The sequence below is a fragment of the Pan paniscus genome, chromosome 19 (assembly GCF_029289425.2).
Source record: "Pan paniscus chromosome 19, NHGRI_mPanPan1-v2.0_pri, whole genome shotgun sequence".
In the NCBI taxonomy this organism is placed as follows: Eukaryota; Metazoa; Chordata; class Mammalia; order Primates; family Hominidae; genus Pan; species Pan paniscus.
Window position 1 is genome coordinate 20519699 of NC_073268.2, and position 62136 is coordinate 20581834.

The following is a 62136-nucleotide window of genomic DNA, read 5'->3' on the forward strand; positions in this document are numbered from 1 at the left end:
TTCAGCAATACACGTACTACACATTGGACTCTTGGGTAGTCTCTAGGGCTGTAGCAAGGAGCCTTGCTCCCAAGGGACTCATTTACACAATCCTGTGAACGGACCAAGAGTAAACAGTGTGCTCAATGCTGTGCCTACGTGTGTTAGCCCACGCTGCCAGCCTGAGGAGTCAGGGAAGGCTCCCCTAGGCAAAGACCCCAACCAGAATCAAGTCTTAATGGTTAAAGAGCTCCATCACCCAAAAAGGATTGAGGGCCTACCTTCAACTGAACAGCTAATGCATAATCTCAGAAACTGTGAGTCAAAATTCCCTGGAATAACTCCACTTTATCCCCAATCTCCTTGCTACCTAGACCAAGGTCCATTCACCACCCTGTCCCCAGCACTGACTGCACTGCTGTGGCCACACTAAAGCTTGGCTCAAGACGGAGGAGGAGTGAGGAAGCTGCTGCACCAGTATGGCTGGTTGAGGCCGCCCAAGGTCCTAGAAGGAGGAAGTGGGTAAATGCCATATCCAAAAAGATACAGCAGCCTCAGGTTTTATCGGGGGCAGCAGCTTCCTTCTCCTTCCCCGACCTGTGGCCAAGTCACAAAGCACCACAGCTGTACAGCCAGATGGGGGAAGGGAGGAGATTAGAACTGTAGGCTAGAGTAGACAAGTATGGACCAGTTCACAATCACGCTATCCCAAGCAGAAAGTGATGGTGGCTTGGACTAGCACGGTGGTAGTAGAGATGGGGTAAAGATTCAAGAGACATCATTGATAGGCAGAACCAATAGGACATGGTAATAAACTATTCTCAGGAAAGGGGAGGAGTCATGGCTTTCAGCCATGAGCATCCACCCTCGGGGTGGCCTCACCCACTTCCTGGCAATTCTAGCCACCATGAGTCCAGGGGCTATAGCCCTTTGCTCTGCCCATTGCTCAGCAAGTTACTTGGGGTTCCAGTTTGATAAGAAAAGACTTCCTGTGGAGGAATCTGAAGGGAAGGAGGAGGAGCTGGCCCATTTCTGCCTGGGAGGTTGTGGAAGAAGGAAGATGGCCAGAGCTTTGTGTCCACTGCAAGCCCTCTGGCTTCTGGAGTGGGTGCTACTGCTCTTGGGACCTTGTGCTGCCCCTCCAGCCTGGGCCTTGAACCTGGACCCAGTGCAGCTCACCTTCTATGCAGGCCCCAATGGCAGCCACTTTGGATTTTCACTGGACTTCCACAAGGACAGCCATGGGAGGTGAGCCGTAAGGGAAGTTGGGGTATTGGGAGAGAGCAGGACCCCTCCCCATCACTGCTTCTGGGGGCTTCGAGTTTCCCATTTGCGATAGCAGTTGAGCAAGGTGACTTGTGGGGCCTATTCAGGTTGATTTCTTGTCAAGAATGTTGGGGTCCAGGGGACTGGCTCAGGTGAAGGTATAAGGGCAGGGCACAGGTGGGCTGATGGGCACTGAAAACTACAGCAAGAACAAAGGGAAGACAAGAGTTGATGCTTTATTTTTCCCCCAAGGGTCAGTTGTATGAACCACTCCACCCTCAACACCTTGAAATGCAGAGAGGAGGCCGGGCGCGGTGGCTCATGCCTGTAATCCCAGCACTTTGGGAGGCCGAGGCGGGCAGATCACCTGAGGTCGAGAATTCGAGACCAGCCTGACCAACATGGAGAAACCCCGTCTCTACTAAAAATACAAAAAAAAAAAAAAAAAAAAAGAGGCCAGGCACAGTGGCTCACACCTGCAATCCCAGCACTTTGGGAGGCAGAGGTGGGCAGATCATGAGGTCAGGAGTTCAAGACCAGCCTGGCCAATATGGTGAAACCCTGTCTCTATTAAAAATACAAAAATTAGCTGAGTGTGGTGGCACACTCCTGTAGTCCCAGCTACTCGGGAGGCTGAGGTAGGAGAATCACTTGAACCCGGGAGGTGGAGGTTGCAGTGAGCTGAGATCGTGCCACTGCACTCCAGCCTGGGTGACAGAGTGAGACTCCGTCTCAAAAAAAAAAAAAAAATTAGCCGGGCGTGGTGCCGCATGCTTGTAATCCCAGCTACTCAGGAGGCTGAGGCAGGAGAATCGTTTGAACCTGAGAGGCAGAGGTTGTGGTGAGCCGAGATCATGCCATTGCACTCCAGCCTGGGCAACGAGAGCGAAACTCTGTCTCAAAAAAAAAAAAAAAAAAAGAAATGTGGAGAGGAGCACATGTCCTAAATTGATTTGCAGAACTAAAGTTGTCTACCCTCCCGCACCTTGCATTTCTATTCCATTTCCCTCATCTCCATCAACATTATAAATATTTGAAAAGAAGCAATAGGTCATTAATGATTAGTATTGATCAGGCTTCAGAATCAAGAGTGCCAAGATTAGAGTCTTGGCTCCTCCTCTTCATAGTGTGTACCCTGAGCTACTATCGTGAGAAACACTGTGCCCACCAGCTTCAGGGAGTGGCAATGGGTGGCAATGGCAGATAGCCTTCAAGTGTCAGCCACTTAGGGGATTTCCTCTGCTGAAGAGAGCCAGTTCACTCCAAGTCCCCTCCCAAGATGGCTCACATCCAGCGTCTGATCAATGAGAAGTGGGTGAGTGAGGAGAGTGGAGGCAGGTGTGGGGGAGGCATTTGATAAGGGTCCAGCCCTCTTTCATCAACTCTGACAATTCTTTTTTTCTTCTTCTTTTTTTTTTTTTTTTTTTTTTTGAGATGGGGTTTCGCTCTTGTTGCCCAGGCTGGAGTGCAATGGCACAATCACCGGCTCACCACAACTTCTGCCTCCCGGGTTCAAGCGATTCTCCTGCCACAGCCTCCCGCGTAGCTGGGATTACAGGCATGTGCCACCACACCCGGCTAATTTTGTATTTTTAGTAGAGATGAGGTTTCTCCATGTTGGTCAGGGTGGTCTCGAACTCCCAACTTCAGGTGATCCACCCGCCTTGGCCTCCCAAAGTGCTGGGATTACAGGCTTCAGCCACCACGCCCGGACTTTTTTTCTTCTTTTTTTTTGAGATGGAGTTTCGCCCTCGTTGCCCAGACTGGAGTGCAATGGGGTGATCTCGGCTCACTGCAACCTCTGCCTCCTGGGTTCAAACGATTCTCCTGTCTCAGCCTCCCGAGTAGCTGGGATTACAGGTGCATGCCACCATGCCCGGCTAATTTTTGTATTTTTAGTAGAGACAGGGTTTCACTATGTTGGCCAGGCTGGTCTCAAACTCCTGACCTCAGGTGATCAGCCTGCCTCGGCCTCCCAAAGTACTGGGATTACAGGCGTGAGCCACCACGCCCGGCCAACTCTGACAATTTTGAAGGGTCATTCTAGTTCCAGAGCTCGTGGGGTGTTGGCGAATGCTGTCATTGGGCCTGAATCAGCTCAACTCCTTCCTGTGCCCACTCCTGCTGATTTCCCCTCCTATAAGTAGTGATCCCACTGGCACTACTTAAACATCCTGCAGGCTAAAAAAATATTATGGGCCAGACACAGAGGCTCATGCCTGTAATCCCTTGGCCTCCCAAAGTGCTGGGATTACAGGTGTGAGCCACCATGCCCAGCCTATAAAAAAATTTTTTTTAATTAGCCAGGCATGGTGTTGCACACCCGCAGTCCCAGCTACTAGGGTGGCTGAGGGGAGAGGATTGCTTGAGCCCTGGAGATCAAGGCTACAGTGAGCTGTGATCATGCTGCTGCACTCCAGCTGGGCAACAGAATGAGACCCTGTCTCAAAACAAAACAACAAAATTATTTTTTAAAATTATGGCATTGTTTCAAGAGCGTTTGTTATGTATTTGGCTGGGACCATGCTAACCGTTACTCGTATTTATTACATTTACTCCTGACAGCATTGACTGGTTGTGAAAACCAGTCATTGGTTATGAAATTGGTATTCCTATTTCACATATGGCAGAATTGTGATTTCAACCTAGATCTGCTAGGGTCCTCCTATCAGCACACACACTCCAGCCCCACTTTAGAGGTACCCGCTACCTTCCCTCATTAAAACCAGCTCTCAAGAGGGGATCTGGTAACAGTCTAGACAGGCATTCCAGGGAGCATGTGAACCGCTGGTTCTTGTTGCGGGTGGAAGGATGGAGATGTTGTACAGAGTTTAGGTCTTTTTCAGCAAAGATCTCAAACCCCTGGTGTTCAAATCAAACCAAATGGTTATAGTCCCAGCTCTACTCTCAACTCACTGGGTTACTTTAGCCACGTGATTGCCCTCGCTGAGAGTCGGTTTCACTGTCCATAAGATGAAGAAGTACATCACGGTGGTCTGTGAGGTGTCATTGAGGAAAGATGGTCCAGTGCCCCCATGCCACATGGCCTTCCGGGCAGTGCTCCCAGCGCCGGCGCCAGGGCCTGGGATACGCTGGAATCTGCGCGGCGCTCACCCAGCTTTCCTATGCAGAGTGGCCATCGTGGTGGGCGCCCCGCGGACCCTGGGCCCCAGCCAGGAGGAGACGGGCGGCGTGTTCCTGTGCCCCTGGAGGGCCGAGGGCGGCCAGTGCCCCTCGCTGCTCTTTGACCTCCGTGAGTCCCAGGCAAGGAGAGCAAGGTTGGGGTCAGAGGGACGTGGACTGCCGGGCTTCAGCGCCCCACCCCTTCTTGTGCCTTCCAGGTGATGAGACCCGAAATGTAGGCTCCCAAACTTTACAAACCTTCAAGGCCCGCCAAGGACTGGGGGCGTCGGTCGTCAGCTGGAGCGACGTCATTGTGGTGGGCCCCGCGGTACAGGGCACAGGGAACAATAGGGGGAAGGGACACCTGGGGCTAGGAGGAGCCCAAGTCTCGCGCCCGTCCCCACTCCTGTGGCCTTTCTCCAGGCCTGCGCCCCCTGGCAGCACTGGAACGTCCTAGAAAAGACTGAGGAGGCTGAGAAGACGCCCGTAGGTAGCTGCTTTTTGGCTCAGCCAGAGAGCGGCCGCCGCGCCGAGTACTCCCCTTGTCGCGGGAACACCCTGAGCCGCATTTACGTGGAAAATGATTTTAGTAAGCGCCAGCTACGACCTGGCCCCGCCCACTCGCGACGGCTTGGCCCCGCCCCCATCGGATCCCGCCCCCAGCGCCGCAGCCCTTGCTTTGGATCTGGCCTCGCCCCAGGGCCCCGCCGACTCAAGGCCCCGCCCCTGTCCCTCAGCCCTCCTCCGGGCTCGCGCGCGCCTCCCTTCACCCCTGCGCTGACCCCTCCTCCTTGTCTCCTGCAGGCTGGGACAAGCGTTACTGTGAAGCGGGCTTCAGCTCCGTGGTCACTCAGGCAAGTAGGGAGCAAAAGCGCAGTGGGGGCGGCTCCCAAACAGGGCCCCCTCTCACCCTCAGGACTTCCCTTCCAGGCCGGAGAGCTGGTGCTTGGGGCTCCTGGCGGCTATTATTTCTTAGGTACGTGCCCATCCGTACACCTCCCTCCCTTCTCGCGGCCCAAGGAGACCCGCGGTGTTTGGGCTTCACACCCGCTGTCCCTCCCGCCCTAGGTCTCCTGGCCCAGGCTCCAATTGCGGATATTTTCTCGAGTTACCGCCCAGGCATCCTTTTGTGGCACGTGTCCTCCCAGAGCCTCTCCTTTGACTCCAGCAACCCAGAGTACTTCGACGGCTACTGGGGTAACACCGCCCTTCCAGACTTCCAGCACCCCGAGGGTCACCGCCCACCGCAGACGGTCAGGTCCTGCCCCTGCGGGAGCCTCCATGCCCACCCCTGCCGGCCAGCCCACCGCCTAAGCCGCTCCCGCCCTCCGCTCCTGCGGCTTCCCCGCAGACCGCCCACCTCCCATGCGCCCACCGCTCCCTTCCACTGCGGACTCGTAGCGCAGCCTGGGGCAGGGCTTGGCCCCTCGAAGGCCTCCGTTTTTCCATCTGCACAATGCAGGGCTGGGGCTGAGTGGCCTTAATCTCCTCCTTCTTTGCCCTCCTTCCCCTCTGTGCTTCCTCCCCTGGAAAAGACTAATTTGCGCCCGTGTCCTCAGGGTACTCGGTGGCCGTGGGCGAGTTCGACGGGGATCTCAACACTACAGGCAAGAAATCCACTTAGGGCGGGAGTTGGGTAGCCCAACCTGGGGAGGAGCGCCTCCCTGAAATCTCCCCTATGTAGGGAAATCTTCCTGCACACAAATTTTTCCCTGGGTGCAGAACGGGGAGCGGGAAGTGGGTAGGTTCTAAGGCTCTCATTCCCTGAGCCTGGCTCTCCCTATCGCCAGAGTATGTCGTCGGTGCCCCCACTTGGAGCTGGACCCTGGGAGCGGTAAGTGCCCCCACCACTGGGCCTCCCGAAGCCCCTTATCCCAGTCCTCAGGCTGACAACTCCTGAGCGCCCCCCACCCCCGCCCCGCCTCCACCAAACCACCCTTTCTCACCTGGAGTGGGAGGTTGCTTTGGGTACAAGAATGATGCTCTCGCCTGCGCTGTCCGTGCAGGTGGAAATTTTGGACTCCTACTACCAGAGGCTGCATCGGCTGCGCGGAGAGCAGGTGGGGGCCAGGTCCCAGTGGGCGTGGCTGGGTGGAAGGGGAACTGAGACTTCAGAATATTTCATGGGAGGTGAGGGCCCATTTCTTAGAGGATGCTGGTCCAGCGGCGTGAATGATGGTGCTCCTCATCTTGCAGATGGCGTCGTATTTTGGGCATTCAGTGGCTGTCACTGACGTCAACGGGGATGGGTGAGGAGGGACATGCCCCACCCCTACCCAGTTGGGTCCCAAATTACCAGAGCTGCCCTCTGTCTCCCTTTCCTAGCCCTAGTCTCACGTATCCACTGGAGGAACAGGAGAGCAAGGGTCGAGGAGATTTGGCCCTAGCCCCAATATACGCCTGGTCCAGTCCCATGTAACCACTCATCTGGCCCACAGGAGGCATGATCTGCTGGTGGGCGCTCCACTGTATATGGAGAGCCGGGCAGACCGAAAACTGGCCGAAGTGGGGCGTGTGTATTTGTTCCTGCAGCCGCGAGGCCCCCACGCGCTGGGTGCCCCCAGCCTCCTGCTGACTGGCACACAGCTCTATGGGCGATTCGGCTCTGCCATCGCACCCCTGGGCGACCTCGACCGGGATGGCTACAATGGTGAGGGAAGAGAGGAGCCCTACTTGTTGCAGAGGGGTTAACAGCCACTCAAAAAGCATGGAGTTGGCCTGAGGGCAGCCAGAACCAGGATGGGTTTTAAGCATATAAGTATGTGGCTTAGACACATGGGGTGCTGAGTGGAGAGCAGATGGGAGAGTTGAAGACTAATTAGGATGTGTTTGCCTTAATCCAGGCAAGAGACAATGACCACCTGGATGTGGATTTTGGCGGTGGAGTTAGAGATGGGAGTGACTTCACAGATATTTAGGACTCGGATTATTAGGACTTGGTGGGAGACTGGATGTGGGGCCAGGGGAGAGGTTGGAGTTGGGTGCCTGTGATGGCCTCCACTGCCTGGAACTCAGGCCGTGCAGCAGGTGCTGGGGAGAGGCGGGAGATCAGCAGTTCAGCTCTAGACCTGTTGAGCTTGAAGGGCTTGGGTGCTTTAGGCGGAAATATCCAAAGAACAGTTGGGAATGGCTCTCCCCACTTCCACAAGAGAGATCTGAATGGGAGACAGGGGTTTGGGGAAAGTGGATGAGGTCCCGGGACCTGTGAAATAAGAGGCCCAGGATAGAGCCCTAGGGAGCAAAAGCATTTAGGTGACTCCTACAGGAGGTAAGTCTGAGAAGGAGACAGAGGAGTGTCCAGAGAGGGAGGAGGGAACCCAGGGGGTGTGATGGCCCGGGACTCAAGGAAGAGCATGCGTTAAAGAGCATGCACAGGAGGAAGTGGGCGCTGCAGCTCCTGCTGCTGCTGCAAGGTACAATTAGGTGGGGCTGGAGAAATATTCATGGGCTTTAGCAAGAAGAGGGTGCCAGGCATGGTGGCTCATACCTGTAATCCCAGCTACTTGGGAAATTGAAGCAGGAGAATCTCTTGAACCCGGGAAGTGGAGGTTGCACTGAGCTGAGATTGCGCCACTACTGCACTCCAGCCTGGGTGACAGAGCAAGACTCCATCTCAACAAAAAAAAAAAAAAAAAAAAAAAAATAGAGAAAGAAAGGAAGAAAGAAAAAAGAAGGGGAGGTTACTGGTGACAGTGACATAAATTGATTCAGGCCAAGATAGGGTCAGAAGCCAGAATGCAATGGGGTAAGGTATGAATGGAGGTGAAAAATTGGATGCAGCTAATGTAGACAGCTCTTTCAACGGGTTTGTGGTAAAAAGGAATTTGAGGAATAGAAAGGAAAAAAAAAACATGTTTGACTATAAGAGGAAAAAGAGAAAAGGTGATCACAGAAAAGAGATGAGGGTCAAGGGGAGATTATTTCAATGTGGAAGAACATGTAGTAGGTTGAAAATGATGTTGTGGGGAAATGGGGTGATGAGCCAGCAGAGAGTCCCTGTGATGCCTCAGGGGGTGGGAGGGTGACTGGCCCAGTGTCAGGGTAAAGGAAGGAAACCTCTTCCAGGGTCAAATGGGGAAAGGGAAAAGAAAGTCGGTGTGGGATTATAGCATAACAGTGGGCTGCCTCTCTTCCTGAAGTAAGAGATTATGTCACCTGCTGAAGGAAGTGTGGGGGGTCTGGGAGTCTGATGGAATGGAGAAGGCTAGAAATAGATGCTAGATGGTCAGGCACGGTGGCTCACACCTGGAATCCCAGCACTTTGGGAGGCCGAGGCAGGAGGATCACTGGAGCCTAGGAGTTTGACACCAGCCTGGGCAACATAGGGAGATCTCGTCTCCATAAAAATTTTTAAAAATTAGCTGGGCATGGTGGCTATAGTCTCAACTGCTTGGGAAGCTGAGGTGGGAGGATTGCTTTAGTCCAGAAGGTTGAGGCTGCAGTAAGCCATGGTTGCACCACTGCACTTCAGCCTGAATGACAGTGCAAGACTGTCTTAAAAATAAAAAAATTTTAAAAGGGGCTTGGGCACGGTGGCTCACACCTGTAATCCCAGCACTTTGGGAGCCCAAGGTGGGCAGATCACTTGAGGTCAGGAGTTCGAGATCAGCCTGGCCAATGTGGTGAAACCCCGTCTCTACTGAAAATACAAAAATTAGCCGGGCATGGTGGTAGGCGCCTGTAATCCCAGCTACTGAAGAGGCTGAGGCACAAGAATCACTTTAACGGGGGAGGCAGAGGTTGCAGTGAGCCGAGATCGCACCACTGCACTCCAGCCAGGACAACAGAGCGAGACTCCATCTCAAAAAAAAAATTTTAGAAAAGGGAATAATGATGCTTAATTTTCAGGATATATTTTCCTCAATAGACAGTGAGAGTTGTCACTGTTTTTATAACAATCCTACTTGGCAGGTCCCTCTCCCACCTGATTGTTAACTCCTGGAGGGTAGGGCAGTGCCTCCTTCACCCACACTTTGCACCCCTTTCCTAGTCTCCTGGGATGTGCCCAGAGAAGCTCAGGAAAGTTTTACAGTCATCTAGGGAGGCTGAATAACAATCAGCCACTTCCTTTCTGTTACTCCTTCCAGACATTGCAGTGGCTGCCCCCTACGGGGGTCCCAGTGGCCGGGGCCAAGTGCTGGTGTTCCTGGGTCAGAGTGAGGGGCTGAGGTCACGTCCCTCCCAGGTCCTGGACAGCCCCTTCCCCACAGGCTCTGCCTTTGGCTTCTCCCTTCGAGGTGCCGTAGACATCGATGACAACGGATACCCAGGTGCCCTGGACTGCCTCCAGCTAGAAATGCCCAAGAAAGGCCCTTGGACATTCGCTGGAAGTGCCAAGAGACACGGCCAGGGGCTCATGCCTGGCCTGGTGTCCCACTATGGACTGCCAGAGGGGCTGGGTTAAACCTCCAGTGGGGGAGGTGGTGTGGGGAACCCCTGGGAAGATGAGATGAGGATCCCATGCCCTAATGGCCAATTCTGACCCATTCCTCGATGTCTATAGACCTGATCGTGGGAGCTTACGGGGCCAACCAGGTGGCTGTGTACAGGTGAGCACTGGCTCCAGGGGCGGGAAGGGGAAGGTCCTGTGCCATCAAGAGGAGGCCAGGCCAGGAGGAGCCACAATGGCAAGCCTACCCCATCACCCTATCCCATCAGAGCTCAGCCAGTGGTGAAGGCCTCTGTCCAGCTACTGGTGCAAGATTCACTGAATCCTGCTGTGAAGAGCTGTGTCCTACCTCAGACCAAGACACCCGTGAGCTGGTGAGGAGGCAGAGGGCGTGGGCCTTGAAGGATCTGGGACCTCAGAAAGGCTCCAACCCCTGAGCCCCACTTACGTCTTTGCAGCTTCAACATCCAGATGTGTGTTGGAGCCACTGGGCACAACATTCCTCAGAAGCTATGTGAGTGGCATGAAGGGGGCAGGAGGGAGGTGGGCTTGGACTCTCCCGGAGGCTGGCCAGAGAGGTCCTGACTCTTCTGCTTGCCCTGCCAGCCCTAAATGCCGAGCTGCAGCTGGACCGGCAGAAGCCCCGCCAGGGCCGGCGGGTGCTGCTGCTGGGCTCTCAACAGGCAGGCACCACCCTGAACCTGGATCTGGGCGGAAAGCACAGCCCCATCTGCCACACCACCATGGCCTTCCTTCGAGTATGCCCAGGCAGGGGATTGGCAGGGCTGGGAGAGTAGAACTTACCCACTGGACTTGTTCATCTAGCCCTGGGGCACTGAGCTGGGTGCTGTGAGTCCGGGGGTGGTCAGGACACGGTGCCTACTGGCCAGGAGAAGGTGGGATGTGTATGGTAGCAAGATGGCCTGACTCTTGCCCCTGTCCTAGGATGAGGCAGACTTCCGGGACAAGCTGAGCCCCATTGTGCTCAGCCTCAATGTGTCCCTACCGCCCACGGAGGCTGGAATGGCCCCTGCTGTCGTGCTGCATGGAGACACCCATGTGCAGGAGCAGGTAGGGACAGGCAGGGACAGGCCAGGGAGGTGCAGGACCCCTGATAGCAAATCAGGATTAGGGTTAGTGCCAAGTCACAATGTGAACCCCAAAACCTTGATGTCATTCCAAACCCTAATGAAAACCTCAAAATCCAGCCAGTCATTGTGGCTCACACCTGTAATCCCAGCACTTTGGGAGACCGAGGCAGGCAGATTGCCTGAGGTCAGGAGTTAGAGACCAACCTGGCCAACATGGTGAAACCCCATCTCTACTAAAAATACAAAAAAAATTAGCCGGGTGTGGTGACGCATGCCTGTAATTCCAGCTACTCGGGAGGCTGAGGCAGGAGAATCACTTGAACCCAGGAGGCAGAGGTTGCAGTGAGCCAAGAGTGTGCCACAGCACTCCAGCCTGGGTGACAGAGCAAGACTCTGTCTCAAAAAAAAAAAAAAGCCAGGCACAGTGGCTCACGCCTGTAATCCCAGCACTTTGGGAGGCCAAGGCGGGTGGATCACGAGGTCAGGAGATCAAGACCATCCTGGCTAACACAGTGAAACCCCATCTACTAAAAATACAAAAAAAAAAAAAAAAATTAGCTGGGCGTGGTGGCGGGTACCTGTAGTCCCAGCTACTCGGGAGGCTGAGGCAGGAGAATGGCGTGAACCCTGGGGGACGGAGCTTGCAGTGAGCCGAGATAGTGCCACTGCACTCCAGCCTGGACGACAGAGCGAGACTCCGTCTCCAAAAATAAAATAAACACCTAAAAATCCCAGTATCCCCTAAGCTCTGATGTAAATTGACAAACCCTGACATTGTCCCAAACCTCCAAATAAACCCGAGCCCCGATACCATCTACAAACTCCTTTTTGTCCTCAGACCTTCTTACTCCCTAAGCCCCTATGTGAACCCCAAGCCCACTGTTTTCCTAACCCTGATGTAATCCCTAAACCTCACACATCCCCAACTTACCCGCACACCCCAATGTGCCCCTCTAGACACGAATCATCCTGGACTGTGGGGAAGATGACGTATGTGTGCCCCAGCTTCAGCTCACTGCCAGCGTGTGAGGAGGCCTCCCACTCTGCCCGACCCTGGCCCTTTCTGCCTATCATACCTGCTCCACACCTTAGTCCCCTCTTTTCCCACATCCTGGGCCCGGACCCAGGCTCCCTGGCTTCACTCCTCTTTCCCCACAGGACGGGCTCCCCGCTCCTAGTTGGGGCAGATAATGTCCTGGAGCTGCAGATGGACGCAGCCAACGAGGGCGAGGGGGCCTATGAAGCAGAGCTGGCCGTGCACCTGCCCCAGGGCGCCCACTACATGCGGGCCCTAAGCAACGTCGAGGTATGGCCCCCACCCTGGGAACAGTACCTGGGACCTGGGAGGCGCTGGAGCCTTGGCTCTCTCATCTCCCTCCCTGAGAGTCCCTCTTCTTTTCTGCTTTGCTGTCAAAGATGTAATTTTTTATTTTATTTTTTTTTAATTTGGAAGAGGAATACTTGCTAATGGCACAGAATTCCAAAACTCTATTACAAAAACCAGAAAAACAAAAAAGGTTTAGGAACCAAATGTTAACAGGAACCTCTGTTAACATTTGGTGGATTTCCTTCCAGTCTTTTTTTCAATATTGACTCGCACTCACATAAGTATATATTTATTTTTTATGTTGTTAATATAGTTTATAATAATGGGGGTCATACTCTAATGTTTTGTGTTTTTTATTTCCAAAATGAAAATGCCTAAAAAGTAGTAGTGCTACAGCAATACACACACTAGCATGTGACAGTCCCTTGAGACCCCACCCCAGGAAACCCCGCCCCCCCACCTTGGCACACAAATCTTTCCAGACCTTCCAAGGGAGCTTAAATATATATATATGATGCTCTGTAATTTCTTTCTTGGAACTGCCTTCCTGAAGGGCTTTGAGAGACTCATCTGTAATCAGAAGAAGGAGAATGAGACCAGGGTGGTGCTGTGTGAGCTGGGCAACCCCATGAAAAAGAACGCCCAGGTGAGGCTGCTGGGTCGTGGTACCGGGTCTCCACCAGGGGCTCATGAACAACCAGATTTTAGGGGTGAGGTTTTAGAGCCACATAGTTCTGGGCCAGAATCTTGGTCCTCACACTCCCTTGCCACATGTCCTTGGGTGAGTGACTTTCCCTCTCTGAGCCCCTTTACCCAGTGGGCTTCCAGGTAAAATAGAAATAATAATGGTGGCCTGGTGCGGTGGCTCACGCCTGTAATCCCAGCACTCTGGGAGGCCGAGACGGGTGGATCACGAGGTCAGGAGTTCAAGACCAGCCTGGCCAACATAGCAAAACCCCGTCTCTACTAAAAATACAAAAATTACCCGGGCATGGTGGCGCACGCCTATAGTCAGAGCTACTCGGGAGGCTGAGGCAGAAAAATCACTTGAACCTGGGAGGTGGAGGTTGCAGTGAGCCGAGATCACGCCACTGCACTCCAGCCTGGGTGACAGAGGGAGACTCCGTCTCGGAAAAAAAAAAAAAAGAAAAAGAATAATGGTGATCTTGAAGGGTGAAGACTGGAGGCCACATTCAGGGCAGGGCTGTCCTAAGTGGGGCACTTGGGCAGTGACCTTGGCCCTCCTCATCTCCCAGATAGGAATAGCGATGTTGGTGAGCGTGGGGAATCTGGAAGAGGCTGGGGAGTCTGTGTCCTTCCAGCTGCAGATACGGAGGTACTGACCTGGCGAGCATGCCTACCCACCACCCTTCCCCCGTCTGACCCCCGTGCAGAGCCCCTCAGGTCCCTTCCATACAGAAGGGTCTTTCGAGGCCAGGCGCGGTGGCTCACACCTGTAATCCCAGCACGTTGCGAGGCCAAGGCAGAAGGATCACTGGAGGTCAGGAGTTGGAGACCAGCCTGGCCAACATGGTGAAACCCCATCTCTACTAAAAATATAAAAATTAGCTGGGCATGGTGGTGCGCACCTACAATCCCAGCTACTCGGGAGGCTGAGGCAGGAGAATAGCTTGAACCAAACCTGGGAGGTGGAGGTTGCAGTGAGCTGAGATTGGGCCACCGCACTCCAGCCTTCCAGCCTGGGCGACAGTGCGAGATTCTATCTCAAAAGAAAAAAAAAAAGGTCTTTGAAGAAGCCTGGTTCCCTTTCTTCCTCAGAGACTTATGTCTGAGTCTTGGAGCCCTAGAGGAAGTTCTTTCCCAGGTCTAACTTCAGTGTGGCATGCTCTTTGTATAATTAGCTCTCTCTGAACTCTCTAAAATTCTGGCCTCACCCCCAGAAAGTCACTGGGCTGGTGTCCCTGGCCCTGTTTCTCCTCATCCCCTCCCCTCTAGCAAGAACAGCCAGAATCCAAACAGCAAGATTGTGCTGCTGGACGTGCCGGTCCGGGCAGAGGCCCAAGTGGAGCTGCGAGGGTGAGAGGCCAGGGGTGGAGAAGGGAGATGGCATTCAGGGCTCTAAACTCCAGGGGGCGCTGGGGAAACCTCACAGGCCAATCAGGGCATCACACTCTCTCTGGGGGTCTTGGGCACCTGCAGGAACTCCTTTCCAGCCTCCCTGGTGGTGGCAGCAGAAGAAGGTGAGAGGGAGCAGAACAGCTTGGACAGCTGGGGACCCAAAGTGGAGCATACCTATGAGGTATGGGGGAGCCTCGCGTCCCTGGCTGGGGTGAGTGGGTCCTCAGAACTCCGGGTGAGGCACTAAGCTCCCCACACCCTGCCACCACCACACCTTCAGCTCCACAACAATGGCCCTGGGACTGTGAATGGTCTTCACCTCAGCATCCACCTTCCGGGACAGTCCCAGCCCTCCGACCTGCTCTACATCCTGGATATACAGCCCCAGGGGGGCCTTCAGTGCTTCCCACAGCCTCCTGTCAACCCTCTCAAGGTAAGAGCTGGGTGGAAGAAAGACCTGGGAAGGCGGCCCCAGACCAACCACCGGGGCACCTCTGTGGGCTGGGGTTCGGGGGAGACCTGGGCCTGACCACTCCTTTGCCCCCCCAGGTGGACTGGGGGCTGCCCACCCCCAGCCCCTCCCCCATTCACCCGGCCCATCACAAGCGGGATCGCAGACAGATCTTCCTGCCAGAGCCCGAGCAGCCCTCGAGGCTTCAGGATCCAGTTCTCGTAGTGAGCAGGCTCTCTGGTCTCTGGCCCGGCCTCCCCGGGACCCACGGGGCAGAGGGGATGGGAGGAGGGAGAGGGGTCCGGGTGTGCTGTGGGCCTCTGTGGGCCACGCTTGGTCCCTGGGAGCACTTCAAGTGAACATGGAGGAGCATGCTGGCTTGTGTCTGGGGTGAGCTGAAAGACACCTGCACTTTTTAAAAGCTTCCCAGTACGTTAAGGAGCATAAAACAATGCCAAAGCAAGGTTATCATAGATCTGAGCATTGCGCGCTGGGGGATGACCCTCCCTGCATCTCTGGGACTATGTGAGCAAGCCCGTGGAAAGACAGCATCCGAAGCTTGGATCCAAGGCCCTTCCTGATGGGAAGGCCACCGCTTCCTGAACCCCCGGCCCCTTCTGCGTTGGGTCCTGGGGGTAAGGGGGTGGGGGATGATGGGGTGATGGGCCGGGACGGGCTGGGGACTGACGATGCTTCCCCTCAGAGCTGCGACTCGGCGCCCTGTACTGTGGTGCAGTGTGACCTGCAGGAGATGGCGCGCGGGCAGCGGGCCATGGTCACGGTGCTGGCCTTCCTGTGGCTGCCCAGCCTCTACCAGGTGGGGTGGGCCGTGGTGGGGCGGGGCCGGGCCTTCTGGGCGGGGACCACTTTGCTCTGGGAGGGGCGGGGTTTGGTGTGGGAGGGCAGGAAGAGAGGGAAGGCAAGGTTTACTTTGGGGGATTGCAGTGGGATTAGGTCAGAGGCAGGGCTTCCCCGCCGGGGGTGTGGGACCTGGACTCCTGCAACCAATAGGCCTCTTGTGGGTGTAAACGGCTTTCAACCCCAACCTGTCCAGAGGCCTCTGGATCAGTTTGTGCTGCAGTCGCACGCATGGTTCAACGTGTCCTCCCTCCCCTATGCGGTGCCCCCGCTCAGCCTGCCCCGAGGGGAAGCTCAGGTGAGTGTGGGGGGATGGAGCAGAGACCAGTCCTGCAGGACCCATTGTCCCCCAGTCAGTGCCCAGCCAGAAAAGTCTGAGGGGTGGTATGGGTGGGTGGCATGGCTGGAGGTCACCAGCCTGAGGTTGGAGTCTCTGTGAAAGGCAGGTGTCAAGGTGACTGAGGAGACACGTGGGTTTGCCCCCAGGTGCGGACACAGCTGCTCCGGGCCTTGGAGGAGAGGGCCATTCCAATCTGGTGGGTGCTGGTGGGTGTGCTGGGTGGCCTGCTGCTGCTCACCATCCTGGTCCTGGCCATGTGGAAGGTGAGGTGTGAAGGACGGTGGAGTCCCCAGTGGGGCACAGGCTTGGCTCTGCCCTGCCTCACAGGGAGTCAAGGAGAGATGGTGGCCCACCCAAGTGGGTAATCCAGGGACCAGGGGTCTATGTCTCCACTATTAGAATGTTATTCTCAGTCCAGTGGGGTAGCTCACACCTGTAATCCCAGCACTTTCGGAGGCCAAAGCGTTTAGATCACCTGAGGTCAAGAGTTTGAGACCAGCCTGGCCAACATGGTGAAACCCCATCTCTACTAAAAATACCAAAATTAGCTGGGCGTGTTGACACATGCCTGTAATCTCAGCTACTCGGGAGGCTGAGGCAGTAGAATTGCATGAACCCAGGAGGCGGAGGTTGCAGTGAGCCGAGATCACACCACTGCACTCCAGCTTGGGCAACAGAGCGAGCCTCCATCTCAAAAAAAAAAGAAAAAAATAGAATGTCTTTCTCTAGTAGAGCAAAAAAGGCAAAACAAACACAAAAATGTCATTCTCCTGGGAACCCTTCCAGACACATACCACTGGAAAGGATAGCACCTGAAATTCTGAGGCCTTTAGACACCCCTGCCACCAAAAAGATTCAGAGGATATAGAGGGTATAGAGGGTGTAAGTCCCGCCTTCAGGAATTCCTGGCTGGTCTCAAGGACAAGGCGCACTTCTTCCTAGCCCTGCCCTTCCCCTTGAGTGAGGCAAGAGGCCCAAGGATTGGTCTAGACCCTATTCCTCCCTTCCTATGTGGCCCTGGAGGGTCACTCGCTCCTCTGCACCTGGAGAAGTCTCAAGCACACTGAAGGGAAGACATGGTGCTTTTAGGGAAAACCACGCACTAGACCCACAATAATCAAATACATATCATCATATGCTCGAGTCATGCAGACACAAACTTCAGTATAAGAAAAATTCCAGGCTGGGCGTGGTGGCTCACACCGGTAATCCCAGCACTTTGGGAGGCCGAGGTGGGCGGTTCATGAGGTCAGGAGTTCGAGACCAGCCTGACAAACATGGTGAAACCCCATCTCTACTAAAAATACAAAAATTAGCCGGGCGTGGTGGCAGGCGCCTGTACTTCCAGCTACTCGGGAGGCTGAGGCAGGAGAATCACTTGAATCCGGGAGGTGAAGGTTGCAGTGAGCCAAGATTGTGCCACTGCACTCCAGCCTGGGTGAGATTTCATCTCAAAAGAAAAGAAAAGAAAAATTCCAGGTGGGGACCAGGCGCGGTGGATCACTTGAGGCCAGGAGTTTGGGACAGCATAGTGAGACTCCATCTCTACAAAAAAGTTTTTTTAAAAAAGTCAGGTATGGTAGTCCACACCTGTAGTCCCAGCTACTTGGGAGGCTAAGAGGTGAGAGGATTGCCTGGGCGACGACAGCAAGACTCTGTCTCTAAAAATAAAATAAAAAAGAAAAATTCAGAGGCCGGGCACAGTGGCTTATGCCTGTAATCCCAACACAATGGGAGGCTGAGGCAGGCAGATCACCTGAGGTCAGGAGTTTGAGACCAGCCCGGCCAACAGGGTGAAACCCTGTCTCTACTAAAAATTAGCTGGGCGTGGTGGCACACACCTGTAAACCCAGCTACTCAGGAGGCTGAGGCATGAGAATTGTTTGAACCCGGGAGGTGGAGGCTGCATTGAGCCGAGATCGAGCCACTACACTACAGCCTGGGTGACAGAGTGAGACTCCCTCTAAAAAAAAGAAAAAAATAAAAACTCAGGGGAGAAAAAACAAAAACCCAACAATTCATTCCATGCATTATCTCTAAATGTCAAAAGGCATCCATTTGTGAGTACAGTGGGCTTCATGTTCTGCGCTGGTCCAGGGAGGTGCTCATAGCTAGCATACTTCCTTACATGTGCTCTGGGGCCAGCAAATCATCTGTATACCCTGACCTTGGCCCCCGTGTACCCCCAGGTCGGCTTCTTCAAGCGGAACCGGCCACCCCTGGAAGAAGATGATGAAGAGGGGGAGTGATGGTGCAGCCTACACTATTCTAGCAGGAGGGTTGGGCGTGCTACCTGCACCGCCCCTTCTCCAACAAGTTGCCTCCAAGCTTTGGGTTGGAGCTGTTCCATTGGGTCCTCTTGGTGTCGTTTCCCTCCCAACAGAGCTGGGCTACCCCCTCTCCTGCTGCCTAATAAAGAGACTGAGCCCTGATGCTGAGCATGCTGCCTCCTTTTGGGGCCAGAGAAGAGATGACCGAAGGAATGTTTTGGACGGGGACCTAGGGCTGGTGGAAGTGTGAACGAGAGAGTCACTGCCAGGGCCAAGTTTGCAAATCACTGTCTTTGGGGAGTGTCAGGGAGTACAGAGTTGGGGTGGTAGGTGTAACAGAAGACAGAGAGCCCGGTGCGGTGGTTCACGCCTATAATCCCAGCACTTTGGGAGGCCGAGGTGAGCGGATCACCTGAGGTTGGGAGTTTGAGGCCAGCCTTACCAACATGGAGAAACCCTGTCTCTACTAAAAATACGAAATTAGCTGGGCCTGGTGGCGCATGCTTCTAATCCCAGCTACTCGGGAGGCTGAGGCAGGAGAATCGCTTGAACCCGGGAGGCAGAGGTTGCAGTGAGCTGAGATTGCATCATTGCACTCCAGCCTGGGCAACAAGAGTGAAACTCTGTCTCAAAAAAAAAGAAAAGAGGGAGAAAGGGCGGCAGGGCCTCAGGGAAGACTGGAAGGGGATGAACATGTCTAAGGGCAGGATGGGATGGGAGGGCAGGTGAGGGGGGTGGGAGCATCAGAGAAGGCAAGCTGTGTCCTTGGTGGGCAGCTTTATTTATTTAATGTATTTATTTTTGAGACAGAATCTCACTCTTGCCCAGGCTGTGCAATGGCATGATCTCGGCTCACTGCAACCTCCGCCTCACGGGTTCAAGCAATTCTACTGCCTCTGCCTCCTGAGTAGCTGGGACTACAGGAGTGCACCACCACGCCTGGTTAATTTTCGTATTTTTAGTAGAGAAGGGATTTCACCATGTTGGCCAGGCTGGTCTTGAACTCATGGCCTCAGGTGATCTGTCCACCTCAACCTCCCAAAGTGCTGGGATTACAGGTGTGAGCCACCTCGCCCAGCTACGGCAGCTTTAAATAGCACATTTATTATGATTTCGGAAGGGTAAACTTTACAATGACCTGAGGCGTGGAAAAATAACACGCTCTCCCTGCCTTCCTATCAAAAAAGGACTTTAAAGCTGTTTGGAGCGAGAAGGGGCAGAGGAAGCCTGGCTCAGCTGTTGCCTGAGGAAGGCAGCGTCATGCCAGGGAGGAGACAGCAAGCATCGCTCCCTGGCTACCCTGCTGCCGTCCCTTCCTCCCCACCAAGAGGGGCCTTCAGCCAGGAAAGAGGATGAGGATGGAAGACAGCTCTCCAGCTTTGGTGAGTAGAGCTGAGCAGCATATGTGGGGAGGTCTCCCTGGAGTCCTGAGGGATTTGTTCCTTCCTGGGTTCAATAAATATTTATTGGCCGGGCATGGTGGCTCATGCCTGTAATCCTAGCACTTTGGGAGGCTGAGGCAGGAGGATCGCTTGAGCCCAGGAGTTTTTGGCTGCAGTGAGCTATGATCATGCCGCTGCACTCCAGCCTGAGCAACAGAGAAAGACCCTGTCTCTAAAAAAAATTAAAATTGTCCGGGAGAGGTGGCTCACGCCTGTAATCCCAGCACTTTGGGAGGCTGAGGTGGGTGGATCACCTGAGGTCTGGAGTTCAAGACCAGCCTGGCCAACATGGTGAAACCCCATCTCTACTAAAAATACAAAAAATTAGCTGGCTGTGGTAGCAGGTGCCTGTAATCCCAGGTTCTTGGGAGGCTGAGGCTGAAGAATCACTTGAACCTGGGCGGCAGAGGTTGCAGTGAGCCGAGATCATGCCATTGCACTCCAGCCTGGGCAATAAGAGCCAAACTCCATCTCAAAAATAAAAATTACTAGCTAGGTGTGGTGGTATGTTCCTGTAGACCCAGGTACTCAGGAGGCTGAGGCAGGAGGATTGCTTGAGCCCAGGAGGTCAAGACTGCAGAGAGCCTTGATCTCACCACTACACTCCAGCCTGGGTGACAGACTGAGGCCCTGGCTAAAAACAAATGTTTTTGATTAAAAATAAAAATAAATAATCACGGAGCACCTACTGTGTCCAGAATTGGTGGGTTCTTGGTCTCAGTGACTTCAAGAAGGAAGCCCCGCGGACCCTCGCGGTGAGTGTTACAGTTCTTAAAGGCGGCGTGTCCGGAGTTTGTTCCTTCTGATGTTCAGATGCGTTCGGAGTTTCTTCCTTCTGGTGGGTTCGTGGTCTCGCTGGCTCAGGAGTGAAGCTGCAGACCTTCCCGGTGAGTGTTACAGCTCTTCAGGCAGCGCGTCTGGAGTTGTTCGTTCCTCCCGGTGGGCTCAGTGGTCTCATTGGCTTCAGGAGTGAAGCTGCAGACCTTCGCGGTGAGTGTTACAGCTCATAAAAGCAGTGTGGACCCAAAGAGTGAGCAGTAGCAAGATTTATTGCAAAGAGCAAAAGAACAAAGCTCTTACGGTGCGGAACGGGACCCCAGCGGGTTACCGATGTTGGCTCGGGCAGCCAGCTTTTATTCTCTTATCTGGCCCCACCCACATCCTGCTGAGTGGTAGAGCCTAGTGGCCTGTTTTGACAGGGCGCTGATTGGTGTGTTTACAATCCCTGAGCTAGACACAAAGGTTCTCCTCGTCCCCATCAGGTTAGTTAGATACAGAGTGTAGACACAAAGGTTCTCCAAGGCCCCACCAGCGCAGCTAGATACAGAGTGTCGGTTTGGTGCACTCACAAACCCTGAGCTAGACACAGGGTGCTGACTGGTGTGTTTACAAACCTTGAGCTAGATACAGAGTGCCAATTTGTGTATTTACAATCACTGAGCTAGACATGAAGGTTCTCCAAGGCCCCACCAGAGCAGCTAGATACAGAGTGTTGATTGGTGCACTCACAAACCCTGAGCTAGACACAGGGTGCTGATTGGTGTGTTTACAAACCTCGAGCTAGATACAGAGTGCCGATTGGTGTATTTACAATCCCTGAGCTAGACATAAAGGTTCTCCAAGGCCCCACCAGACTCAGGAACCCAGCTGGCTTCACCCAGTGGATCCCGCACCGGGGCTGCAGGTGGAGCTACCTGCCAGTCCCGCACCGTGCGCCCGCACTCCTCAGCCCTTGGGTGGTTGATGGGACTGGGCGCCGTGGAGCAGGGGGCGCCGCTCATCCGGGAGGCTCGGGCCGCACAGGAGCCCATGGAGTGGGTGGGAGGCTCACGCATGGCGGGCTGCAGGTCCCGAGCCCTGCCCTGCAGGAAGGCAGCTAAGGCCCGGTGGTGGGCTGGCACTGCTGGGGGACCCAGTACGCCCTCTGCAGCCGCTGGCCCGGGTGCTAAGCCCCTCATTGCCCGGGGCCGGCAGGGCCGGCTGGCTGCTCCGAGTGCGGGGCCCGCCAAGCCCACGCCCACCCGGAACTCCCGCTGGCCCGCAAGCGGCGAGCGCAGCCCGGGTTCCCGCTTGGGCCTCTCCCTCCACACCTCCCTGCAAGCTAAGGGAGCTGGCTCCGGTCTTGGCCAGCCCAGAAAAGGGCTCCCACAGTGCAGCGGTGGGCTGAAGGGCTTCTCAAGTGCCGCCAAAGTGGGAGCCCAGGCAGAGGAGTCGCCGAGAGCGAGCGAGGGCTGTGAGGACTGCCAGCACGGTGTCACCTCTCACTACCACATGCCTGGCACTATTCCAGTGCTGAGATGCAGCAGTGAACAAAGCAACGTCCCTGCCCTCCTGGAACTTACATTCCAAAGGTAAAAAGTAAAGTAAACAAATAAATGTATGGTTAGTAGCAGTAAGTGCTGTGAGTGAAAATAACGGTGACGAGAGAGTGATAGATTGTATGTGGGTGGGCCGGGTACGGTGGCTCACACCTATAATCCCAGCATTTGGGAGGTTGAGACGGGCAGATCACCTCAGGTCAGGAGTTGGAGAACAACCTGGCCAACATGGAGAAACCCCGTCTCTACTAAAAATACAAAAATTAGCCAGGCACGTTGGTGGGCACCTGTAATCCCAGCTACTCAGGAGGCTGAGGCAGGAGAATCACTTGAACCCATGAGGCGGAGGCTGCAGTGAGCCAGGATCGTGCCACTGCACTCCAGCCTGGCAACAGAGCGACACTCCGTCTCAAAAAAAATATATATATATATATATATTATATATATATATTATATATATAGTGGATGTTTGGAGGGGTGCTACTAACATTTTAGGTAGGGTGGTCAGGGAAGGCCTCTTTGATGAGATAAGCAGGGAGATGAATGACTGAGCCATGCAGCTACATGAAGATAAAATGTTCTGGAAAGAAAGAGCAGCCAGTGAAAAGGCCCTGAGGTAGGAGCTGGCTTAGTGTGTTCAAAAAAAGCAAGGAGGCCCATGTGGCTGGAGGCAGGTGTGGGTGAGGGTTCAGGAGATGGGGGATGGGGGCAGGAACACCCCGTGGCCATGGGGAGGACTTTGTACTTGACGCCAAGTGTTGGGGGAAGCCATTGATGAACAATACAACAGCAAGAGCTGTTGGTATTTGATTCTACCCAAAGGTGTAAATAGTAAATTCTGAAGAGAATATTTTGACATCCATGCATGGCAAGTTTCGGAACAGGTTTCTATTTGGGTGACTGAATGCATTTAAGAAAAGATTAAGCCGTGATACTTGAATACCAGCCAAATTGCCTCCCCCTTCTGTCATTGCGATTGGATGGCTCCAGACAACTTATCTTGATCCAGCAAAGCATTTGGCATTTGTCCTTATAGACAAGACATAAATGTGAGCTGGATCCTAGGGACTCGGATTTAGACCTGAACAATTCTGATAAAGCTGAAGGAGATCTCTATGAAGCTCCATCCTGGCCCTGGGCTGCCTGGCATTGTTATGAGTCCCTTGAATGGAGGTAGAGGAAGCCATCTTCACCCTGCAGATGGCTGCTGGCTGGGAGGGAGCTCCAACACAATGGGTGACTGAAGCAGATTCAAAGCAGCCTTGACAGATTGTAAAGTTGGGTGGAAACCAACAAGATGAAATTCACCAGGGATGAGTGCTAAGTCTTGTGTTGAGGTTCCAAAAAACTGGTTACATAAGAATAGCACTGGGAAATCTGGTGAGATGGAAATTTCTGTTGAAAACAGAGAGAGGCTGGGCGCGGTGGCTCACACCTGTAATCCCAGCCCTTTGGGAGGCCAAGGCAGGTGGATCACGAGGTCAGGAGATCGAGACCGTCCTGACTAACATGGTGAAACCCCGTTTCTATTAAAAATACAAAAAAATTAGCCGGTCGTGGTGGCGGGCACCTGTAGTCCCAGCTACTCAGGAAGCTGAGGCAGGAGAATGGCGTGAACCCGGGAGGCGGAGGTTGCAGTGAGCCAAGATCGCAGCCACTGCACTCCAGCCTGGGTGACAGAGCAAGACTCCATCAAAAAAAGAAAGAGAGAGAGAGAGAGAAAAGAAGAGAGAGAGAGAAATGAAAAGAAGAAGGGAAGGAGGAAGGGAGAAAGAAAGAAGAGAGACAGATACACTGGCAGTTTTCATTCTGTCCACAAGCTTATAATGATGTCCCCTTAAATCAGAAGACCCAACCAGGAGGGTTGCTGTTCTCTGGGAAATGGGGTCCTTGCCTTAGGTATCCAGTCCCCTCTTGGCCACCATACAGTGAGAAAGAGAAGGTGACAAACCAGAGAGAACCAGGGAAGAGATACCAGTTAAGGATTTGGCCAGGTGGAAACTGATTGATGATGACAACCAGAAATATTGAACTGGAAGGAAAGAGAGCTTGGCTGGGACTAGGGCAAGCCAATAGCTGTCCTCAAATATGGGATTCAATGGCTGAGGACAAAGGAGAGACCCAGTTTATCATTCACAAAGCCAGAACCAAGACCACTGAGAATCACCAACTGGTGGAAGAGAAAGGCTGCTGCCAGCCCTGGAAACACTCCTTAGCCATTAGCACTGCCCAGCAATGGATCATATTACCTGGGCACAGGTGAGTCCCTACCTCACCCTGGGCCAACAGTAACAGCATTTATTACGCCCCTGCTCCTGTGAGGCTTGTGCTAGACTCTTTTTACATCATTATTTGGCGATTACATCTCATTTAGTCGTTACAGCACCCCTATGAGGTAGAGATTATGACAACTCCCATTTTAAAGGAAGACTGAAGACCAGAAGGCTGAATATCTTGCCAATGGCTTAATAAGAGACTTAGGGCTAGGCACGGTGGCTCACACCTGTAATCCCAGCAATTTGGGAGGCTGAGGCGGGTGGATCACCTCAGGTCACAAGTTCAAGACCAGCCTGGCCAACATGGTGAAACCCCATCTCTACTAAAAATACAAAAACTAGCCGGGCATGGTGATAGGCATCTGTAATTCCAGCTACTCAGGAGGCTGAGGCACAAGAATCTCTTGAACTCAAGAGGCAGAGGTTGCAGTGAGCCGAGATTGCATCATTGCACTCCAGCCTGGGCGACAGCAAAAGACTCTGTCTTAATGATCGGTAGCTGCAACACTAGAAAAATGGCGAGCAAGAGCAAAGAAAAATCCCTTTGGTTCTAGAAAATCTCCTGAAAAAAAGGCTTACCAAGCCCTCAAAGCCACCCAGGCAAAGCAGGCACTTTTGTCAAAGAAAGAGCAGAGGAAAGGAAAAGGGCTCAGGTTTAAGCAACTGGAATCATTCCTACATGATTCCTGATGGCAGAAATGTGACAAAGTGCATCTCAGACAACTAGAAGTGAAACATCATGCCTTGGAATTGCCAGATAAACATTCCTTGGCCTTTGTTGTACACATCGAAAGAATTGATGGCGTGAGTTTACTGGTGCAGAGAACCATTGTAAGACTTTGCCTAAAGAAAATTTTTAGTGGTGTCTTTGTAAAAGTCACCCCCCAGAACCTAAAAATGCTGCGTATGGTGGAACCTTATGTGACCTGGGGATTTCCAAATCTGAAGTCTGTCCAGGAACTCATTTTGAAACATGGACAAGCCAAGGTCAGGAATAAGGAATAAGACCATTCCTCTGACAGACAACACAGTGATTGAGAAGCACCTGGGGAAGTTTGGTGTCGTTTGCTTGGAAGACCTCAGTCATGAAATTGCCTTCCCAGGGAAGCATTTCTAGGAGTTCTCATGGTTGTTACGCCCTTTCTACCTCTCAGTGGCCCGTCATGCTACCAAAAATACAGTGGGCTTCCTCAAGGAGATGGGCACACCTGGCTATCAGGGTGAACGCATCAGTCAGCTCATCCGCCAGCTGAACTAGACCCAGGTGCCAAACTTTAGTAAATTTTTATTAATGAAGTGGAAGCATGGGTAGTAGAAGCATGTGTTTTTGTTTTTTTGGGAATTTTTATCGAGTATCTTCAGAGAAGATTATTTCCAGCTTTATCTTCAAAAACTGGAAAGGAAGGGTCAAAGAAAAGACAGAAGCTCACGCCTGTAATCCCAGCACTTTGGGAGGCCGAGGCGGGTAGATCACTTGAGATCAGGAGTTCGAGACCAGCCTGGCCAACATAGTGAAACGCTGTCTCTACTAAAAATACAAAAATTAGCCGGGCATGGTGGCGTGCACCTGTAGTCCCAGCTACTTGGGAGGCTGAGGCAGGAGAATCACTTGAACCCGGGAGGCAGAGGTTGCAGTGAGCCAAGATCACGCCACTGCACTCCAGCCTGGGCAACAGAGCAAGACTCTCTCTCAAAAAAAAAAAAAAAAAAAAAAAAAAGGAGAAGAAACAGTAGCTTATGTTCATGGCAAGCACCTCTAATCACAGTCCAGTTCCAAGGAAAAATTCCAGCGTTTTAGTTTAATGTTGGTAAGTGAGTAACTCTAGCATTTGTACAAGGCTCCCTAAGACTCCTGCACCAGTCGGCCAAGCCCAGGGACATAATTGAATTTGGAGATTCTTGGGGCCTTGTTTTGAAAAAGACTTGAAATAGGAAGAAAGGCCCAAAAATAAACGTTCACTTGTCTCTGAAAAAAAAAATCTGTCTCAAAAAAAAAAAAAGAGACTTAGGGGGGTCTAGGGGGTCTTCCCTGCTATCACCCCAGCACTGCCTAGGTGTTCTACCGGGAGAAGGGGGCCATCGAGCAGGGAGTTCTTACACTTTTCTGAGACTTTCATGACCGTACCCCTTGAGAGTGTTGTAGGCAATAGCCACTCCCCACCTACACACACACAAATTTCGCACCAAATTTTGGGGACTCTCGAAACCCAAGAACCCGGGTGATGGGACCCTAATCCCGACACTCTTTTGCAGCCCAGAGTCTGGGAGCGCAGAGCGGGGGGGCTGCGGGGTGGGCTGAAGGTGGGCAGTACTGGGGGGCGGCGGGCGGAGCGGGGCCGGGAGGGGGCGGTGCCGGAGGGCCAGCGGTGTGGCGCGCCGCCTGCAGGGGGCGCTTGCGGTGGCTCCGGTCGGAGACAATCGCGCTGAGCCGGCGCCTCAGCGGGAGCGGGAGCCGGAGCTGCGAGGCGCGGCGCAGAGCTGGGGCTGCGCGGGGCCGGGCGAGCGGGACCAGGCGGGAGCCATGGACCGCTAGGGCCCGGCCTAGCCCCGCGATGCCGCCGGCGAGTGGCCCCAGCGTCCTCGCGCGGCTGTTGCCGCTGCTGGGGCTGCTGCTCGGCAGCGCCTCCCGGGCTCCCGGCAAGTCGCCGCCGGAGCCCCCCAGCCCGCAGGGTGAGTCTCAGCCGGGAGGGGCCGCGATCGCGGGCCTGCGCCCCCTGATCAGGCTCCCGCCCGTCAGCCCCCTCTTTGCGGCGTTCGTGAATTGAGTGGTATTCTGTTCCCTGGATTCGGGTGGGGGGAGCTAAGCGATCTGGGGTCGGCGCTTCTGGGGGAAAGTGGAGGCGGGGAGAGGGAGGCCGTCCGGGGCGGGGGTCTTGGGGAGACACAATGGGTAGTGCGAGGGTCCCCAGGATCTGCGCCGCCGCCCTCTCCCTATTTGTTTTTCTCCCTCCTGGTCCGCGAGGCGCTGCTGCCTGAGCCATTGTCTACCGAAGACACCCGCCCAGGGGCGGGCTGGGGCGGGCGCCTGCTCCGCAGCCCCCTGCGGGTTCCTCGCTCCCGACCCCGGCTGGGTGGGGGCGCCGGCATCCGCTGCCACCCTAGGCCGGGACCGGAGGCTGGGAGCCTGGAGCTGGGTTTGAAGGGGGGAGGGGAGAAGGGGGAGTGGGTGAGGCTGTGGGCGGGATTGACTGCTCTAATGGGGTTCTTTGCCCTGGAGCCTGACAGCTCCCAGCCAGCCCCCCTGGTTTAGAATTTGGGGTGCACCAAATAAATGCTTGTGAGCCTATGATGGAGGACGAGCCGCAGTTGTGGGCCTCTAAGAAAAGGGGGTACATTGTGATTCCCAGCTGAGGGAGCATGGCAGGCTTGTGGTCATGGAGCCATGCTGAGCTAGCTGGCTGTGGGCAGTGCCGGCTGGGAGGGCAGGTGCCTGGGTCCCCCCCCCGTTCAGCAGGCCTCCTGGCATTCCTGTCCCCTGCCCGCCCCCATATCACCCCCTCCTCATCTCACATCTTCGCAGTGCAGGAGACCCTTCCCAGCGACTCACCGGGCGCAGGTGGGTGTGTGAGGTGGGGGTGGGGCCGGCTCCTGCAGCAGGAAAGGGTGGGGGAGCAAGACCCTGACAACACATCCCACAGGCAGGCCTGGACGCTTGGGGGCCTCCGCCCACTCCAGTCCTGAGTCCACCTCCCGGGTCCTGCTCTCCCTCTCCTGCCTGTGGGCCCCATCCCTGCCTGAAGCAGTATTCACTCCTCACCCCCCACACTAAGGAGCTGGCAGGAAAAGCAGAGTGGGGGGGTCTGGATGAGGGAAGTGGGGTCCGGATGAAGGGAGGGGGTCGGATTTCCTCCTGGACTGAGGCAGGCCTAGAGCCGGGAGAGGTGGATACTATATGGAATGTCAGGCTTCGAGGTAGGGTTCACCCTCTGCCTCAGTCTCCCCCAGCTCTCTCGGGGAGGAGATGAGGCTTTTCTTAGTAGGAAGAAGCCCTAGTTTCTTAGGACGCCCCTCCCCTCAAGTCCCTGCACCTCAGGGGAAGGGGCCCAGGGAATTGGCTGGAATAGAGCCAGGATTGGGGGTTCTCTGGGGCAGCTGGCAGGGAGCCCAAGTTGAGGGAAAGGGGGAAGGGAATCTGCTAGGCACCTGCCCCCTCCCTTCTCCCCCACCCGCAAGGTTGGCACAGATCCTTACCAGCCCACCCCAGTTTTGTTTCCCCAGCCCCCTCCCTCTTCTGAAACTCTGACTCTTGAACCCAAGGCATTCCCTCAAATGACCATATCTCAGACTCGGGGTCCCTCTCCCCAGCTGCTCTATCCAGCTGTTCCTAAGCCCGGGATGGAGGTGGGAGTAGCCAGGACCTTCTAGCTTCTCCGAATTCCTAATGGGTGTTGGCAGGGGGATGGATGAGGACCTTGCGCACGTCCTCCTAGGCTCTACCCTCCCCCGACCCCATGCCACTTAACCTCTCTGAGCCATAATTTGTTCATTTGTAAGACATGGAAGGATAGTGCCTACATCATCAAATTGAAGTAAGAATTAAATCACATCAAATGTGCAAAAAAACAGTAGAGGGGTGCCAGCTTCCTGGAGGAGCAGAGAGCGAGAGTGAGTGGAGTGTGCACCCACCCTGCAGGGTTGGGCTCTGGCCTGGGAGGGGAGGTGGGCTCAGGGGAACAGCTGGATGGGATGCCTAGGGCAGGCGTGGCACTGGCTCCGGATTGGGAGCCTGAGCTAAGACACCTGTCACTGCTGAGTGTCAGGCTCCACTCTAAGGCCTTCCCTCTCCTCGAAGTCTCCACAGCACCCTGACCTCCCCAGGCCCTGCTGCTCTCAGCTCCAGACTCTTCCTTCCATACCTAACCCCCACTAGATTTGCATCCAGCACTCAGCCCACTTCCCACCTGTCTCCTGGGCCCCCCACTGAGGTGTCCATACATGCATGACACACCTTGTTAGCAGGAAGGTAGGGGCAAAGTGTGTTCTTGAGGGAGGGGCTGTGCTTATGGGAAGGGGTGCCCTGGATCAGAGAGACTGCCTGGAGAATCCATGGGAACAACTCAAGGCTTGGTTCCTTCACATCACGCCATCTGAGGGCAGGACGCCTGCCTGATGGCCTGGCCAGATTCTCCACGAGCTGTGGGCAGAGGCATCCCTGGAAAGCAAAAGACTTGGGCTTCCCTCCCCAGCCCCCTCCACAATAGTTCTCTTGGGCCTGGGTTGCTCCCCACTAGATCTCCTTCCCCTTACCAGGGCCCCAGCTCCCTGCCTGATCTCCTGGGAGGAATGAGGGCGTTGCCATGGTGACTGACTGTAGCTGACCAGCTGGGAGGGGGCAGGCGGTTCATGTGAGGGGGAGGAGGCAGGAGTAATTTGTTTGGGCATGGGGTTGGGGTGAGTCCCTAAATCTGAAGGGAAACAGGCTTGTGCAAAGGATTCTGGGAAAAGGATGAATGATGGGAATGACCAGTTTCCTAGTGTCCCCTGTCAATTTTTTCCCAAGACCCCAAACTCTGCCCTAGCCTCCATCCTCCCTTTCAAACTGCTGAATCTTGACCCTTCTCCTCTCCGGACCCAGCTTTACTTAGCCTTTCTCAGCCCTCCTGTCCTTCTCCTCTCCCCAGGCCCGGGGTTAAGAATGTCGCTTCTAGAGGCAGACTGCCAGGTCTGGATCCCAGATCTCCACTTAGCTGTAGTCCAAGTATCTAAACTCTCTAAGCCTCAGTTTCCTTATCTGTAAAATGGACTAAGAGCATATATTATCAAATCCAATACACCACTGACTGTAAGATGCACCATGATTTCAGGTACCAGTAAGAAAGGAAGAAATGCTGCCAGTTATAACGATGGCATCATCAATCATAGGCATAGCCTGAGTTTAGAATTGTGAAAATGTGACACAGCGCATGTGTTAGACGATGAAATACAGGAATAGTCCCACCTCCTGCATGGGCTGATAGGAGGTTTCAGTGAGTGCTCTGTGAATGCTGGGTCTTAAATCATGCCTCCTCTAGCCTCAGCCCAAAAGACTCTCCCAAACACAGCTCCTTCCTCTGATCTTGGGGCTCCCCCCAGTTCTCTTTCCCCCTCCCTCGTCCTCACTCCCTTCGCCCCATCTTGCCCACAGAGATCCTGATCAAGGTGCAGGTGTATGTGAGCGGGGAGCTGGTGCCCCTGGCCCGGGCCTCAGTGGATGTGTTTGGGAACCGGACTCTGCTGGCAGCTGGCACCACAGACTCAGAGGGTGTGGCCACCCTGCCCCTCAGTTATCGCTTGGGCACCTGGGTGCTGGTCACTGCTGCCCGCCCTGGCTTCCTCACCAACTCTGTGCCCTGGCGTGTTGACAAGCTGCCCTGTGAGTGCAGGGGCAGGTGGAGGGGGGGGACAGCAGCTGACCCTCCATCAGCCCCTTCCCAAAATAGTCTCCTTGGGGGTGGAGGGGGAGGCTTTCCAGCAGCTGCTGCCTGGGCTGGGGTACACAGAGGGGGCTGAGGGAGGGTGAAGCCTCTGGGACTCAGATGGAGGGGGTGCCTGGCTGGGGGGTAGGGGGTGGGTTTTCCTGGAGCTGACCGGCCATCCCTCCCGCAGTGTATGCGTCTGTCAGCCTCTACCTGCTCCCTGAGCGGCCGGCCACGCTCATCCTCTATGAGGACCTGGTGCACATTCTCCTAGGCTCTCCCGGTAAGGCTCCCCCTCACCCACGCCAACTCTTCTTCCTTCCCCTGACCTAGGTGTAGAGACCTCCACTGTCCTATATTAGCTGGGTGTCCTTGGGCAAGTCACTTCACCTCTCTGAGCCATAATTTGCTCATTTATAAGACGTGGAAGGTTAGTGCCTACATCATCAAATTGGAGTAAGAAATCACAAAGTGAAAAAACACAGTACAGAAGGTGTTCAATAAATGTTTACAGTTATCGGGGCTTCTCGTGGTTTCTATTCTCCATCTATTCCTACCTTCCCTGCCACCTTTATCTTCAATGGGTCTACACAGATTTGTTGTGCACCTGCTGGATGCGCAGGTGCATAGGAAGTGCAAGGCCCAGAGCAAGCCTGCAGCTCCTGGTCTACCCCCAGGCTTTTGGTCTCGCTCAGCTAGTACTTACTTCAACTCCTAGGCTGTGCCAGGCATTGTGGCTGGTGCTGGGAACCATGGTGAGGAAGAAGACCCGCTCTTTGCCTTTGGACGTTCACAGACAAGTAGGAAGACAGATCATTGCAAGCCCTGAAATAGTTCCAGAGCAGGCAGGGCAGTGGAGTGGAGGGCAGCTGCTTTCAGTGCTGAGACGGCCCTAACCTGCGAGGGGACCTGGCTGGGTGAGAGCTTGTCGAACGGAGCAGTCAGCCCTCGACTCAGGAGTGAAAGGGAAGCAGAGGCATCTCCACTGGAGAGGAAGGCCAGGGGAAGACATCAGGTGGAGGGTAGTAGAGGACAGTGAGGGTTTGGGGGCTCCATTCCACTTAGAGGGCCATGGTGGGTTTCGGAGTTTGAGGAACCCCATCCCAGTTTGTAGTCTCAGCTTGAGCCCTTGTCATGGAGCTAGTTTTTGTTGTTGTTGTTCTTGGTTTTTTTTTTTTTTTGAGATGGAGTCTTGCTCTGTTGCCCAGGCTGAAGTGGTATAACCTCGGCTCACTGCAACCTTTGCTTTCTGGGTTCAAGGGATTCTCCTGCCTTAGTCTCCTGAGTAGCTGGGATTACAGGCACCCATCACCACGCCAGACTAATTTTTGTATTTTTAGTAGAGACGGTTTTGCCATGTTGGCCAGGCTAGTCTCGAACTCCTGACCTCAGGTGATCCACCTGCCTCTGCCTCTCAAAGTGCTGGGATTACAGGCGTGAGTCACTTCACCCGGCCTCACCAAGCTGCTCTTGTTTGCTCACCTTCGTCACTCTGATCCCAAGCTTCTAAGTGCCCCTGCAGGTTTCTAAAATACCAGTGGACCCTTTGTGGCCCCCTAGCTTGAAGCCCCTGCATGGCGCCTACTGCTTTCAGTACCAAGCCCAGGTGCCATCTCAGAGCTGACTGCACCCTCCAGAGCCCGGGCCGCCCTCTGCCCCACGCCTCTGGGCCTTTCTCATGCCAGGCCTCCTGGATGTCCTTTCCCTCTTTCTTTCCTGGCTGAGTCTTCCACATCCTCCAAGACTCCACAGGGCCTCCCCTGAGCTGAGTGAGACCAGCTCCCCTAGTCCTCTGCATCCCTCTATTTGGATAGCAAGGCAGGAGGAATGGCATGGCAGAGGATGGGCCTGGAGCCCGATGGCCTGGGCTTCTATCCGGGCTCGAGGATTGTGACCTCGTGCAAGTTACTGAACCCCTGTGCCTCCATTTCTGCACCTCTAAAATGAGGTTGATAATAAAGACACCTAGCTCAGGGGCTATTTTCCTAATTGCAGGGGTTAATATAGGTAACCTGCTTAGAACAGTGCCCAGCATAGCTTAAAGATTAATAAATGTTAGCTGTGACCATATTGTATTGGAATTGTTTGTATGTCTGTCCCCTCCACCCCAACACACACACACACACACACACACACACACACACACACACACACACACGACCTAAACTGTCTAATGCAGTAGCCACTAGCTACATATTAAATTGAAGTAAATTAAATTAAAAATTCATTAATTTTTTTTTTTGAGATGGATTCTCACTCTGTTGCCCAGGCTGGAGTACAATGGCATGATCTTGGCTCACTGCAACCTCTGCTGCCTGGGTTCAAGCGATTCTCCTGCCTCAGCCTCCTGAGTAGCTGGGATTACAGGCGCCTGCCACCGCACCTGGCTAATTTTTGTAGTTTTAGTAGAGACGGGGTTTCACCATCTTGGCCAGGCTGGTCTTGAACTCCTGACCTCATGATCCACCTGCCTTGGAATCCCAAAGTGCTGGGATTACAGGCGTGAGTCACTGCGCTCGGCCTTTTTTTTTTTTTTCTTTTGAGATGGAGTTTCGCTCTTGATGCCCAGACAGGAGTGCAATGGCACAATCTCAGCTCACCGCAACCTCCCCCTCCCAGTTTCAAGCGATTCTCCTGCCTCAGCCTCACGAGCAGCTGGGATTACAGGCATGCACCACCACGCCCAGCTAATTTTGTATTTTTAAGAGAGTCAGGGTTTCTCCATGTTGGTCAGGCTGGTCTCCAACTCCTGACCTCAGGTGATCCACCCACCTTGGCTTCCCAAAGTGCTGGGATTACAGGCATGAGACACTGCACCCACCTAGAAAAAAATCATTACATTTTTAAAAATTAAAAATCCAGTTCCTCAGTCACACTAGCCACATTTCAAATGCTTAACAGCCACGTGTGTCCAGTGGGTACCATAATGGGCAGCACACCTAGAAAACATTCCCATCACAGCAGATGTTCATCTTTGGGCCCCCAATGTCTAACCTGGTGCCTGCCACATAGTAGACAATACTGTTTAAGGATCTGGATCGCAACATTTTATAGGTTCTATACGGAAACTTTCTACTAAAGCAAGTAAATTGCTGAGGGTCACACAGAGATTTCAGGTCCATGTCCCTTCCAGGTTAACATTCCATGACTGCCCAGCTTTCTCCCCAAGGCATCACCCTCCCTGGCCTTCCAAAGTGGCCTGACCTCATGTCCCCTTTTTCCTTAGATAATGGGTTTCTGCTCTGGTCCCTGGGGATCCCTGTCCGTGGTCAGGCCACTGCAGCCCCTCTTTCCCTCCAGGTGCCCGCTCCCAGCCCTTGGTGCAGTTCCAGCGCCGGGCTGCCCGCCTGCCTGTCAGCTCCACCTACAGCCAGCTCTGGGCGTCACTCACGCCTGCCAGCACCCAGCAGGAAATGCGGGCTTTCCCTGCCTTCCTGGGCACTGAGGCCTCCAGCTCAGGTAGGCTGGGTGCCCAGCATGGATGGGGTCTCCCCAGGCTCAGGATCAGCCCTCAGCTCTGTACCCTCTTCCCTCAGGCAATGGCTCCTGGCTGGAGCTGATGCCCCTGACTGCTGTGAGCGTGCACCTGCTGACAGGTAATGGGACAGAGGTGCCGCTCTCAGGCCCCATTCACCTGTCCCTGCCCATGCCCTCCGAGACTCGTGCCCTCACCGTGGGCACCAGCATTCCAGCCTGGAGATTTGACCCCAAGAGTGGTAAGTGCCTCAGGGGGCTGCAGGTGCTTGAGTTGAGAGAAGAAAGTGGGACTTGAGTGGGAGCGACTCAAGTGTGACAAAACCCCTGCCTCTCCCAGGGCTGTGGGTGCGCAATGGCACTGGTGTAATCCGGAAGGAAGGCCGGCAGCTCTACTGGACCTTCGTCTCCCCCCAGCTGGGGTACTGGGTGGCCGCCATGGCCTCCCCCACGGCTGGTAAGAGTAGTGGGGCAGTGGGCGTAGAGGCCGCGGAGGAGGGGAGCTGGGAGAGCAGACTTCTGAAAGGCAGGAAGGGTGTCTACACCTGAACGCTAAGCCCTCGCCTGGCACAGGGCTGGTCACCATCACGTCGGGCATTCAGGACATCGGCACCTACCACACCATCTTCTTGCTCACCATCCTGGCAGCCCTGGCCCTGCTGGTGCTTATCCTGCTGTGTCTGCTCATCTACTACTGTCGGTGAGCACCGGGCTTCCCTCACCCTCCCCTGCACTTGTACCAGGCCCTGGGGCCCCAAAGATGCATAAAATCCACTTCTGGTCCTCAAGGGGCAGACAGGAAAAGACTTCCTGCAAACATGCTAAGACCTGAAGGGCTGGTGCTGGTGGTTGAAGACAGCGGGGAGGTGGGAGGGGAGGCAGGGCTTAAGGACTTGCAGTCCGGCCCCTCCAGAGAGATCTGCCACTGCCCCTACCAGCCCAGCTCTCTCTCCCAGAGGACTCCAGGCCGGAAACACCCATAGACAGCTTAGATGCTCATCCCTGGTTCTCGCAGCACATCCTACATGCAGAGGAGTGCAGAGTTGACCCTGAGGGGACCGCCAAACGGACACGGCGGCTCCCTGCCATCTTTCCTTAGCGCCCCAGGCATTCTCCCCACCTCTTCCACTATATTCGTCTCTTGTCTTGCATCTAAGGGGGTTCGGGGCCTACTGTGGCCCTCACCCTTTCCTGAGCGGCCCCTTCTGCTCCCTCCCTTCCAGGAGGCGCTGCCTGAAGCCGAGGCAACAGCACCGCAAGCTGCAGCTCTCGGGGCCCTCTGACGGTAACAAACGAGACCAGGCCACCTCGATGTCCCAGCTCCACCTCATCTGTGGGGGACCCCTGGAACCCGCCCCGTCGGGGGACCCCGAGGCTCCGCCTCCAGGCCCCCTCCACTCGGCCTTCTCCAGCTCCCGGGACTTGGCCTCCTCCCGGGATGACTTCTTCCGCACCAAGCCGCGCTCTGCCAGCCGCCCGGCCGCCGAGCCTTCGGGTGCCCGCGGGGGCGAGAGCGCCGGGCTCAAGGGCGCTCGCTCGGCCGAGGGCCCCGGCGGGCTGGAGCCCGGCCTAGAGGAGTACCGGCGCGGGCCCTCGGGGGCTGCGGCCTTCCTGCACGAGCCGCCCTCGCCGCCGCCGCCCTTCGACCACTACCTGGGCCACAAGGGGGCGGCCGAGGGCAAGACCCCCGACTTCCTGCTGTCACAGTCGGTGGACCAGCTGGCGCGACCGCCGTCGCTGGGCCAGGCGGGGCAGCTCATCTTCTGCGGCTCCATCGACCACCTCAAGGACAACGTCTACCGCAACGTCATGCCCACCCTGGTGATCCCCGCGCACTACGTGCGCCTCGGCGGCGAGGCGGGCGCCGCCGGCGTGGGCGACGAGCCGGCCCCGCCGGAGGGCACGGCACCCGGCCCGGCGCGCGCTTTTCCCCAGCCCGACCCCCAGCGCCCGCAGATGCAGGGCCACTCGGGCCCGGGGGGCGAGGGCGGCGGGGGCGGCGGCGAGGGCTGGGGGGCCGGGCGCGCGGCGCCCGTCAGTGGCTCAGTCACCATCCCTGTGCTATTCAACGAGTCCACCATGGCGCAGCTCAACGGGGAGCTGCAGGCCCTGACCGAGAAGAAGCTGCTGGAACTGGGCGTGAAGCCGCACCCGCGCGCCTGGTTCGTGTCCCTCGACGGGCGCTCCAACTCGCAAGTGCGCCACTCTTACATCGACCTGCAGGCGGGCGGCGGGGCACGCAGCACCGACGCCAGCCTGGACTCGGGCGTAGATGTCCACGAGGCGCGGCCCGCGCGCCGCCGGCCCGCGAGGGAGGAGCGGGAGCGCGCCCCGCCTGCCGCGCCGCCGCCGCCGCCCGCGCCCCCGCGCCTGGCGCTCAGCGAGGACACGGAGCCCAGCAGCAGCGAGAGCCGCACGGGCCTCTGCTCTCCGGAGGACAACTCGCTGACGCCGCTGCTGGACGAGGTGGCGGCGCCCGAGGGCCGGGCGGCCACGGTACCCCGGGGGCGGGGCCGCAGCCGCGGGGACAGCTCCCGCAGCAGCGCCAGCGAGCTGCGGCGCGACTCGCTCACCAGCCCGGAGGACGAGCTGGGGGCGGAGGTGGGCGACGAGGCGGGAGACAAGAAGAGCCCGTGGCAGCGGCGGGAGGAGCGGCCGCTGATGGTGTTCAACGTCAAGTAGCGCCCGCGCAGGGCCTGGCACCGCCCCTCCCGCGCGGGCCCGCACCCAGGGTGCGCGCCCCGGGGGCCTGCGGGGGCCCTCGCGCGTAGCTCCCAGCCCCAGGCCGGAGAGGGGCCCAGGGGCCTTGGAGCTGTTCCGTGGTTGGTGCTGGGTCGTGTCTTGCAAGGGACCCTGTGTCTGCCTCCAAGCCGGGGAGGAGGGGGGGGGTCCAGACCCCCACGGGGAGGTGCCGGGGAGGAGGGCTGGGGGGAAGCAGTGCCTGTGTAGACGTGGCTGTACATAGAAAGCTCTATTGTGGGAAAGCAGGAGGGGTGACCCAGCCTCAGCTGCTAGTGTGAGGGCTGGGAAGGGAGGGGGCGTTCTTTGTGGACCCCTGGGAGGGGAGGGGGTGCTGCTTGCTGACTAGCCCATCTCTGGGCTACGATGTCACAGGGCTGGTGGCTGGGACAGCTCTGGGGACTAGGGGGTAATGTGATACAGCCGATGTGGGCAGCAGCAAATATAAAACTGGTGAGGTTAAGGCTGTGTATGTCTTTCTGTGGGGTAGGGGAGGGGAGTGTTGGCAGTGGACGTGAACCCCTGTTCTGGGGCCCTGGGGAGGGCAGGCAGGGCGGCAAATCAGACACTGTTAAGAAAGTGTACAAACTTTATTGAAACGCACACGCGCACACACACAAACACCCCTGTGGATAGGGAAAAGCACCTGGCCACAGGGTCCACAGAAACGGGGAGGGGATGGCAGCTTGTAATGTGGCTTTGCCACAACCCCCTTCTGACAGGGAAGGCCTTAGATTGAGGCCCCACCTCCCATGGTGATGGGGAGCTCAGAATGGGGTCCAGGGAGAATTTGGTTAGGGAGAGGTGCTAGGGAGGCCTGAGCAGAGGGCACCCTCCGAGTGGGGTCCCGAGGGCTGCAGAGTCTTCAGTACTGTCCCTCACAGCAGCTGTCTCAAGGCTGGGTCCCTCAAAGGGGCGTCCCAGCGCAGGGCCTCCCTGCGCAAACACTTGGTACCCCTGGCTGCGCAGCGGAAGCCAGCAGGACAGCAGTGGCGCCGATCAGCACAACAGACGCCCTGGATGGTCAGAGGGGGGCGAGAGGGTTGGACGAGGTGGGACCTGGTCCCTGGCCATACCCAGCCCCAGGATGGGGGTTGGCACTGACCTGGCGGTAGGGACAGCAGGCCCAGCCCTGTCGGTTGTCTCGGCAGCAGGTCTGGTTATCATGGCAGAAGTGTCCTTCCCCACACTCCACGTCCTTCACACCCACGTGAGGGCTACGGGCCAGGAAGGTGGCAGGCTGGGCAGAGACCACTTCCTTCTCGCAGGATCGAGCCTTCACGTTGCAGGTGTAGCCAGCCGGGCAGCAGTGCTGGCGATCCTCGCAGCACACAGCCTGGCGGGGAAGGGAGCACAGAATGGCATTATGTTCCTGTCCCCTCACTGGGCTTAGCTCCCCTATCCAGGGGCAGGCAGGGAGGCACTCACATGGGGCAACTGGCAGCAGGCCCAGCTCCCACCCAGGCTCGGGCAGCAGGTCTGCCCCACCGGGCAGCTGGTGTGCTGGTCACAGCCGATGTCTCTGGGGTGGGATAAGGAAGCCCGGCGGGCAGGCATCTTCTCCAGTCCAGCCACGATCTCGCTTCCCCGCTGACACTGCCCCTCAGCTACACACGTGTAGCCCTGGGGGCAGCAGTGCTGGTGGTCCGAGCAGCAGACAGCCTGGGGGGTGGGCAGGAAAGGGCATTGTAGGTAGCCACTATGTGGGGCGCAGTGCCGAGCCCCTACCTACTCCAGCCCGCCTCTCCTGCTTACAGCACCTCCAGCTGGGGACGAATCTGACAGAGCTGGGTATCACCTATGGGCTATGCGGAGGGCAGAAAGCAATAGGAGCTTGGCCACCCACCTGCCCAGGCCAAGATGCTGTCCCGTCCCATATACCTCTGGGATTGGACAGCAGCCCCACTCCCCAGACATGAGTTGGCAGCAGGTATCGGAGGAGGGACAGCTGCTGACATTATCACAGGGGACATCTCTCTTCAAGGCTTGTGGGTCTGGCAGGCTGAGGTGAGCTGGGGCCTTCTCCATCCAGGGCACCTGGTGGGGCCCCTGTTCACAGGTACCCTTCTGCGTGTCACACGTAAACCCCGCGGGACAGCAGTGTATGTGGTCCTCACAGCACACAGCCTAGGGCAGATGGAGAAGGGCAGGTGGGCACTGGGGCCCAGCTGCCTGCCACACTGTGCTCAGCCCACCCACCCGCCACCCCTGGGTACCTGGGTAAAAGGGCAGCAGCCCCAGGCCCCTGACTGTAGACGGCAGCAGGTATAGCCATCTGGGCAGCTCACCTCCATGTCACATTTCACATCCCCCACTGTGAGGGAGGCAGAGAGGACAGGTCAGAAGTGGCACTGGGGACCCTCAGGGGTATCAACCCTTGGCCGGCTCCACAGCTGGAACCAGGTGTTGAAGATGGAGGGTACCGCTTACACCACCTTGCAGTGATCCTAAGGCCAGGCCTAAAAGGGAGGAAAGGGGGCCCCACCCCTGTATCTGCGCCCTGCCTCTGGTACCTGTGTGCGCAGGCAGCTTAGTGAGGAGGTCCGTGGTAGCGTTCTCCTTGGAGAGGCACTTACTCTGGACCAGGTCACACACAGTGTCTTGGGGGCAGCAGTGCAGGTGATCGGAGCAGCAGGTGGCCTGAGTGGGGACGGGGTGGGTCTTTGTCACTTCCAGGCTCAGTAGCACACAGGGAGCAGCCAGGCTGATGGTTGGCACTGCCCCAATCCCCCACTAGGGGGTGGCATGAACCCTGCATCAGCCAGGCTCCCAGCAAGCAGCCAGCCAGCCCCATGCCACAGAGCCCCTGTAAGGTGCATGTCAGGGCCAGGTGGCTGGGGGCACACAGCCAAGCTGGCTCCAGCCCCTCACTCACGTTGGGCATTGGGCAGCAGCCATACTTCCCACTGGGCAGCTCACAGCAGGTAGAACCATCAGGGCACTGGGACCGTGCGTCCGGACACATGACCGAGCTGGACAAGGCCACTGGAAGAGGAGCAAACGTGAGGGGCAGCCAGGATGGAGGGAACTTTTTCCTACACTTGGAGTCAATGAGGCCCCGCCCCAGCCCCTGGCCTGATGCTCTCCCACCTCCTCACCTGCCCTGTTAGTCCTCTGGGCAGGGAGCTTCTTTGCCAGGGGGTGGGTGCCCGTGGGTGTGATGCAGCGGGTGTGAACCAGGTCGCAGAAGGCACCGTGTGGACAGCAGTGCACCCTGTCTTCACAGCAGGAAGCCTGAGAAAAAATGGTCCTGACTCCGTCTTCACCCCCTGCCCCTGGCCCCCAACTCTGCCCCCACTTCCCTCCATATACCCCCATCTCCCCCAGATTTGTACCTGGGGCATGGGGCAGCACCCCCAGGAGCCATCGACCATAACACAGCACGTGGAGAAGTCCGGGCATTCGAACTGACTATCAGGGCACTGGATGGCACCCACGGAGTTGTTACCTGTGGACAAGATGACCCAGGATACTACCAGCCCACTCAGGGAAGGTGACTCCCCCATCACACAAGGAGCTGGTGGCACCAGGGCCTGCAAGCCCAGCTACTGGGGTTTGAGGGTGACACTAAGGCTCAGTGATCTCCTAGGCAGGCCTAACTCACCCTCCTCACAATCCAGTCCCTCCCTCAGCAAGATGGCATGGGGAAGGGGCACCCACTGACCATGGGTTGGTATTAGACCGGCCCAGCTCGACCTCTCCCCACCCCCACAATGCCTGGACCTGGAGTCTTGCACTTTCTCCTGCACCCTCCTATCCCCAGTGCTGCCCCTCTGTCCACAGCAGGGCTGTTGCTTAGTACAGATGCCACATGAATGAGGGCACAAGGGCAGGAATCAGGGCTGCCCCCGCCAGCTGGGCTCCTGGGTTCCAGACTCCACATGCTGCCCATCTGCCTGCCCTGCACCCACACCCCGGCTGCACCTGATCTTTGGAAGCAGGATCGCCCGTCTGCACTGCAGTGGAAGCCCCGTGGGCAGCAGTGATGGCCATCCCCGCATGCCACGGCCTGTGGAACACAGAGAAGCCTGCATTGGCAGGGCCCTTTTATCTGCAGGTGGTAGAGTGCAGGAAAAGCATAAATGCAGACCTAAGCCCCTCCATTGGGCTGATGGCACGCTCACCTCTGGGAAGGGGCAGCAACTGGAAGTCCCTGAGACGGTAAAGATGCAGGAGTGGCCGGCAGAGCAGTGGGCATCAACCTGGCAGGGGCCACCCAGATGCCTGCTCAGTGTTGTGGGCCATTTGTCCTGGAAAGACAGGGGAAATGATAAACCACAGACTTGTGCCTGGCGTCCTCCTCTGGCCAATCCAAGATGACCCTTTGGGAAAACCCAGGCTGCCAGCTCTTGCCTAGGCTGAGGGGCACTCACCAGAAGGGGACTGCAGCAGCTGTAGCTGGCTCCTCCGGGGTCCAGGCAGCAGGCCACAGGGCAGAACTGACCATCTGGGCACCGCGTTCCAGCCACCAGCCCTGCTGTTAAGGCCACCCAGCTCACCAGGGTCCACATGGTCTGCCTGCAAAGTACCAAGGAACGTCTGGCAACTGCTTAAGTCCACGCCACCCTTGATTCTAGGGTCACTCAGTACCCTAGCCCCAGGCCAAGGTCCTGGCCCAGGACTGCCTGAGCCTTCTCAACACCTCCCTGTCCAGCAGGCAGAAATCTGCAGGGGCTGAGAGTCAGCTTCCTACAGCGCCCCGTGTGTGACACTTGCCCCAGCACGTGCGGACCTGTAAGCATGAATGCTGACATGCGTATATGTGTGGGTCTGAGTCCCCAGCACATGGCCTAACGCCTGGGCCTCACTGGGCAGGCTTATGAGAGTCAGGAAGACATGATTTTTGTGGGTCTGATCTGTGCAGATGTGGGCCACCTCTGGGGTGAGGGGAAGGCATCAGTAGCCATGGGAGAGGACAGGGCTAGGGTACAGGGAGGGAGTCCCCCCAGGAAAAGCCAGGGTTCCCCTCCAGATGCCTCCTTGCCTGACACTATGTTCATACCTGCACCCTGCTAAGGCCTTGCGGGAAGCGGCCACATGATGACATGGGAAACCACAGGGGTGAGAAAGTTGTGAAAAAGGAAATATGGTGGCCAGTGGAGTCTGGGCTGCCTTCCCCAGAGGTCACCATCTGCCCATGAATGTCCCCTCCTCACCCAGGGAAGGGGACACAGAAGCTGGGTCAGCCTTTGAGACACCTGTGTTCTGAGGGTCCCCCACACCACCAGGGCCCTCTGAGATTCCTCAAGCATGCTAAACCCTGCCCTTGCCTCTCCATCTATTCTGGAAGTGAAACTCAGCCACATGTGGAGAGAGACCACGTGTGCCCACTGGGCTGCCCATCTGAGTCACCAGGAGGAACTGAGCCTTGAGTCTCTGTGGGGAGCAGCCTCTCACTTCCTAAACAACTCTTCTCCCAGGCTCAGCTAGCCCAGCTAGTTCAGTGGGGTGGCCAGAGAGGTAACTCATAATGAAGAAGCAAAAACAGTAATGTCTGTTGAGCCTCTTGGGAGCCAGTTACAAGACTCTCCATTATTTTATTTCTTGGCAACAACCATCCAAAGTAGTAATTAATACCTTTACTTTTATTTTATTTTTAGAGATGAGGTATTACCATGTTGCCCAGGCTGGACTCAGACTCCTGGGATCAAGCAATCCTCCAACCTTGGCCTCCTACTAAGTAGCTGGGACTGTGGGAGTGTGCCACCACGTCTACTCACCACTTTTTTTTTTTTTTTGAGACAGTCTTGCTCTGTTGCCCATGCTAGAGTTCAGTGGCACGATCTCAGCTCACTGCAACCTCTGCCTCCCAAGTTCAAGCAAGTAGCTGGGACTACAGGCGCTCGCCACCACGCCTGGCTAATTTTTGTATTTTTAGCAGAGAGGGGGTTTCACCATATTGGTCAGGCTGGTCTTGAACTCCTGACCTCAGCTGATCCACCCGCCTCAGCCTCCCTAAGTGCTGGGATTACAGGCTTGAACCACCACACCCGGCCACACCTTTACTTTTAAAGGAGGAAACTGAAGCTTAGAGATGTTAAGTACAGTCAGCCCTCCATATCCAACCAGGGATCAAAATATATTGGGCGCGGTGGCTAACGCCTGTAATCCCAGCACTTTGGGAGGCCCAGGTGGGCGGATCCCAAGGTCAGGCGTTCAAGACCAGCCTGACCAACGTGGTAAAACCCCATCTCTATTAAAAATACAAAAATTAGCCATGCGTGGTAGCGCACACCTGCAATCCCAGCTACTCAAGAGGCTGAGGCAGGAGAATCGCTTGAGCCCGGGAGGTGGAGGTTGCAGTGAGCAGAGATCGCGCCACCATACTCCAGCCTGGGTGACAGAGTGAGACTGAGATTCTGTCTCAAAAAACAAAACAAAACAAAACCCCTGAAAATTTACATCGTTGCTGAGGTATACAATGTAGTTAGGCTTAGGATGGGTGCATCTATACTGAACATCTACAGATTGTTCTTTCTTATTATTCCCTAAACAATTCAGGATCACAACTATTTACATGGCATTTCTTTTTCTTTTTCTCTTTTTTTTTGAGATGGAGTCTTGCTCTGTCACCCAGGCTGTAGTACAGTGGCACGATCTCAGCTTACTGCGAACTCCGCCTCCCAGGTTCAAGCAATTCTCCTGCCTCAGCCTCCCAAGTAGGTGGGATTATAGGTGTGCGCTGCCACACCTGGCTAATTTTTGTATTTTTAGTAGAGATGGGGGTTTCACCATGTTGGTCAGGCTGGTCTCAAACTCCAGACCTCAGGTGATCCACCTGCCACGGCCTCCCAAAGTGGTGGGATTACAGGCATGAGCCACCACGCCCAGCCGACATGTCATTTCCATTGTATTAGGTATAAGTAATCTAGAAATGATTTAAAGTATGTATAGGTTATATGCAAATATTACACCATTTTATATCAGGGGCTTGAGCACCCACAGATTTTGGGGTCCTGGAACCAGTTCCATGAAGATACCAAGGGACACCTATAACATGTCACACATCAGGTCATGGTGACGTCAGGCTTTGATGGCCCCAGAGCGTATTGGACCTGGGTTCATATCACTAGTGGCACGATGGGCAGTGCCTGGGAATGGTGCAACAGGTACAACAGAAACAGGGTACAGGGACTGCCTGGAAATCGCACTTGGGTCCTAATCCTAGAATTGCCAACTGTGAGGGCCTGAGAAGTTGCTCTCTGTCTGTGCCTCAGTTACCCCACGAGTCTAGGTGTGGATACCACTGCGGGGGGAGGGGCAGGAAATCTCACCCACCCAGTCACTCACATCCTCTCTGCTCCACCTGGCTTTCCTCAAGTGCCCCTCCCCTAACTCAGCATCCCCAAGAGGCCACCTCCTGGACAGATAAGGATGAAGTTCACTGGTCCTGGACAGTGGACCCTCTCCTCAGCCCCACAGCTCCCAGGCAAAGCACCTGCAGCTGGCACCGCCTGCTTCCTGGGTGTTCTCAGCAGGCTGTCCGCTGCCATGGCTTGCGGGGAAGGGGAGTCTGTCTGCACAGGAGTGTTCGGCTCCCTGGTGAGTTACCTGTGCATGTGGCCCCTCCTGTTTACCCTCAATTGAGGGAGTATAGTGTATGCTTCTACTGAATACACGCACACGCATACAGAAACAGGGATGAGGAGGCGAGTCGCAGTCTCTCATGCCACCCTACACCGCCAAAACAGCCAGAGGGGACAACAGCCTCTTCAAGACCCTAGCTCCGTTATCTTCCACTAGGTGGCACCCCCCAACTCCGAGTGCCAAGGGGAGAGGAAATTCCCAAAAGGGGAGCCAACCTAGCTGCAAATGAGCAGGAAAAAGTGGCTGGGAGAGGCGGAAGCTAGCTCGTCCCACCCGCAACAAGAGGAAGTAAGGAGGAGCCAGACCAGGTTCAGTCACCACTCCCAAGTCCCTACTACCTTCGAGAAGCCAAGGTCTCAGGTCTCGTTCCCAGGCCCTCGGAGCTCCCAGCCCAGGGTCGCGCGCCCCTCCGGCTCCAGGCCGCCGCGGGAACCACCCACCACCACCAGGAGAGGGGAAGAAGCCAGCACCTACCGACAGGGGTGGAGCTGGGTCAAGAATGGTGTGGTCCCTGCTTTGGGGGAATGCTGGGGAGGTAGAAAGCCCCTTCTAACGGGGCGTCACTGCAATTACTGCTTCCTCTTTCCTATAAAACTCCCCCTAGTGTATCAGAACCCCCAAGGAGTTTCAGTAAGCGGTTCTTCTGTTGTCTCCGGCTGAGACTCCAGGGGAACCTCAAGCTCACATGGCCCTGGCCGGGCCCCTGGGCAGGAGCAGGCGAGAGGTCTGCGCGGCCGCTCTCCTACCTGCGTCCGACTCCGCGGTCCTTGGGCAGCAGCAACCGGGTAGCGCTCAGACTACAGACCCCAGCGCGATGACCCGCCTACCTCAGTTTCCATTGGCCAGGGATCAGGGCTACCCGCTCCCATTGGCTACTTATCAATATAGAGGTGGGGCCAGCCTGGAATGCTGTGTTTCTTTTCTACTCAAATCACTCTCCTCCCTGCTTCCTCTCGCCCCACACCCCATTTCTAGGGATCATGTGATTGGAGAATCATGTGACGTCGGGACAGCCTCAGCAGGGCAGCTGGTGCTCGTCGCCTTCCTTAACCCATCCTGCAGGCGCCTGGGGGAGTTTGCTAGAGATGATAGCGCGTGTCTGGGGCATTGACAGTGCGAGGGAGTGTTATGAATTGGGAATATTTGTGCTCCCCTTTCTATCATTTTGTTTGTTTGTTTGTTCTGAGACGGAGTCTCACTCTGTCGCCAGGCTGGAGTGCAGTGGCACGATCTCGGCTCACTGCAACCTCTGCCTCCCGGGTTCAAGCGATTCTCCTGCCTCAGCCTCCCGAGTAGCTGGGACTACAGGCGCGCACCACCACGCCCAGCTAATTTTTGTATTTTTAGTAGAGACGGGGTTTCACCATGTTGGCCAGGATGGTCTCGATTTCTTGACCTCGTGATCCGCCCACCTCGGCCTCCCAAAGTGCTAAGATTACAGGCATGAGCCACCGCGCCCGGGCTTGTGTGTTTGTTTTAGAGACGGGGTCTCGCTCAGTCGCCCAAGCTGATCATAGCTCACTGCGGCCTGCAACTCCTGCTCCCAAAGCGATTCTCCTACCGCAGCCCCCCAAGGCGCTGGGATTACAAGTGTGAGCTACTGGGCTGGCTCGCTCCTATCCTATCCTGCCCTGTCTTGTCCTGTCCTGTCCTGCCCTATTCTGCCCTATTCTCCAAACTCGGATGACATGCTAGGCAGGCCCCAGAGTGAGTTGAAGGATGGTTTCCAGGACAAAGATAAACAGCCCCAAAGCCCTTTCCTCAAGGTGCTCAGCAGGACAGGGAGCAGGGATTGGTGGGAGACTGTCTCAGGCTGAATCTAATTTAAGATACAAGGTTGTGCGCCAGTTGCCAGGTGTAGGGAGAGGAAGTAGATTGTCTCCAGGTGGGGAAGAAGAGATTTCATTCCACCTTAGGAGCATCTCCTTGAGCTGAGTCTGGGAAGATTTTAACTGGCAGGTGGAGGAGGAGGTGTTGGGAAGAGCCCTGGGAAACCAGATGGGAAGGGCAGGCTTGGCAGGGATTGAATGCCATGTTCAATGCCAGTGGGCTTCAGGAGCTGCTGGGTGCCTGGCACGGGCTGGGCTGTGGTGGGGGCTGTCGAAAGAGAAGTGGCTTCCTAGTCTCCAGATCGGCCCTGCCTTCGAGGAATTGATATGGGAGGGTGAGGAGAGAAAATGTACCACAGAACAGATTAGCCAGTGACAAGAGTCAGCCTGCTTGGTGCCAAAGGGCCTGGGCCAGGCAGAGATGGGTGATGGGAGATGGGCCAGGAGAGAGGAGAGGCCCAGGGAAAGCCTGATACTGGGCCGTGGAGGAACGGCAGTGTCTGCACAGGGGATGGAGACTGCTGCAGCCTGAGCAAGGAACTGGAGCTGAGGATGAGGCAGGGGCAGGGGGATGGCTAACCAAGCTCGAGGCAGCAGAAGTCGGAGGAGGGAAAGGGTGCCAACCGAGCTGTGGAGTCGTGTGGCAGGGGTTCTAAGCCTGGAGCTAGAGCAGACCCAGACAGCAGATAAGACACCTGGCCTGCTGAGGACCTAGTACTAGTCTGTGCCCTGGTGACACATTTGTGCTTATTTTCCTTTCTGTGTATCTTGAGACTAGGGAGTATAATTTATGCTTCTATTGAGACACACACACACATGAAACTTTCATGAAATGTTAGGTGAATCGATCAATAACCTACTAATTACAACCACCCAGAACCAGAAAAAAATACAGGTAGAAGAAAAAAAACCTAAACAGACTGAAACAAATATCACAAAGTCTAATCGTCAAAGCCGTGATTCTTGAGCAGTGGCAATTTTGCCGGCCAGGGACATTTAGGAGTGTCTGGAGACAATCTGGGTTGTCACAACTCAGGGTGGAGGGACACTGGCATCTGGTAGGTAAGGGCCAGCAATCCCACTAAACATCACACGACACACAGAACAATCCCCCACAACAAAGAAGTATCCTGCCCAAAAGGTCAATAGTGCTGAGACTCAACAACCTACTTCACAAATGTTTCTCTCTCTCTCTCTCGCTCTCTTTTTTTTTTTTTTTTTAACATCAGAAGGGTAAGGTGCCATGATAACGAGGTCTGTAATTCCCTACTCAGGAGGCCGAGGCAGGAGAATCGCTTGAACCCGGGATGCAGAGGTTGCAGTAAGCCGAGATCGTGCCACTGCATTCCAGCCTGGACAACAGAGCGAGACTCCATCCCCACCCCCCCAACACAAAAAAATTAAAGTGTACAACTCAATGGTTTTTAGTGTCTTAAGAGAGTTATGCAGCATCATTACAATCAGTTTAAGACCATTTTTATCACCACAGAAGGCAGCCTTGTGTCCTTTAGCAGTCACCCTCCCTAACCCTAGGCAACCACTGATCTACTTTCTACCTCTATAGATTTGGATATTCCATATAAATGAAATTTTATAATATGTGATCTGCAGCTGGCTTCTTTCACTTAGCATAATGTTTTCAAAGCTTATCACATAGCAGGTATCAGTATCTCATTTCTTTTTTGTTTGTTTCTTTTCATTTGTTTGAGACAGAGTCTCACTCCAACACTCAAGCTGGAGTGCAGTGGCACGATCTTGGCTCACTGCAACCTCTGCCTCCTGGGTTCAAGCAATTCTCCTGTCTCAGCCTCCCGGATAGCTGGGATTACAAGCATGTGCCATGATGCCCAGCTAATTTTTGTATTTTAGTAGAGACAGGGTTCTGCCATGTTGACCAGGCTGGTCTCGAACTCCTGACCTCAAGTGATCCACCCACCTCAATCTCCCAGACTGCTGGGATTACAGGCGTGAGCCACCACGCGTGGCCCATTTTTGTTTGTTTCTTTGTTTTTGAGACAGAGCCTTCCTCTGCCGCCCAAGCTAGATTAGAGTGGTGCCACCTTGTACTGCAGCCTCAGACCCTCCCACCTCAGCCTCCTGAGTAGCTGGGAATACAGACACATGCCACCACTCCCAGCTATATTTTGTATTTTTTTGTCTTAATATGTTGCCTAGTCTGGTCTCAAGCTGCTGGCCTCAAGTGATCCTGCTGCCTCAGCCTCTCAAAATGCTGAGATTACAGATTACAGGCTTGAGCCACTGTGCCTATCTTCATCATCCCCCCAGCATTTTTTTTTTTTTTTTTGAGACAGGGTATTGCTCTGTTACCCAGGTTGGAGTGCAGTGATGTCATCTCTGCTCACTGCAACCTCTGCCTCCTGGGCTCAAGTAATCCTCCCACCTCCGCCTCCCAAGTAGCTGGGACTACAGGTGCTTATCACCATGTCCAGCTAATTTTTGTGTGGGTTTTGTAGAGACAGGGTCTTGCCATGTTGGTCAGCTAGTCTCAAACTCCTGAACTCCAGGGATCCTCCCACTTCAGCCTCCCAAAGGGCTGGGATTACAGGAGTGAGCCACCACGCCCGGCCCATACAAGTTTTTGTGTGGACATCTTTTCATTTCTCTTGGGTATATACCTAGGAGTGGAATTAGTGGAATATATAATAATTCTGTTTAGCCTTTTGTGTAACTACCAGCCTGTTTTCCAAAGCAGCTGCACTATTTTACATTCCCACCAGCGATGTATGAGGGTTTCAATTTCTCTTCAGCCTCATCCATGGTTAACTTCTGTTATCATCTGTCTTTCTTATCATAACCATCCTAAGCCTTTAGTGTGAGCTGGTGGGCTGGCGACCCAGGAGAGCTGATGGTTAAGTCTGAGGGTAGCCTGTAGGAGAATTCCCTCTAGTTCGGCAAGGCCCATCTTTCTGTTTTATTCAGGTCCATCCACATTATGGAGTATCGTGGGATCTGGCCAGCAGCCCACAAGGCAATGGGGCTCTCTCTTTGTTCCCAGGTGGATCGGCAGGTCGAGAAATAATAGACACACACAAGATAGTGAAAGCTGGGTCCAAGGGGGTCACCGCCTTCTGGTCCTGCGATGCTGCCAATGCACTGGATATACCAGCATTTATTATTAAGTTTAGTGAGGGCGAGGGTAGGTTAGTGAGGGATTTAGGGTCGTTTGATTATGAGGTGAGATGGTCACATGGGGATGAAGTAATTCTTTAACATAACATCTGTATGCAGAAGTACAATATACAGAGATAAGAATTTACAATATAGTGTGTGCATCAGTAATTTCTAACAGAGCCTTAAAACAGAAACACAGTCTTTCCATAACCTATGATTAGCGAGATATTAATCAGCAGTAAGAGTTGCAGCAAAAGCTGGTTACAAACAATCCATAGAAACAGGACGTGAAGCTAGATAACCAGTTAGACCAGAAATTATCAGAAGGGAGTATGCCTTAACCTTAAAGAGGCCTAGAAGAGCCATGGCAAGATGAGGGCGTTTATAGCCCTGTCTTATCCATATGGACAGGTGCCCCCCATGCATTCGTTTATAGGCTTTCCACAAGGGTCACATTCCATTCCCAGGGCTATGAACATCTGCTTTTCTGGGATAGGAATCTTGGTGATGTGAAACCTCCCTGACTGCACGTCTGTTCATAGGCTCTCTTCAGGGGGAAGCACATCACGAGCTGTTGGCTTATACTGGCAGTCCAACCTGGCATTGTCTTTACACAATCCTGCATGCAATTTCGTATTTACAATAATCAGGAGCATTTCATCTTTTATTCCGTAGCAATAGTTTCAGGGGGTCTCCCTACAATGGAGAGCAATTTGCTTTAACCAAAGTTCACTGATTTAAATGTTAATCTAATCCAGGAGCGCCATCCAAGTAGATACATTGTTCTACCATCACAGTATTATTTGCTGATTGTTTTTGCAGTATTTTCTTTCTTGTTGAACTGTAGGAGCTGTTTATATATTCTGGGTATTTTGTATGTTTCAGATGCTTCCTCCCAATCTATCATTTGTCTTTTGTGTTGTTGTTATGTCATCTGAAATATGTTGGTCAATCTTTTCCTTTGTGGCTTCTGCTTTTTTTTTTTTTTTCCTTTGCTTAAGAAGTTACAGGGGCTGGGCGTGGTGGCTCACGCCTGTAATCCCAGCACTTTGGGAGGCTGAGGTGGGTGGATCACGAGGTCAGGAAATGGAGACCATCCTGGCTAACACGGTGAAACTCCATCTCTACTAAAAATCAAAAAAATTAGCCAGGCATGGTGGTGGGCGCCTGTAGTCCCAGCTACTCGGGAGGCTGAGGCAGGAGAATGGTGTGAACCCGGGAGGCGGAGCTTGCAGTGAGCCGAGATGGCACCACTGCACTCCAGCCTGGGCGACAGAGCAAGACTCCGTCTCAAAAATTAAAAAAAAAAAAAAAAGTTACAGGGGGCCAGGCCTATTGGCCTGTAATCCAGCACTTTGGGAGGCAGAGGTGGGTAGATCACTCAAGGTTAGGAGTTCAAGACCAGCCTGGCCAGCATGGTGAAACCCTGTCTCTACTAAAAATACAAAAATTAGCTGGGCATGGTGGCACATGCCTGTAATCCCAGCTACTCAGGAGGCTGAGGGAGGAGAATCACTTGAACCTGGGAGGCGGAGACTGCAGTGAGCCAAGATGGCACCACTGCACTTGAGCCAGGGCAAGTGAGACTTTGTCTAAAAAAAAAAAAACAAACAACAAGTTACATACCAGCAGGCAGGCACAGTGGGTCACGCCTGTAATCCCAGCACTTTAAGAGGCCAAGGCCAAGGTGAAAGGATCACTTGAGCCTAGGAGTTTGAGACCAGCCTGGGCAACATATGGAGACCCCATCACTAAAAAAAAAAAAATTTTTTTTAAATTTAAAAATTTGCAGGCTGCCAGGCATGGTGGCTCACGCCTATAATCCCAGCACTTTGGGAGGCTGAGGTGGGTGGATCACCTGAGGTTGGGAGTTCAAAACAAGGCTGGCCAACATGGTGAAACCCCATCTCTACTAAAAATACAAAAATTAGCCAGGGGTGGTGGTGCACATCTGTAATCCCAGCTACTTGGGAGGCTGAGGCACGAGAATTGCTTGAACCTGGGAGGCGGAGGTTGCAGTGAGCCAAGATTGCGCCACTGCACTCCAGCCTGGGAGACAGAGTGAGACTCTCAAAAATAAAAATAAAAATAAATCTGGCAACCCTAAAAGCTGAGGCTCAAGTGAGGGCACAGAAACAGCCACCTCCCCACCCCCACCTCTTTTTCCCCTTGCTGCCTGAGTCACCTCCGTGTGAGCGATTGTTGACCCAGTTCCAGGCGCCTGCCCTCATCATCAGGCACCTGACTAGTGTGCCTGCTGGGCCCCACCCGGGCTGTCTGCCCCAAGAGGCCCCAAGGAAGTGTGAGGGATAGGCTAAGCCATACCCTGAAGCCCTAGCCTGTCACAGGAGACCACCCCACTGTATGAGCCCAGAGACAGTCACTCGGTCACCTGTCCTTTCTGGGCTTTGAAAGGGTGTGAGAGGGGAGAGGGATGGGGACCAGGGAGCCAGGCTGGGAGCAGGGACTTGGTAAGAGGATTCTTGGAGAGATCTTGGGATGGGAGCTTTAAGCTGTTGCAGAAAGCTAGCCCGGAAGGGAGATTAGTGCTCAGTGCTTTCACAGATTACAGGAGAGGAAACTGAGGCTCAGGGAGGCTCAGGCTGAGGCCTCTTGACTGGAGGGCTTATAAGCTATAAAGTGCCCACACCAGGGTTCTGGGTCCAGGCAGGGCTGGCTTCATAGCCATGTGACGAGGGCCCTGTGCTCAGAAGCAGCCTGTGCTTTGTTTAAAGCTCTACAGGCCGGGTGCAGTGGCTCATGCCTGTAATCCCAGGACTTTGGGAGGCCAAAGCAGGATGACCACTTGAGCCCGGGAGCTCAAGGCTGCAGTGATATGTGATTGCAACAATGCACCCCAGCCTGGGCAAGAGAGCAAGACTCTGCCTCTAGGAAAAAAAAAAATTTAAAGCTCTGCTGTCCTGTCTTGAAATTCTTAATTTTTTTTTTAAGACAGAGTTTCGCTCTTGTAACTGTGGGCGGAGGATTACCCAGGTGCCGAGGCAAGAGACTGAAGGCACAGACTGTTTCAGTATAATAAAGAAAATAGTTAGAATAAGAATAGTTATAATACAAATTAGATATAGAGATGGTCATGGGCATTATCAATCATTAGTATAGACATTATTAATTATTAGCTTTTAATATGACTCTTTGTTGTATTACTAATATAACCAAGGAATAACCGGAGGGTATAGGGTCAGGTGCTGAAGGGACATTATGAGAAGTGACCAAGAAGGCAAGAGGTGAGCCCTCTGTCACGCCCTCATAAGGGCCGCTTGAGGGCTCCTTGGTCAAGCGGTAACGCCAGTGCCTGGGAAGGCACCCGTCACTTAGCAGACCGTGAAAGGGAGTCTCCTTTCCTTCGAGGAGTCAGGAAACACTCTGCTCTGCCAGCTTCTTGTGGGAGGCTGGATATTATCCAGGCCTGCCCGCAGTCATCCCGAGGCCTAAACCCCTTTCTGTGGTGCTGTGCTTCAGTGGTCACGCTCCTTGTCCACTTTCATGTTCCTCCCATACTCCTGGATTCCTCTTTGAAGTTCGTAGTAGATAGTGGTAGAAGAAATAGTGAAAGTCTTAAAGTCTTTGATCTTTTTGATACATGCATAGAAGAAAACGCTGACATATGCTGCCTTCCCTCTCTGCTTTGGCTACCTAAAAGGGAAGGGCCCCCTATCCCATGATCACTTGACTTGCTTGACCTTATCAATCACTTGGACGACTCACCCTCCTTACCCTGCCCCCCTTGTCTTGTATGCAATAGATGTCAGTGCCCCCAGCCATTCGGGGCCACTACCGGTCTCCGTGTCTTGGTGGTAGTGGTCCCCAGGGTCCAGCTGTTTTCTCTTTATCTCTTTGTCTTGTGTCTTTATTTCTTATGATCTCTCATCTCCGCACACGGGGAGAACACCTGCTAAGCCCCGTAGGGCTGGACCTTATATGTCACCCAGGCTGGAGTGCAATGGCGTGATCTCGGTTCACTGCAACCTCCGCCTCCTGGGTTCAAGTGCTTCTCCTGCCTCAGCCTCCTGAGTAGCTGAGATTACAGGCACCTGCCACCATGCCCAGCTAATTTTTGTATTTTTAGTAGAGACGGGCTTTCACCACATTGGCCAGGCTGGTCTCAAACTCCTGATCTCAGGTGATCCATCCACCTCCGCCTCCCAAAGTGCTGAGATTACAGGCGTGAGCCATCGCACCTGGCCAGAGTCCTAATACTTTTGAACAAGGAGACCCACATTTTCATTTGCACTGGACCTCCAAACTGTGTTGCCTGTCCTGGTGCTAGACACAGGCCACTCTCAGCCTCTGTCTCTCAGATTTAAAATGCAATGCAGGGGGGCTGAGGCAGCCAGATCACTTGAGGTCAGGAGTTCGATAGCAGCCTGGCTAACATGGTGAAACCTCATCTCTACTAAAAATACAAAAATTAGCCGGGCATGGTGGCGGGCGCCTGTAATCCCAGCTACTCGGGAGGCTGAGGTGAGAGAATCAGTTGAACCCAGGAGATGGAGGTTACAGTGAGCTGAGATCATGCCACTGTACTCTAGTCTGGGCGACAGAGCAAGATTCCGTCTCAAAATAAATAAGTAAATTTTTTTTAAAAATTAGCCAGGTGTGGTGGCACACCCCTATAATCCCAGCTACTTGAGAGGCTGAGGCACTAGAATTGCTTGAACCAGGAGGCGGAGGTTGCAGTGAGGCGAGATCATGCCACCACACTCCAGCCTGGGCAACAGAGCGAGACTCTGTCTCAAAACAAATAAATAAATTAATTAAATAAAATACAACGCAGATTGACAGGGAATTCCTTCTTCATTATAAAGATCCAATGGGATTAGAGGTAAGAAAATGCTTTGTCAACTAAGAATGCACTAAAAACAGCAGGCATTTTTCTAGTTCAAGAAGGATCTGGGACTCGGGCCAGGTCTCCAGAAGCCCTCCCAAGCCGGACACGACCCCTTGCTCCCCAGGGGCTCCATCATTCTGGACCAGCTCCCCACACAGCAGGCAGAGATAGCAGGAGCAGACAGGCTATGTCCTTTCGGAACTATTCCAACTCATGGGTGGTAGGGCTGGGGGTCCTGTGGGGAATGCTCCATATCAGGACAGAGCGTCTCCCTTTAGGCAGAAAGGGAAACCAGAGCTAGGGGTGGGGGGTTACTGGGCTATGGGGGGGTAATGAGGGAGGAGAAGCAGGAACAGGCCAGTGCCCAGGCTAGAGGCTGTGGCAGGGTATTTGGGAACAGAAGTACTGACCACAGTCAGGAGACTCATGTTCCCATCCCAGCATAAGCCGTGAACTTGCCCAGTGACAGTGGATAAGCCACTTCCCTGTTTTGTTTTTCACTCAATAACTGTTTGTTTTTTGTTTGTTTGCTTTTTAGACACAGGGTCTTACTCTGTCACCTAAGCTGGAGTACAATGGTATGATCATGGCTCACTGCAGCCTTGAACTCCTGAGCTCAATTGATCCTCCCACTTAAGTCCCCGGAGTAGCTGGGACTACAGGTGCACACCACCGTGTCCGACTAATTTTATTTTATTTTTTGGTAGAGACGGGGTCTGGTTGTATTGCCCAAGCTGGTCTCGAACTCCTGGGCTCAAGTGATCCTCCTAAAATGCTGGGATTACAAGCGTGAGCCATGGCACTGTTTTAACAAAGTGTCATATGCAAATACTTTTTTTTTTTTTTTTTGAGACACGGTCTCGCTCACCCAGGCTGGAGTGCAGTGGCGCGATCTCAGCTCACTGCAACCTCCACCTTCCAGGTTCAAGCGATCCCCCTGCCTCAGCTTCCTAAGTAGCTGGGACCACAGGTACACACCAACACGCCTGGCTACTTTTTTGTATTTTTGGTAGAGACAGGGTTTCACTATGTTGCCCAGGCAGGTCTCAAACTCTTGAGCTCAAGCGATCCGCCTGCCTCAGCCTCCCAAAGTGCTGGGATCACAGGCATGAGCCACCGCGCCCGGCCACAAATGCATTTTAATCAAATTATAACAAAAAGCAGCACCCTTGTCCTCTCGCCTTTCCCACCCCAGACAGGCAGGTGGCAGGTGCCAGAGGACAAGAGTCAGTGCTTTTCTGCAAGCCTAGCAGACAGGCTGGGAGCAGAGCAAACGGGCCTCTTCACTGTCCGCTGAGCTTGGATTCCAGCGTGGCCTCCTGCCAGCTGGGTGACTTTGGCTTATTGTTTTGACCCTAAATGCCTTCATCTGTGAAATGGGCTCATTGGAATGCCTGTCTCCCAGGGTGCTCAGGAGGCCTGAATGAGCAAAACATCTTGTGGAGTGCCTGGCACATCACAGTTCCTCAATAAACAGTCACTTCCTCCTCTCTCACTCCTATGTTTGAATGAATTTTGACCAGCAAATTGCACTTATTCAACACAAAGAAATTCATTTTCCAATTAAACTTTACAAAATCAATGATATAAAATTTGATTTTACTAGAGTGGAAAGAAAAAAAAAAAAAACAAAGACAGAAACCCAGGTCCTCTAAACCCTTCCCAGCTCCTCCATGACACAGCCCCTGGGCCCACATCTGAGAACAATGTGTCCTTCCCCTGGGAGGGGTGGCTACCGGGTCAGGAAGGCCCACGGGGGGCCAGGCCCCACTTGGTGGTCTGGTCAGTGTCCTGTGTCCCTATGGGCATGGGGAGTACCCTTCACCACCCTGTTCCTTTTGCCAAGGTTGAGAATGGTTGGGGTTGTTTCACCTCTGAGTGGTCCCTGAATTTCTTGGGGACTCTAGGAGTTGGATCCTATCTGTTGTCAAGGGCAGCAGGTAGACAGTTTGGGTGGTGGCAGTGGAAGGACAGGCGGGCACTGTTGACTCTGACTGTGAGAGCTGGGAGCAGGAGTAGAGATGGCAAGAATCAGGCCTGTGTTTCAAATGCAGAGTTCCTGTAACACTCCAGAGAATGATCTCCATTCACAGGCATATGAGATGCTAAAGTCTTATCCAGTCATTAGCTAGGATGCAGTGGTGTTGGTGTCTGAGTGCAAATCAATCAGAGCCCAGAGTTTTGCCCACCTCACCAGCTCCACTGGATGCCGATGCCAGCTCAGCTCACAGCCCTGATCCTCCCTCCCAGCCCTCCCAGCCCTCCCAGCCCACCTGAGTGCCCCTGGCCTTTCTCCAGGTGGGCCCCCTGTGAGTCAGGAGATATCTGCTCCAACTGACTTGAATGGATTACTCAACTCCAAGACTCGGTTTCCTCATCTGTAAAATGTGTACACAATAACCCCCGCTCGCCCTCCACACAGTCATGTGAGGTTCAAACGGGATGATGGATGTGAAGAGATCTTGTAAACTGGCACATTAAAAACAGGAGGAATTCTTTTTAGGACATCAAAGGGGTTCCTCTTGTTAACCCGGTGGGGACCTGTCTCTGAAGCAATAGGCCAGGGCCTAGGTTAGGAAGCTGCCCCACTCAGAGAGCTCAGAGAGGTTGGGTCAGAGTCATCTCCAGAACCCAGAGAAGGGCAGAGAGAAGTCAGCTGCACGGAGGACAGGAAGGGAGAAGGAGCGGTCCGCCCCAGGCCAGCTTTCCCTGTCATGCACTGTTGCCACACCCCTCATCTCTCAGCTTAGACCTTGGCAGCCCTAGGAAGGAAGTGGGGCCAGGAGTACTATCCTTTCAATTTTATTTTATTTTTTATTTTAATTTGGTTATTTATTTATTTTTGAGACAGAGAATCGCTCTGTTGCCCAGGTTGGAGTGCAGTGGTGTGATTTCAGCTCACTGCAACCTCTGCCTCTCAGGTTCAAGCGATTCTTGTGCCTCAGCCTCCCAAGTAGCTGGGATTACAGGTGTGTGCCACCACGCCCAGCTAATTTTTGCATTTTTAGTAGAGATGGGGTTTCACCATGTTGATCAGGCTGGTCTCGAACTCCTGGCCTCAGGTGATCTGCCCACGTTGGGCTCCCAAAGTGCTGGGATTATAGGCGTGAGCCACCACACCCAGTTTTCCATTTTAAAGATGAAGAAACTGAGACCCAGGATGGAGACAAGGTCCCCTAATTCTCTGAATTAGCAGAGAAATCTGTACTCAAATACATATAAGGGGACTTTAATTCAATCTCTTCTGCTAGGATGATAGCTGGCATACTTCATTTCAGTGTTTTTAAAAGGTAGGTCCTGTTACTGTTTATTGAGATTTATATTGTGCCAGGTTCTGTATTATGCTCTTTAATCTGTAACACAATCCTTTGAGGTAGTACAATTATTATTCCCATCTTACAGTGAAATGACTAAGGCTGGGCCCTGTGGTGTAATCCTGACACTTTGGGAGGTGGACGCAGGAGGATCACATGAGCCCAGGAGTTTGAGACCATCGTGGGCAACATACTGACACCCCTTCTCTATAAAAAATAAACAAAAATTAGCTGGGCGTGGTGGTGCGTGACTGTGGTCCCAGCTACTGGTGGGGGGAGAGGGGGAGGAAGCTGAGGTGGGAGGATCGCTTTAATCCAGGACGTCGAGGCTGCAGCGAGCTGTGATTGTGCCACGGCACTCCAGCCTGGGCAACAGAGTGAGAGACCCTGACTCAAAAAAAAATATATATATATATACATATATATATACATATATATACATATATATACATATATATACATATATATACATATATACACATATATACACATATATACACATATATACACATATATATACATATATATACACATATATATGTATTAGCCAGGCGAGGTGGCACGCTCCTGTAGTCCCAGCTACTTGAGAAGGTGAAGCACTAGGATCACTTGAGCTCAGGGATTCAATGCTGCAGTGAGCTATGATCACACCACTGCACTCCAGCCTGAGCAACAGTGAGGTCCCGTCTTAAAAATAAAAATAAAAAAAAGGCCAGGCACGGTGGCTCACACCTGTAATCCCAGCACTTTGGGAGGCCGAGGCAGGCAGATTACCTGAGGTCGGGAGTTTGAGACCAGCCTGACCAACATGAGGAAACCCTGTCTCTACTAAAAATACAAAATTAGCTGGGCGTGTACTCGGGAGGCTGAGGCAGGAGAATTGCTTAAACCCGGGAGGCGGAGGTTGCGGTGAGACGAGATTGTGCCACTGCACTTCAGCCTGGCACCAAAAAAAAAAGGCCCCTAAGGGAAATTAGGCAACCTGTGTGACCTGAGGTCACACAGCTGAAATGAATCCAGGTCTGGCCCTGATCCCGTATTTGTAATCACCACATACCACAATACTTTGCCTTTTATTTTATTTCCTTCATTCTCTTTCTTGCTTCCATTTTTTCTTTCCATCTCTTTTATTTCTTTCTTTCTTTCTCTTTTTCTTTCTTTTCTCTTTCTTTCTTTCTTCTTTCTCCTTCCTTCCTTTTTTCTTTTCTCTTCTTTTCTTTCTTCTTCTTTTTTTTTTTGAGACAGAGTCTTGCTCTGTTGCCTGCCCAGGCTGGAATGCAGTGGTGCGATCTCTGCTCACTGCAAGCTCTGCCTCCTGAGTTCACACCAATCTCCTGCTTCAGCCTCCCGAGTAGCTGGGACTACAGGCACCCGCCACCACACCCGGCTAATTTTTTGTATTTTTAGTAGAGACGGGGTTTCACCGTGTTAGCCAGGATGGTCTCGATCTCCTGACCTCGTGATCCACCCACCTCGGCCTCCCACAGTGCTGAGATTACAGGCGTGAGCCACCATGCCGGGCCCTCTTTTCCTAACCACTAGACAACCAACCAGGGACAGGACCTGATATTTTGAAATGGTGAATGAGGCTGGGCACAGTGGCTCATGCCTGTAATCCTAGCACTTTGGGAGGCCCAGGTGAGCGGATCACCTGAGGTCGGGAGTTTGAGACCAGCCTGGCCAACATGGCGAAACGCTGTCTCTACTAAAAGTACAAAAATTAGACAGGCGTGGTGGTGGGTGCCTGTAATCCCAGCTACTCGGGAGGCTGAGGCAGGAGAATTGCTTGAACCCAGGAGGCAGAAGTTACAGTGAGCCAAGATCGTACCACTGCACTCCAGCCTGGGCGACAAGAGCAAAACTCCATCTCAAAAAAACAAAACAAACCAAACAAAAAATGAAATGGCAAATAACCTTCGGTAAAGTTCTTGAAGACAAAACCCAATTTTCCATACAACTGCAGAGTGGTTTTATTCCTGGAAAACTCAATGCATAGCAGAATATAAGTATTCAAAAGAAGTATGGTTACAACCTGGGCAGCATAGCGAAACCCTGTCTCTACAACAAATACAAACGAATTAGTCAGGCAGAGGAGTGTGCTACTCGGGAGGCTGAGGTGGCAGGATCGCTTGAGCCGGGGAGGTCGAGGCTGTAGTGAGCTGTGATCGTGCTACTGCACTCCAACCAGCGACAGAGTGAGAGACCCTGTCTAAAAAAAAAAAAAAAAAGGTGTGGGTATAGGGGTAAAACAGAACCATCTTCCAGGTCTGAGAATTGCAAACATTTCCTCATGTATGTAATTGCCCAGAAAGACAGAAGGAAATTGAGAGATGTGTTCTTGTTGTTGGAAATTCCCTATTGTGTCAGACTGTCCTACACCTTACAGGGCATTTAGCTTCCCTGACCTGCCATCTATCAAATGCCAGAAGCCCCAGTCTTGTGACAACCAGAAATGACAGTGGCCGCATAAATTTCAAAAAATGTCCTCTAGGGGGCAGTAACGCTGCTGTTTGGAACGAGTGTCCAGCACGCTCTCAGCACCTGCTGTTTAATTTAACTCTGTCTTTGAGATTGTTTTACATAATGATATAGAGATCTGCAGCCCTCACCCCCCACCCCACCTGGATAGGTCAGGGAATGCCGCCCTTTCAAGGCTGTGTGGATTTGTCACATGGAGATAGGGTCACGTACTTAACAGTTCCCTTTCACGGGATGTTCTGCTGTTACAAAGAAGGCTGCAATGAAGAAGGCCAAGCTGGTACCATCATTTCGCACTTGTATGAGCAGATGACTAGAGAAACGCTTAGAAGTGGCCTGGCTGGATCAAGGGTTTGGCGTTTAGAATTTTCGTAGCTATGGCTAAAACTACCTTCCATATTAATCCACGCTGTCCCAGCAGAGCTCTGGGACCCAGGCTGGGGGACATGCTGGAAAGTCTTAGCCAGGACCCTCTCCCTCTAGGGGCCCACCTCCTCAGACCACACCCAGGGCCCCCCAATAAAGCCTTGGGTGCCTAGACACTTCCAGCCCACCTTCTCAGGCCACAGAGGCAGGGGGAGACAGGGAGGACTTCCCCAAATTGGGCTGATCCCAGCTGTTTTATATATATATATATATATACACACACACACACACAAATATACATATATATACACTCACACACATACACACACGTACTATATATATATATATATATATCTTCTTTTTTTTTTTCTTTGAGACGGAGTCTCGCTCTGTCACCCAGGCTGGAGTGCAGTGGTGTGATCTCAGCTCACTGTGACCTCCACCTCCTGGGTTCAAGCGATTCTCCCGCCTCAGCCTCCTGAGTAGCTGGGATTATAGGCACCCGCAACCACGGCTGGCTAATTTTTGTATTTTTAGTAGAGATGGGGCTAACATTTTGCTACACTGGCTTTTTTTTTTTTTTTTTTGAGATAAGATCTTGCTCTGTCACCCAGGCTGGAGTGCAGTGGCACAATCACTGCTCACTGTAGCCTCCACCTCATGGGCTCAAGCAATCCTCCCACCTCAGCCTCCCAAGTAGCTGAGACTACAGGTGCACAACACCACACCCAGCTAATTTTTTTTTTGTTTTTTATAAGAGACAGGGTCTCCCTATGTTGCCCAGGCTGGTCTCAAACTCCTGGGCTCAAGCGATCCTCCTGCTGCCTCAGCCTCCATTACAGGCGTGAGCTACCATGCCTGGCTTCTTTTTTTGCTGAGCCATTTAGGACTAAGTTACAGACATCACAACACTTTATTCATCCCTAAACACTACAGTATGTGTTTCCTAAGAACAGGGCATTCTCCTACAAAATCACAGTATTGTTATCACTCCAGAAATTTTAACACTGATAAAGTAATATTGGCCAGGTGCTGTGGCTCACGCCTATAATTCCAGCACTTTGGGAGGCCGAGGTGGGTGGATCACCTGAAGTCAGTAGTTCAAGACCAGCCCGGCCTACATTGCAAAACCCTGTCTCTACTGAGAATACAAAAATTGGCCAGGCATGGTGGTGCATACCTGTAATCCCAGCTACTCGGGAGGCTGAGACAGGAGAATTGCTTGAACCTGGGAGGCCAGGCATGGTGGCTCATGCCTGAAATCCCAGCACTTTGGGAGGCCAAGGTGGGTGGATCACCTGAGGTCAGGAGTTTGAGACCAGCCTGGCCAACATGGAAAACCCGGTCTCTACTAAAAAAAAAAAACAAAAAAAAAACAAAAAAAAATTAGCCGGGCATTGTGGTACAGAGCAAGACTTCGTCTCAAAAAAAAAAAAAGAGTAATTAGCATACAGACCTTATTCCCTTTTCTCCATTTGTTCCAATAAAGTCCTCCATCACTCCCCTACTCCTTTCCACCCTCAGAATCCATTAAAGATCAGACTACATTTGCTATGGGCCTGGGATTTGGACTTTTCCTCTGGGCAGTAGGGGGCCTCAGTGGTTCTGCAGCCCTGGGCCCTGCTTTGGGAGACTACTCTAGATGCAGACAGTGCTGGCCCTGGACTCAGAGGTGCTGGTGGGGTCCCATCCATGGGTGAAGCCCTTGAGTCCTCCATCAGCCCCAGAGATGTCTTCCTAGGCCCTGGGGGTTCAAGCTGGAGG

The 62136-nt window shown here is 53.9% G+C and overlaps 3 protein-coding genes and 1 pseudogene across 4 annotated transcripts; 3 read left to right on the plus strand and 1 right to left on the minus strand.

The window, feature by feature from the left end:
• The first annotated feature begins 440 nt into the window (after positions 1–440).
• On the plus strand, positions 441–18341 carry ITGA2B (integrin subunit alpha 2b). Its single transcript, XM_003805878.5, has 30 exons — positions 441–1227; positions 4377–4498; positions 4587–4684; positions 4792–4957; positions 5173–5222; positions 5299–5344; positions 5437–5565; positions 5928–5975; positions 6159–6202; positions 6375–6428; positions 6565–6617; positions 6807–7018; positions 9456–9638; positions 9872–9917; positions 10027–10131; positions 10216–10271; positions 10364–10515; positions 10703–10828; positions 11806–11873; positions 12007–12154; positions 12729–12821; positions 13432–13511; positions 14132–14212; positions 14336–14435; positions 14535–14687; positions 14804–14929; positions 15409–15522; positions 15760–15861; positions 16050–16166; positions 18093–18341. Exons 1-30 carry the CDS (start codon positions 833–835, stop codon positions 18150–18152), a joined length of 3327 nt encoding a protein of 1108 aa, XP_003805926.4. The 5' UTR covers positions 441–832; the 3' UTR covers positions 18153–18341.
• A 4500-nt stretch (positions 18342–22841) lies between these two features.
• LOC129394446 (ribosomal protein uL30-like) lies at positions 22842–26453 on the plus strand (annotated as a pseudogene).
• A 166-nt stretch (positions 26454–26619) lies between these two features.
• FAM171A2 (family with sequence similarity 171 member A2) lies at positions 26620–37280 on the plus strand. The gene is made up of 8 exons (XM_034941707.3): positions 26620–26879; positions 30334–30561; positions 30795–30887; positions 33905–34063; positions 34141–34320; positions 34419–34535; positions 34652–34778; positions 35302–37280. The coding sequence occupies exons 1-8, from the start codon at positions 26762–26764 to the stop codon at positions 36758–36760; spliced, it is 2481 nt and encodes an 826-aa protein (XP_034797598.1). The 5' UTR covers positions 26620–26761; the 3' UTR covers positions 36761–37280.
• Positions 37281–37392: 112 nt separating this feature from the next.
• GRN (granulin precursor) lies at positions 37393–45386 on the minus strand. 2 transcript variants are annotated; one of them, XM_003805876.5, is made up of 13 exons: positions 45151–45386; positions 41191–41335; positions 40942–41067; positions 40742–40826; positions 40153–40265; positions 39916–40051; positions 39693–39802; positions 39331–39457; positions 39034–39131; positions 38699–38944; positions 38246–38479; positions 37923–38153; positions 37393–37833 (listed from the first exon to the last, which is right to left on the minus strand). In XM_003805876.5, the coding sequence occupies exons 2-13, from the start codon at positions 41326–41328 to the stop codon at positions 37696–37698; spliced, it is 1782 nt and encodes a 593-aa protein (XP_003805924.1). In that variant the 5' UTR covers positions 41329–41335; positions 45151–45386; the 3' UTR covers positions 37393–37695. The 2 variants fall into 2 exon arrangements, with proteins under 2 accessions (XP_003805924.1, XP_008974433.1); XM_008976185.4 differs by having other exon boundaries at positions 44879–45215.
• Between the last annotated feature and the right edge of the window lie 16750 nt (positions 45387–62136).

Coding starts and splice junctions, on each gene's coding strand:
- GRN (XM_003805876.5), bottom strand. CDS start 41,328: ATGTGGACCCTGGTGAGCTGGGTGGCCTTAACAGCAGGGCTGGTGGCT. Junction 41,068..41,190: donor GCTGCTGCAGTCCCCTTCTG/GTGAGTGCCCCT, acceptor CTGTCTTTCCAG/GACAAATGGCCCACAACACT. Junction 39,132..39,330: donor TAAGCTGCCTGCGCACACAG/GTACCAGAGGCA, acceptor CCTCCCTCACAG/TGGGGGATGTGAAATGTGAC.
- ITGA2B (XM_003805878.5), top strand. CDS start 833: ATGAGCATCCACCCTCGGGGTGGCCTCACCCACTTCCTGGCAATTCTA. Junction 6,618..6,806: donor ACTGACGTCAACGGGGATGG/GTGAGGAGGGAC, acceptor TCTGGCCCACAG/GAGGCATGATCTGCTGGTGG. Junction 9,639..9,871: donor CGATGACAACGGATACCCAG/GTGCCCTGGACT, acceptor CGATGTCTATAG/ACCTGATCGTGGGAGCTTAC.
- FAM171A2 (XM_034941707.3), top strand. CDS start 26,762: ATGCCGCCGGCGAGTGGCCCCAGCGTCCTCGCGCGGCTGTTGCCGCTG. Junction 30,888..33,904: donor CATTCTCCTAGGCTCTCCCG/GTAAGGCTCCCC, acceptor CTTTCCCTCCAG/GTGCCCGCTCCCAGCCCTTG. Junction 34,321..34,418: donor GAGATTTGACCCCAAGAGTG/GTAAGTGCCTCA, acceptor TGCCTCTCCCAG/GGCTGTGGGTGCGCAATGGC.